Below are 69,425 nucleotides of genomic sequence, written 5' to 3' on the forward strand. Positions count from 1 at the left end.
TGAGCATACACGTTTTACATCTCTTCACTCGTCACTGGTTTAATACTCTTTGTAAAGTATTTGACATTTTCCATTTCTTAAGATTAAGATAAGTAATTAACCTATTGTATTGAATTTATCTCCTTTAGTTCAGTTTATGTGACTTATTTATTTATTGTCATTCAAATAATAGTGATACATTTCTGAATTTGAAATCAATATATTTTTTTATTTTATCATAATGAGTTCTTATAACCATAAAAATATTATAATATATTTAATATTAAATTTTTAAAAATTTTATAATCACATAAATATTGTTATATGATTCTATTTTTACCCACTTCTTCACTTTTACTTTTAAAGAACATGAATAGAATGCTTTATTAACGAATCCAAGTCTAAAACACGTGGCCTAACTTCAGTTTTAGATGCTGATTAAATCTAACAACGGAATCGTGTCGGCTCCTTATCCTGTCTATCATTTTGGGCCGTCCGATCCAAAGAACTGGATTGTCGGTTTCGTTTGCAGGTCCAAGTTGTACGGAAACCTGGTGTTATTTTCCCAAATAAAGCCGGTCTTTCCTTTTTCTTTTCTTTTTTGGTTTGTCATATTCTATGTGTAATCGCATTGGAGCTCGACTATGTCCGGATTCAAACTGAGTAGGTGTCTGTTCGGGGATAACGCTCCCTACTAAAGATTTTTCCATACTTAGGGCTCGAACTCGAGACCTTTTAACCGATTTACTACTCTCTCCGTCTCATATTATCAATCGTAATTACTAAAAAAAAGTTCTCTCAAATTATTTGTCACTTTAGAAGTTCAAGACAAAATTGATTATTTTTTTCTTTTTTTACCCTTAGTAATAATTATCCTTGAAGATTACATTTACCTAACTTTATTCAAATACCAATAAAGAAATATTAGATATTAAAACATAAATAAAAGTAAAGTAATAAAAATTACATCCTAATTAATTTTTTTGAAGGGGCGTATACAAGATAATATGAGACGGAGACACTAGTATCTTTTCAATTCATTTAAGTTCTTACTACCAGTTACCCATTTGGTACTGTTGTACAAATAATTACAGGTCCAAGTTGTGCTTACGTTTTGAGAATCTGTGCAAAAGTTCCAAGTATTTGTGCTGAGCACCGAAGTATCCGTGTTGAGCACAGATAGGTATTAAGTACTTGTATACGGTTAAAACCAATTTTAGTCATTCATACGGGCTGGTCGAAGATAATGGTGTATCGACCAAAGGACATCTGCATAACATGCCCGGTCAAAGTACGAAATAGGGACGTCGAGCTCCGAGCTTCAAGACCGGTCAATGACCCGTTCGGTATCTTTATCGAGCATCGAGAACGACCTATGGTAGCTCGATATCATTATCGAGCTCATACCCAAATCAGACTACGAAGCAAGGTAGAGATCATCGAGGATACGTAGACCGACCAATTTGCACGCCAAACACCGAGATCACCTGGTCAGAATAGAGCCTCGACCAAGGCCGATGGCTCGGTCCAGTATCGAGCTCGAACCAGCATCGAGCTCGCGGATAAAAGTCTTTGCAACCGCACCAAGGTAGAGAATCTTAACGGGAATCAAGGAGGAGACAAATCAGCATGGGTCCTCCACTATATGTATTATTTTATATTTTATTGTAGATAGAGCAATGACCCTCTCTTATAAAAAGGGCATCCTTGTAGACAAAAAGGCACCGAGAGGGCTCATACAAAAAAAGAGATCTACTTAATCCTGTGTTGACGCCATCCTATAAAAGATCTTCCTGTTCATCTTTCCTACTCTAATAGTCAAATTTCTTGTATTGTTGTCTTTGTATCAAAAGATTTTACGTACCCTTAGAACCATACATAAATTCAACGTTATTCGATTTTTCGGGTAAACAGTTTGGCGCCCACCATGGGGCTAAGGATAACAATAATTGTTTGATATAAATCTACAGTACACTCCAGCTTGCAACTTGAAAGTCAACAATGGCTATGCCTATCAACCTCGACGCCGGCCTTCAAGATGAAATCAATAACTTGACCCCCAGGGCCGGAAGGCAAATTAACGATGTCACCAAAGCTCAAGTCGAAATACAGTCAGATGTCAATTCACAAGTGGCTCTTGAGGCAAACAAACATTCCAAACCGGAAAAAAAGCTCAGGGCGACACTCGGTCTATAGCTCGAGACACCCATGACGGGGAGGAGATCGGAGTCAGCTTACGGATGATCTTCGAGATGTTACAAGCCCAACAAGCAGCGATAACCCAGTTACAGAGCCAAAATCACATACGTGGCACACCGGAATCCAACCCACTTCGAGAAATCACCCCGAGAACGGAACCAGCCGTAGAGAAATGGAATGAACAGGAATCGGGGACTACTCCCGAAATTACCAAGATGCTCGAGGAACTCACTAAACGAGTCGAGGCCAACGAAAAAATCATGGAAACGTACAATTCCAGGATCGATCAAATCCCGAGAGCACCACCAATGATGAAAGGGCTAGATTCGAAAATTTTCATTCAAAAGCCTTTCCCTTCGAGTGCGGCCCCAAAGCCAATCCCCAAGAGATTTCGTATGCCCGAAATACCCAAATATAACGGAATGAACGACCCCAACGAGCACGTCACTTCTTACACGTTTGCCGTCAAGGGCAATGATTTGGAAGATGATGAGATCGAATCAGTGTTATTGAAAAAATTCGGTGAAACCCTGTCAAAAGGGGCTATGGTATGGTATCATTATTTACCATCTAACTCTATTGACTCTTTTGCTATGCTTGCAGATTGCTTGATAAAAGCGCACGCCGGAGCCATTAAAGTTGAAACCAGAAAGTCGGACATGTTCAAGGTAACCCAAAAGGATAACGAGTTGCTAAGGGAGTTCGTATCTCGTTTTCAAAGGGAACGAATGGATCTGCCACCGGTCACAGACGATTGGGCTGTTCAAGCTTTCACTCAAGGTCTAAACGAGCGTGGCTCGATGGCGTCACGACGGCTGAAATAAAATCTGATCGAGTACCTAGCTGTTACTTGGACCGATGTGCACAATTGATATAAAGTCAAAATAAGAATCGAAGATGACCAGTCGATGCTTAGGTCAGTTACAAAAAGAACTACCGAACAAAAATCGGCCGGAGATCGATACCAGCCATATAGCGGAAACAATGCTATTGCTAAGTATCCGAGGCCTTTTTAAAATCAACCTCGCATGGGGAGCTTTACCACTGAACACATCTGTGATGATTATCAAAGTTCAGAGCAAAGGATGTTACTTCGTTATTTCACGACAAACAGTGTCTCAACAAAACAAACAATGCTTATGTAGTTGGCCCGAGCCTGATGCAAAACATGAATGCATGTATTATGACTTGAGTGATCAATCTTCTTTATCGATATTTTACGATTAATTATGCCTACGGGCTATTTTGTATCGAGTTCGAACAAGCATTCACTCGACCACCGAGCCTACGGGCTCTTTTTATTTCGAGTTCAAGCAAAGCGCTCACTCGACTATTATGCCTACGGGCTATTTTGTATCGAGTTCGAACAAGCATTCACTCGACCACCAAGCCTACGGGCTCTTTTTATTTCGAGTTCGAGCAAAGCGCTCACTCGACTATTATGCCTACGGGCTATTTTGTATCGAGTTCGAACAAGAATTCACTCGACCACTGAGCCTACGGGCTCTTTCTATTTCGAGTTCAAGTAAAGCGCTCACTCGACTATTACGCCTACGGGCTATTTTGTATCGAGTTCGAACAAGCATTCACTCGACCACCGAACCTACGGGCTCTTTCTATTTCGAGTTCAAGCAAAGCGCTCACTCGACTATTATGCCTACGGGCTATTTTGTATCGAGTTCGAACAAGCATTCACTCGACCACCGAGCCTACGGGCTCTTTCTATTTCGAGTTCAAGCAAAGCGCTCACTCGACTATTATGCCTACGGGCTATTTTGTATCGAGTTCGAACAAGCATTCACTCGACCACCAAGCCTACGGGCTCTTTTTATTTCGAGTTCGAGCAAAGCGCTCACTCGACTATTATGCCTACGGGCTATTTTGTATCGAGTTCGAACAAGCATTCACTCGACCACCGAGCCTACGGGCTCTTTCTATTTCGAGTTCAAGCAAAGCGCTCACTCGACTATTATGCCTATGGGCTACATTGCATCAAGTTCGAATCCTTCACTCGACTGCAAAGCCTACGGGCTGCTTTTACCTCAAGATCAGCACTCACTCGACCATTCCACCTACGGGCCATATTATTTCAAAGAGAAGATACTCATATCTCCGAATTCAAACGAACAGCTGACTATTTAAAACTGAAGGATGTTCGAGCCTTTCAAAACAAAGGGGACTACCCACAAGGCAACAGAGATTAAAATTCAAGCTATCTACTTAGCCCGTGAGGCTATTTTGCTTCAAAAGAAGAGAAATTTATATTTACAGAGACATCTACTCTGCCAAAAGGTTCTTTATGCGAAAACCAAAAAATGATACCAAAAGAACGCAGACGACCTAAGCACTTAAATGACTCAATCTCCACCGGAGGCTATATTTGCAGCATCGTCCTCATCTTCAGACTGCCCCAAATCATCGGAGTCCTCTTCGAGGAAGGCCAACCTCTGAGCTTTGTTCTCTTCCGCCCTGGCAACTTCAATCTCGATCCCAACATTGAAGCCCTGAACTCTTACCTCCTCAAGAGCCTCTCTCCGAGCTTGCCATCTTGCATGTTCGACCATGCTCTCAGCTTTGGTTTGGTTAACCTCGACATCAATCCGGAACTGAGCCACTTTGGCATCAGCTCTTTTATTAGCCTCGATCGCCTCAGATCTAGCCACCTGAAGTTCTTTGGCCGAATTTGCCTTGTCGGAAGTGGCCAAATCCAATCAGTGCTGAAGATCTTTCATCTTTTTGATCAGCCCCGAGGCGTTATCTTTCGCCGATCGAAGTTGGGCATCGGACAGCTCCAACTGAGCTTCAACGGCTTCCTTTTTTGAGGCAAGTATATCCATACACTTTTTGAATTCAGCTGCCTCGGCCAGTAGCGCTTCTACCTGCGAGTTAAGCCGTCCAACCTGCTCGATCCGCTGCCGAACCTGCAAAATCGGATCATTAGTAGTTATCTCTTCTTCATCTTCACTATCATGGAACATTCGGAATACCTGCTCGGCCATCTCCTCATGTCCTTCCCGAGCCGCTGACAAGTCCGCTCAAAGATTTTCACTAAGGTATCTGTACGAGTCACTTTTCTCAGTAAGGCTCCGAACCTCGGCATCACGCTCCTCCCGGATGCGAAGAAAGGCTTCGTGATGCAACACTGAAGCCTGCGAACAAAAGAAGAAGCATTAAAATTACCAACAAACTCTAATGTAAACCTAATTACCATTAGATTTACCCGATTCAAAGCATGTTGGGCCTCGTTGAAGAGACAAGCAGGCCCCACCGCATTCATCACTGATTGATCCTCTTCGGTCATCATGGGCCGAAGGTAAATGGCGACCCCCACGGGGGAAGAAAAAATTCGGGTATCCGCAGGTACGAAAACTCTATCTTCCGCCTCCGGTCAGGATAGATACTTGGGGCCGGAAATCGGTCCACCAGTTTATAAACCAATGGAGGCTCGGTAGAACCCGACCACGATGCCTTTGGGAACCGCCATTCTACCAATACCAGTAACCTCCTCCGAGGCACCTAACTCGAGCCCCTCCAGAAAACCATAGATATAGGTCGACTCCTGAATACCCTCATATGACCGATCCTCCAACAAGACGGCGTCTCGAATCATGGCATCCGAAATCTGAGGGGATCCGCCAATGTCAACCGTCCCAAACTCCTCTCTTAAAATATCCTCTACTGCCCGAGAAGATCCACCCTCGGCTTTTCTCTCTATCAGCTTGGTTCGAGATGGAATAATCTCGGCTTCATTTCGTTCGAGGATTATGGCCAAGTTTCCCTGATTTGCTTCCACCGAATCGGAAGACTGTTGAATCACAACATTAGCCTGTACGCAGGCAAATTTCTCCTCTCCTTCTTTGGGTTCGCCCCTTGAATGGCAGACCACCGCTTCCGGAAGCACAACACCAGAGCCCCCCTTCGGATTTCGAGATCTTTTAGCCGGTTTCCTCTTCTCCGAGATCGGGGGACTAGGTACGTCTTTTCTCTTCTTTTCCTTTACCTGCTTCAAGACAGGAACGTTTTCGTCACCAGATGGGGGCCTCATGACTACATCTTTCCCAAGTCCTACAAAAAGGAAAATGGGGATTTACCATACGAATCGATGGAAAAGCAAGTCTAAAAAGGATTTACCATGATTACGGCCCTCCCATCGACCCTTTGATAATTCTACCCAAGCACGCTTGGAGTATGGTCTCTGCAACACCAGGCTTTCAACCCATTGCCTAAGGTCCGGGATCGGTTCCGGCACTCGAGCTATGGCTGCGATTAGGAACGAAAAATGGATCAACAAAATAGAAGGCAATAAGCGAAGTCAAAAGAGGCAAATAAAAACTTTTACTCACGGCTCATATTCCATTTCTCAGGAAACGACAAGTCATCGGCTGATATCAGGTCCGAGGTTCTGACCCGAACAAAGCGGCCCATCCAACCCCGATCCCGAGTCTCATCAATACTCGAGAATGGCACTTTGGTTGCTCGGCGAGCAAGCTTGATCAACCCTCCTCGATAAAGTCGGGGACTGTAAAGGCGCATAAGATGGTCAAGGGTGAAGATACGCCCCTCGATCTTGCTCGAAAAAAATCGAAGAAGAATCACTATCCTCTAAAAGAAAGGGTGAATTTGGCCGAGTGTCACGTCGTACCTCTTACAAAAGGCAACGACGACAGGGTCCAGGGGTCCCAACGTGAAAGGATAAGTATAAACACTGAAGAACCCTTCGACGTAGGTAATAATTGATTCATCGGGCGATGGGATTACCACGAGTTTATTATCCCAATCACATTCATGTATAACTTTATCAAGAACTTTTTCGGTAATCAAATATTGGTACCTCGACATCGGCTCACGCCGACCCGGTATCGGAGAAGGCTTTTCAATCTTAAAATCACCTACAGTCGAACACCCAATCAGAACGAATTCCTCAAGGTAGGGCTCTCCCACATCCTCACCACCAGAAGGTCGAGAAGAAGAAGCGGTCTCTTTTTGCGGAACAGACTTAGACGTTTTTGCCATTTGAAAATATCGTAGACAAGGAATGAGGGTATTATGGTGCTCTAAGGAAGAATTCCGGGGAACTTGAAAAACTGGAAAGTTTGAAGACATGAAAATGACGAATGGTGGAAGAAAAGGCCATTTATATATTGAAGCAATAACGGTTCAGTATCAGATGTGGCCAACCGCCGTCTGACACATTAAATGCCTCGATAAAACCAACCCGACGGGATAGCTATCATTTACATCATGGTCAATATCGATGAAAACGTCAGTATATATTTAATCGGGATATTGGGAAATCATATAGTTTCTCATTAAATTCTTCTTCGAGAAATGAGGGGACTATTTGTATACGGTTAAAACCGATTTTAGTCATTCATACGGGCTGGTCGAAGATAATGGTGTATCGACCAAAGGACATCTGCATAACATGCCCGGTCAAAGTACGAAATAGGGACGTCGAGCTCCGAGCTTCAAGACCGGTCTATGACCCGTTCGGTATCTTTATCGAGCATCGAGAACGACCTATGGTAGCTCGATATCATTATCGAGCATCGAAAATGACCTATGGTAGCTCGATATCATTATCGAGCTCATACCCAAATCAGACTACGAAGCAAGGTAGAGATCATCGAGGATACGTAGACCGACCAACTTGCATGCCAAACACCGAGATCACCAGGTCAGAATCGAGCCTCGACCAAGGCCGATGGCTCGGTCCAGTATCGAGCTCGAACCAGCATCGAGCTCGCGGATAAAAGTCGTTGCAACCGCACCAAGGTAGAGAATTTTAACGGGAATTAAGGAGGAGACAAATCAGCATAGGTCCTCCACTATATGTATTATTTTATATTTTGTTGTAGATAGAGCAATGACCCTCTCTTATAAAAAGGGCATCCTTGTAGACAAAAAGGGACGGGGACTGGGGGGCTCATACAAAAAAAGAGATCTACTTAATCCTGTGTTGACGCCATCCTACAAAAGATCTTCTTGTTCATCTTTCCTGCTCTGATAGTCAAATTTCTTGTATTGTTGTCTTTGTATCAAAAGATTTTACGTACCCTTAGAACCATACATAAATTTAACGTTATTCGATTTTTCGGGTAAACAATACTTGTGTTGAGATTTCTAATATGAGCACGAGTAAGTATCAAATACTCTTATAAGGTATTAGATACTCGTATTGAGGTTCTAGTATATATATATATGCATTTAGGTTCTAAGAACTCAGTGATGAGATTTCAAGTACCCGTGCTTAACACGAGTAGATATATATAGTGGATACATGTGCTAATGTACCTTTGCTAAGGTTCCAAGTACCCATGTTAAAGATTTTGAAAACTTGTACTGAGGTTTCAAGTATCCACGCGGAGCAAGGGCAGGTACCATGTATTGAGATTTCAAGCACCCGTGCTAAGCGTAAGTAGTGACCGATCCGAGTTGATGGCTCATATGATCACTCAATATTGGTCATCAAAGTCGGATAAATTTTTATATTTTTTAAGAATCACTCAACATTATCTAGTTCACTTAAATGGTCATTTTTTGCCGAATTTCACTTTCCGGTGAGATTTAGTGGGTATGACAAAAATTAATTTTAAGAAAAAATTATTAAAATAGAAATTAAAACCCACATGTTTATCCGATACTTGACCCGTCCCACATATATGGATCGACTTTAATAGATTCAGTTGAAGAACTATAATATTGGCAAAAATCATAAAAACCATAATCTCGCTAAGAAAGAGTTGAACTAGCTGAATCAAGTGAGTAATATAAATATGAAATTGAACCTATTAATTAAGCATGTAATTAATTAAGTTGAAGTTACAAAGAAAGCATAAACAAATACTACATCTTTTACTTTGCAGTTTCTTATTAATTAAATCGCCCTGAAGACACATGTGTACGGTCAAAATCGATTGAATCAGTCGTACGGACTGGTCGAGACGATAATGTTTCGATCAAAGGGTATCTGCATGGCAAGCTCGGTGAGGTCCGAAGTAAGGGCGTCGAGCTTCGAGCTCTAAGACCGATCAATGACAAGCTCGGTATCATTATCGAACTCATATCCAAATCAAACTATGAGGCAAAGCGGAAATTATCGAAGATGCATGAACCGACCAATACTCACCTCGAATATCGAGACCCCAAGTCAGAATCGAGCTCGAACCAAGGCCGATGGCTCGATCCAATACTGAGCTCAAGTCAATATCGACTCGCAGACAAGAGCCGTAGCAACCGCACTATGGGAGATAATTTTGGCGGAAATCGAAGAAAAGACAATTCATCGTGGGTCCTCCACTATATTTTTTTATTATTATAGATAAAGTAGGATCCCTCTAATATAAGAGGGGGGTGTTAACACATTTAAGGGGCATTACGTTGTCTTGTTCATCAACATTTTCTTTTTTTCTGCCTTATATTTCATTCCATTTGCCAAATATAGAGATTTTTACATTTCACTCTACAATTTGTATCAAGTTATATCACGTGTCTTTAAAATTATACACAAATTTAACTCTATCCGATTTTTCGGGTCAACAATACATCAAGCACACGAAACCTTATAGTACTCCAACAAATAAAATATGTCTTGCAATAATTGTGCTTCTAATATTAGTAGATTAAATTTTATTAAAGTTCACATCACACGGTACGTTTGATAAGTGCCCATCTTCTTGACGAGGTATTTTTGTTTTCTTTAAAAAAAGAGAGAAGATATTTAAACGTAACTTTCCTCTCACAGTATCGCCTCTCAATTTTTTAACCACATTCTCTACTCTTATCTTGCAGTTTGTGGCTAAGAATAAATCATTCATGCATTCATAACAAAAAAAAAAAAGGATACAAAATTTATAGTCTGTTTGGCAAGCTGCAAAAATCAGCTTATTTTGAGAAGTATTTTTTCCAAAAGTACTTTTGGTGAGAAGCGGTTTGTGTTTGACTAATTAATTTTAAAAACACTTCTCACCAGCAATTAGTGTTTGACCAAACTTATAAAAACTGCTTTTAAATATATTTTTTTCAAAAGTGCTTTTGAAGAGAAACTACTTTTTTCTGCTTCTCCTCAAAAATATTTTTTTTTTCTTCCAAAAGTTTGGCCAAAACACATCAACTTTGAAATAAAATACTTTTTTTTGTAAAAAAAATACTCCTAGTATTAGAGAAGCTTGGCCAAAAAGAATATTTAGACCGATACTCTTGTATAGGTAATAAGTTTGTCAAAGTTAATCAAATATAGATAGATGTACCTGTCAGGCTCAGGATAAGGAACCCCGACATTTATTGTTGATATTTTGAGTTGTTGAAAAGACACTATCTCGTTGAAAGGTCCTATCATTGATAAGGATTCGTTTTTCCTCTTTTAAGATGATTTTTCAATGTTGTCTAGTAATAAAAATAGATTTGAAAATATACTGGAAGCCATATTAATGTGTAAGCCTTGCCATTTCAGGTACTTATTGGAAGCCAGAATATTAAATTGTACCTCGGCAATATAACAAGAAATTAACCAGTGAAATTAATGCGGCATGAATTCAGATTAATTGATCTAATATGAATATCAAACACCGAATAAAAAATAAAATAACTTAATTAATCAGACCAGTAAATGTCAAGCAAAGCCCAATCTTCCTTAGGAATACCCAAAGCTTTCAAAACAGCTTCAGAAGCATCAACTATATTATTCTTACACCCTTTACTTGTGTCACATTCACCAACAACCATTATTATTTGCATAAATAGTAATATTTTCAAAGCAACGTCCCCTTTTGCTGTACCATCCAGTAGATAAAGCAATCACCGGAATTGAATTATCGTAATATTTACTACTACATTCCGATGGATCGTCACCTGAATTGCCTTTTTAAAAGTCGTTAATCGTTAAAATAGCTTTTGTGAGACCAGAAACTACTGTTGGTGATGACAATTTCCCTTTCTTTTTTTTTTTTAACCTGGCTTGTGATTTTGAGCATTCACAATGAATGTGTTACTACAAGTCATGGAAAATAGGATCACGAATGCAACAAAATGAACTAGTTTAAGGTAATTGCTCCCCTAGTTCATTGTTGCAATTAAACGAAAATTTGGAAATTAATCGGCTTGAATTTCAGTTTTTTGGCCCTAAAATGCCAAAAAAGAGGAACGGTCATGCCGAAACTATGACTATTGTTCATTAGTTCATTTCCATGACTATTATTCATTAGGTCATTTTTTATAGCCCTGCAAAATTTTAGGCAATTCGGATCCAGTAGCCAGGATTCATGCAGATGACAGCACACAAAAATTTGGAAATCGATCCGAATTTAGAGCTGTCAAAACGGGCCGGCCCAGTCCGGACCTCGTGGACTTTTAAATTTGGTGGGCTAGGATGGGCTTGCCCGTCATATGAATGGGCCTTTAAATGGCCAGCCCAACCCAACCCTTAGAGGGTCGCGATCTAGGGTGGGCCGACACTTTAACTTTTTTTAGAAAAATAAATTTCTTTAAATCCTTAAATATTATTTCGTAACGTAGTCGATTAATCATATAAATAACTTCCGTTTGCTTAGAGCTTACAAAAAACTTGATATTTGACGAGAAATCTCGTAATTGAAATGCAAATTCTCTATATCTCTAGCTCTTCTTTTTTAAAGTTACATGAATATTTTTTAATATTTTTCTTTCATTTTCCTCAGATTCAGAGATTGCATCAATAAGTTTATGTGCTAAGCTTTTTTAATTTAGGATTAACATCATTTGATGATTTCATCATTATAGTCCATAAAAATTTTAAAATTCCTGAAATTTGCTAGTGGTCAATTATTTTTGTGTGTGTATTTAAAATTGATCTTTTTCTATACTGAAGAGCACTTTAAATATTAATAATATATTAAAGTAATCCAAACTGATCATTGGCCGCTTAAAGTAATATTTTCTTTTGAAAAAAATATTATTATTGACCACCTAAAACTTTTTGAGTTAGTTATTAATTAATCAAAAGAAAAATTAATTTTGCCATATTACATGCATGTCAAAAATCTAAATTCTAGTTGATATGGAAGGGTAAATGAGCAATCTAGGGTTGGGGAATAGAGATTATAGTTAATAAAGATCGAATTTAATTAATATTTGGCACACGGGTCGGCCCAGGCCCAGCCCCGGTCAAGCCTAAAGGGCCAGCGGGCTGACTTGGGCTGGGCTTATAAGCCTCAATTTTAAATGGGCTAAAAAAATTCTAGCCCAACCATACCCAATTAGCGGGCTGGGTTGGGCTGGCCTCACGTGCCAAGCCCATTTTAACGACTTTACCCAAATTCAATTTTTTTGACCCTAAAATGCCAAAAAAACGAGAAACGGTCATGTCGAAACCATGAATATTATTCATTAGGTCATTTTTAATGGACCATCAAAATTTTAAGCGATTCGGATCCGGTAGCCTGTATTCATGTAGATGGCCTTGATCATAGCACACAAAAAATTGAAAATCGACTCGAATTTTAGTTTTTTGGCCCTAAAATGCCAAAAAAGAGGAACGGTCAAGCCGAAGCTATGACTATTATTTATTAACCGCAAAATATTAGGTGATATTGATCCGGTAGCCTGGATTCATACCGATGGCGTAGACTAGCACACACAATTTTTTAAATCGGCCTGAATTTTACGTTTTTTGCCCTAAAATACCAAAAAATGAGGAATAGTCATGCCGAAGCCATGACTATTATTCATTAGGTCATTTTTGATGGCTCCAAAAATTTTTAGTCGTTTCGAATTCGGTAGCCCGGATTCATGCGGATGGCATGTAATATAACACACGAAAATTTAAAAATCGGCCCGAATTCCAATTTGTTGGCCCTAAATGCCAAAAATAATAAGTAAGGGTCATGACGAAGCCTTGACTATTGTTCATGACCTTTGCTCATATTTTGGTGTTTGAGGCTTAAAACAGGAAGTCACGACGATTTTTGAATTTTCGTGTATTATAATCCATACCTTCTGCATGAACCCGGGCGACCGACTCTGAATCGCCTAAACTTTTGTGGGCCAATAAAAAAAGTCCTAATGAACAATAATTATCGTTTCGTCCTGGCCGTTCCTTATTTTTGGCATTTTAGAGCTATAAAACAGGAATTTAATACGATTTCGTAATTTTCGTGTGATATAGTCCACATCATTTGTATAAACTCGGGCGACCGGCTCCGAATCGCATAAAAATTTATGGGCCCATCAGAAATGGCCTTATGAACAATAGTCAATTCTTCGTCATGGCTGTTCCTCATTTGATTTTTGTATTTTAGAGTCATAAAATAGGATTTATAGACGATTTTTGAATTTTCGTGTGCTAATGTCCATGACGTCTTTTTTAATTCGGGCAACCGACCCCGAATCTTCTAAAATTATGTGAGTGTATCAAAACAACGTAATGATAATAGTCATTGCTTTTTCATGGTCGTTCCTCGTTTTTAGGCCATTTAGGGCCATAAAATAAGAATTTAGCACGATTACCGATTTTTCGTGTGCTATCTTTCATGAATTGGGGCGACGCCCTATATCACCTAAATTTCGTGGGCCCATCAATAGTCATTGCTTCTCCATAATCAATTCTCATTATTTGGCGATTTAGGGGCATAAAAAGGATTTCAGTACGATGTTCGATTTTTCGTGTGCTTCATGCCATCTTCATAAATTTGGGCAACTAATTCCGAATCGCCTAAAATTATGTGGAGCCATCCGAAAATACCTAATGAATAATAGTCATTGCTTTTCCATAATCATTTCTCATTTTTTGGCCTTTTAGGTCTATAAAACAGGAATTCAGCATGATTTCTGATTTTTCTTGTGCTAATGTCAATGCCATATTCCTGAATTTGAGCGACCGGCCCCCAAATCGCCTTAAATTTTGTGAGCCGATCGGAAACGAGCTAATGAACAATAGTCATTACTTCTTTATGACCATTCCTCATTTTTGAAAGTTTTAGGACTATAAAATAGGAATTCAACACGATTTTCGATTTTTAGTGTGCTAATGTCCATGCTATCCTAATGAATTCGGGCGACCGGATCCGAATCGCCTAAAATTTTGTGGGCCCATCACAAACGACCAAATGAATAATAGTCATTGCTTTTCCATGACCATTCCTCGGTTTTGATGTTTTATGGGCATAAAATAGGAATTGAGCACGATTTTTTATTTTTCGTGTGCTAATGTCCATGATGTCTTCAAGAATTCGGGCGACATGCCTTGAATCGCCTAAAATTTTATGGGCCAATCAAAAACGATCTAATGAAATATAGTCATTGATTCTCAGTGACCGTTACTCATTGTTTTACGTTAGTGACCGTTACTCATTGTTTTACGTTTTAGAGCCATAAAATAGGAATTCAATGATATTCAAATTTTCGTGTGCTAATGTCCATGCTGCCTTCAAGAATTCAGGCAACGGGCCTCGAATTGCCTAAAATTTTATGGGCCCATCAGAAACGATCTAATGAAACATAGTCATTGCTTCTCCATGACCTTTCTTTATTTTTTGCTTTAGGTCCATAAAACGGGAATTTAGCATTATTTTTTATTTTTCGTGTGCTAATGTCCATGCTATCTTCATGAATTCGGGCAACCGATCCCGATTCGCCTAAATTTATGTGGGCCTATCAAAAATGACCTAATGAACTATATAGATTGCTTCTCCATGACTTTTCCCCATTTTTTTGGCGTTTTAGGTCCAAAAAATAGGAATTCAGCACGATTTCGATTTTTCGTGTGCTAATGTCCACGCCATCTTTATGATTTCGGGCAACCAGCCCCGAATCGCCTAAAATAATGTGGACCTATAAAAACGACCTAATGAAAAGTAGTTATTGTTTCTCCATGACCTCTTCTCATTTTTTGGCGTTTTATGTCCAATAACAGGAATTCAACACGATTTCGATTTTTTGTGTGCTAATGCCCATGCCATCTTCATGAATTCAAGCAACCGGCCCCTATTTGCCTAAAACTATGTGGGCCCAACAAAAACGACCTAATGAACAGTAATCATTGAATCTCCATGATTGTTATTCGTTTTTTGGCGCTTTAGGGTCATAAAACAGGAATTCAACACGATTTTCATTTTTCGCGTGCTAATATCTACACTATCTTCATTAATTCGGGCGAATCATCTAAAAAATTTTGGAACCATCAGAAACAGCCTAATGAACAATATATATATACACGAGTGTGAAAACCCCTTAAATTTCAATATATATTTTAAATTCTTGAACTCATAATTTAAAAAATATACCAAGTTTAGTGCTAAATCTTAAATATTGAACTCATCAAATTGAATTTGACATAATAGATCGATTTTGCAAATTAACGAGACGTAGGGAAGACCCAATGTCTATTCGAATAATGATATTTTTGCCAGTAAGAATCCCCCAAAAATTAGGAAGAAAAAGAACAAAATTGAAAGAAAATATTTGCTGCAAAAGTCTCTGCGTGCTGTTAGAAAAAAATACCTGATTCAAACTGCCTAACGAAAGTAAAAGGACAAACGAAACATCATAGAAAAAGTGAACGTACTTAACATCAGCTGATTGTAGTAGTAAGTTGACAACATAGTTCCAAGCAGTGCCAACTTGCAGTCATCTTTCTAAAACTAGAAAAAGGAATTGTTACGAGGTAAGTAGTACTTTTGCTGGTACTTAGGGGCAATAGGCCATAGGTTACCAGAATTGAAGTTTTATCTATGCAATAACTGTTGTGTTCTCTTCTTCTTGTCACTGTTACATAAATGGCATTCCCTCTGTTTCAATTTATATGAATATGGTTGTCTGGGCACTGAATTTAAGAAAAAATGAAGACTTTTGGAATTTGTGGTCCTAAATAATTTAAAAAGGGGTCTAGAGTATTTGTGTGGTTATAAAAACTTCTCATTAAGGGTAGAATTGTAAGTTTAAGCAAAATTGTTTTCAAATTTAGAAATTGGTCATTCTTTTTTGAACAGACCAAAAAGAAAATAGGTTCACATAAACTGGAACGGAGGTAGTAAAAGAAATATCTACCTAGCTAGTTAGCTATCTTATTTCCTTGTATTCAATTCACTTTGCTTTTGAGATTCTCTTTTACGTGCAATATCTACTCTTTGGCAATTCTAGAAAAAAGATATTCCGACTACTTATAAAGTCACCTCTAACAAGTGAATTGCATCTAAAGAAATATGATTACATGCGGGGAGACCTACCCAAAGATGGGGGGAGTCAGTGCCTCGGTAACTTTGGACAAAATATATGTATGTATGTTTATATATCTTAAATAATATGTATTATATTTTTTGATTGGTTACATTGGTTGATTTAATTAGAGGGCACAACTTTACTTTTAGTACGCTTTCTGGGTTCGATTCCTACTCCAACATTTGCTCAAATTTTTATTCGATAATAGTGCTCCCACCACTTTGAAATCCTAAGTCCACCTTTAACCACAACAGGTTGAATATCTTAGAATTCACCTCTGTGAATTAGTAGAACTAAACGTTTTCCGTGATCATCATTATCAGAACATTTCAAGTCACCATTTCCGCTTGTTGTACTAGAATGCATGTCTATCATATAGAGCAACTGTTAAAGTGTCCGGCATTAATTAGTTAAGAGAATGAGTTGTTGTTTTCTTATATGATATTTAGCATTTCTCACCTTTTAAGTTCGCTTTTGGAGTTGAGTTATACCCAAGATCCATCGTTCATATCTTAAAATTATCGAAGTCAAATCCATCAATAATCTTGGTGTACCCAATGTTGGGCCCCATCTTATGTTGTTCGTGCTCAAAATGCTTAGGCATGTGCTAGGGGAGGGGTGTTAAAACGTCTCCCGTTAGTTGAGGGAATGAATTTTTATCTCATTATATAGTCTTGAACAATACTCACATATAAGTTAACTTTAATTTGGAACTTGAGTTACGCCTAAGATTTATTTTCTTTTAACATTGGCGTCTAGCAAAATTGAAGGACTCCCTATAAGCAGTCTCAAGATGTTACCAAAAAGCCATAAGACAGCAAAGGAGTTCACTAGCTTCTCGTGTTCATGATATTCACATCTGAAACCTCCCCTAACACAACAATACTGTAAATATGGGGCCAGAAAATACCTCTATATGCCAATGAATTGATTACGAGTCCCCCCCAACATAAAAGGGTACTGCGTTATATTTGCTTTCCCCTGGAAAATGACCCTTCAAATCTTCAAATCTTACTACTTACTAGTATTGTATAATTTTTATATCATTGAGTCACGTTTACCAATAATAACAGGTATAACATGTCTTAGTTAAAGATTACAAATCCTGCAACCTAAGGAGGCTTACCTGTAGATCTCCTTTAGATCATTAGATAGTGTAAAAAAATAATTGTATACCTACTGTCTATATAATTTAAGTTCCTTTTGATGAACGACTTTTTTCACAAGAAATTAGTAAAAAATATAAGATCTTGGGAAAGTTATTTTTTTCTATTTAAATTGTAACTGAAATAAGAGTTTGTTATATTTCTAGATCAGTTCTAGACTTTTTTTTTTGGGTTAAAATGAATTATTCTTGAAGTTAGTTTTTTACTTAGACTAATGCAAATTACCCGATACAAAAATATGTTAAAAACACACACGTAATGCTAGAATTATCAATACGACAACCTATTGTTGAAAGGGTTAGTTTGGTAAAATCCGAAACAAATTTGTTAGGTCCCATGCAAACGTACGTTATAAATATTTCAAGACAACAACTAGCTGTTTCTTAGCAATGGAGAAGAGGTAGCCACCACCATCGCCGGCAGTAAATTGCCGGAAAATAGACGTCCAGAGTGGCGGCAGCAGCACGAGGCCCCGGTTTATCGGGGCGTCCGATGGCGGCGGTGGGCTAGAGATATTCAAGCAGCGGCAGCAATGGCAGCAAATAATGCAATAATTGTGAAGAAAAAGAATCAAGAAAATTGTGGTAGTGATGATTTTTGGGAAGAAATTGAGCTTCCAGAGTTGAAGGATGGAAATGATTATAATCTTTACTCTGAGGTATGGCAATGGAGTTTTTGTAATTATGGGATGTTTCCTAGTGATAATTTTACCTTCATTAATGAGGATGGAGTTGTGTAACTAATATGTACAAGTCAGTTATTTTTGTAAAATATTCAGTCAATATAGCATGCATTAGGATTTAAGTTATAGTTGTTGACATAAATAAAGTATATATTTTATAATTTTACCTATAATAATGATAACATTTTCAAAAATCTTGGAAAATGATTTAGGGAATGAGTAGTAAAATAAGGGTAAAACAAGAAAAAAGATTGTATTTCTCTTGATTTTGTATAGTAGACAAGTAAAAGCGAAAATATATTTTTAGTATAATGAACAAGTAAAAGTGGACGGAGAGAGTATACACTAATAGAATAAAGAGTTTTCATACTATCATCAGATCATGTGTAATTTAATCGGCTACAACGAGTTGTTATCCTATTTTTCAAGTTACTAGATTAGATTTGCTATGGAACATTACCTATTATTATATGTCGATTTAACTTCATAGTATAAAAAATTCATATATATTGTTAGTGCACAAATCTTAAACTCGTTGTAGCATTATATATATGTTTGCATTAGTAATTTCTCTAGTTTGTATTTTATGTTCAGTGAATGGTTGTTCCTGTATAAAGATTTTTAGAGGATTCTTTTTGAGTGAATAGTATTAATTCAGGGGAGAATTTTTTATTCACTAAACCTTTATATATACTATACTGCTTAGTGAATATTTGATAGCTTTTATTCTTGATAATTAATGAGTACAGAGGAAAATTTTACTTCAATGTCCGTACGTTTAAGCTCTTATCTTCTCCTCTCCCTCGAGTGATGCCTTTATTTTAAAGTATGCAAAAATGAGTGATGACCTTTTTACTAATGACATTATTAACTTTTACATTTTTCAAAAATGCTATTAGCTTTAAAATCTTATCTCTCTGATCGTGTGAGACAAAATTTGACTCAAACCTGAAATAGTCATTTATCTTTTTTCTACCATGCTCATAATTCACGGTATAATATATACTCCCACAGTTTAAATTTTATTTGAACTTAGTGACTGGACACAAAGTTTAAGAAAAAAAAAAATTTAAAACTTATGACTATAAATTATCTCATTAAGGGTAAAAGAAAAAATTTAAAATTAAATTATTTTCAAATTTAGAGAAAGTTCATTCTTTTTAAAATTGACTTAAAAAAAAATAGGTACACTTTTGTTTTTGAAAGGAGGGAGTATCAACTATAGATTCCTATCCTATGATCCTTTCCTCAGTCCAAGGTCCAGCTAGCTTTAAAAGTTCTAGACCATTGGCGCTAAAATAAATGTAGGAGTTCGTTAATAATTTAGATTATATAAGTATTATAAAAGAATGATAACTTTCTATATTTTAAAATAAGCTAACTTTAATTAATTTATTTTGCACTTAGTAGAATGCTTTTATAGTTAGAGCAAAATTCATTTATAGTCACTCAGGCCAAATTTTTAATACCCGGTAGCCCAAAATTACAATATACATTTTATAACCCAAAAATACTTCTAGTGGCTAGCCCAAAAGTAATTATACATCTGACCCACAAGCACCTACTTAGCTGTATCTCCAGCTTTAGTCTCCTTAAGAGTCTCTTGATATCACCGCCACTCTCCCACTACTTCGGCAAGCGGATGTCACTGTTATTCAGCCAAAGACTTGGAATTAGAGTTTGAACTCTCTTCCTCCATCTTTGATTTTATCTTGAGCCGTTGCTCCGACGATTCTCCGGCAATTCCTATTAACTTTTGACTTCAAAGTATCATAACCATACCACATAAGAACTCAATCTTCCTCAAAATCCTCATTCTTTTGGTACGATGCTTAAGCTAACACTTAAAAGCACAAAAAGTAGTTGAAATTCAAAGAAGAAAAGTTTTAGGTCAATTCAAAGTACTTAACTAAGAGGCTCAGATCTGCAAAGACAGATCACGGAAAAGAGAGGTGATCACGCCATGGCTGCAAAATCACCGATTGCATGCAAAGTAAAAATCTTTGAATCGCCGGTCATCCGGTGATTTGCCAGGCCAAGATACGGGTCGGATAGTCTCTATGCTCGATCCAGTTTGCCCAGAATACGAATGAAACATCATCACTGCCTCAATTGTTATGTACCAAAAAAGAGGAACTAAAATCACAGAAATAGAGACAGAGAAAGAGTTGTTGATTGGTGATGAAGAAATGACTGTATATTAGTACGTTCAAGGGCTGTTGATTTTGTTTTAAAAGTGGAAAAGGAAAATCACTGGCTAAATAGAGAGGGGCAACCACCCATTGAATAAAAATCCTAAGCTCTCTGTTATTGCCTCATTTTTTTTCTAGGCTAACTTTCTTTGCTGGGGAAATCCTTTGGTTTTCACCAAATAAATTTCCACATATATGTCATTAGTTGATTTTGATGGAAATCATAATTTCAGGCCCACCATTAGTATATATTTACATTTATATTTATGCATTTCTTTCGGTGAAAATAGATTTGAATATTTGTATATTATAAAATTTATACAAAATAGACTGCCATTATACAAAAATAATATACTAAATAGACTGTCACTATACAAAATATATACAAAATAGACTGTCACTATACAAAAATATACTAAATAGACTGTCACTATACAATTTATATACAATAGACTGTCACTATACAAAATAGATTGTCACTATACAACAAATATACAAAATAGACTGTCACAAAAAATATACAAAATAGACATTTCGGGCTATTCGATATAATATGTTTGGGCCGAAGAACTATTTTGTGTAAATGGACAAAAATATGGGTAATTAAAATTTTGAGGGGCTATAGAGGATAGTTTTCTCTTATAGTTACAGAAATACCATGACGAATTTGAGACATGAGTTTTTAAAAATATTCTTTAATATTTTTAGTAGAGTGCTTTTGTCTTTATTTCAGTAAAGAAATATTAAACGATTCTTTTCATCTACCTAAAATTTGGTGAATAAAATTATTTGATACTTGTATCGATGGAATAGTAAACGTGCACGCAAACTACTCAGACAATTAGAGAAAAAAAATAGTTATTGATTGAGTCTTTTAGCTAGGGTTGTTCATGGTTTGACAAAAAACAGATCCAAACCGAAAAGCGAACCAAACCGATTAAGTAAACCGATATTTTTCTTGATTTGGATTGGTTTTGGTTTTAAATTTTAAAAATCGATAATATTTGGTTTGGTTTTGGTTCTATTATAAAAAACCGAAAAATAAACCGAACCAAACCGATAAATTATATATAAAATTTAATAACTATTTATATAAAGTAACATATCTTTTTGTAAATAATTTTAAATATTTTCTGTATTTTAACTATTATATATAGATTTTGGTTTATACTACTTATATCTTAAAAGATTGCCTAAGCCCAAAGTAATAGGAATTGGTAAATTTTTTTTCCTTAAGAGACTCAAATTCTCTAACCCTACGTATCTACTTTTGCCTAACAGAAAAGTTATAAAAAATTCCATCACAAAAGCCAAAAAAGCTACTAAATTGCAAGACTACGGGCTAAAGTTTGAAAAGATTTTTATGAACATAAGATTCTAATTTGTTATAATGAATACTTTATCATTGATGCAACAAAGTGATGTTTGTACTTTGGAACCTTTATTTTGGCTTGTTCTTTTAATTCTATCGTGTACTGCAATTTAGTTCATCCGGTACAGTTTTCTATCTTATATTATTGCTATAATTTTAATACTCTGCTTTATATTATATGCTACAGTTTCAAATGTAAATAGTTAAAAGAACTATCACTGTAGGTATTTGAATTCATGCTTTAGTAGTACTTAAAATATTATTGTATAGTATCGTTTTACTATAATCGACTTATCATTAGCTTATTGTCATGACCTAAATTATCCCTCCGTAAGGTGTCGTGATGGCACCTAGTCTTTACGACTAGGTAAGCCTAATATTGCGAAAAATATAAAGAAAATATAATATTTTAAAGATAAATAACATATTATAAATAGCCAAGAATAGCACCACTCGGCATATACAAAATAGTTTTCCAAGACCCGAAATATCACTAAGTCACAAGCTACTATAATCTATGTAGCTCTATACAAAAGCCTGAAGATAATAAAGAAAGTCTCTAGGCGAGGGAGTAGGAGGGGACTCCGAAGATCTGCGGACGCAAGCAGAAGTACCTTGAAGTCTCCTAGAATCAGCAGCACGCACTAACCCCAAGGCTGGTAGCTCGTACCTGGATCTGCATCCGAAAATATGTGCAGGAAGGGCATGGGTACACCACAATGGTACCCAATTAGGCTTGAAATGCCGAAAGTTTAATTTTTGAGAAGTTTGTTCTGGGGGTTGACTTTTTGATATCGGGGTCGGAATCCGATTCTGCAAATTAAAATACCTCTGTTATATTATTTATTACTTGTGTGCAAAATTTGAGGTCAATCGGACGTGATTTGATAGATTCCGGAGTCGTTTGTAGAAATTAAAAATTTCAAAGTTCATTAGGCTTGAATTGGGGTGTAATTCATGGTTTTAGCGTTGGTTGAGGTGATTTGAGGGTTCGACTAAGTTCGTATGATATTTTAGGACTTGTTGGTGTATTTGGTTGAGGTCCCGAGGGGCTCGGGTGAGTTTCGGATGGTTAACGGGTTGGATTTTTGACTTGGAACTCTGCTGGAATTTTTCTGATGCACCATCTGGTTTCCTTCATCGCGTTTGCGAGTGGAGCCTCGCGTTCACGAAGAGGAACTGAGAGGCTGGCAATATTTGCTCTTCGCGTTCGCGAAGAGAAGCACGCGTTCGCGAAGGATGGACTGGGTGTGCATCGCGAACGCGAGAGGTGTTACGCGTTCGCAAAAAAGAGAGGAAGCAGCTGAGGACCCCAGGCAATTGGTCTACGCGTTCGCATAGGGGGTGTCGCGTTCGCGTAGTGAGTGGGAATGAAGCATCAAGTTCGCGATGGGTTTAACGTGTTCGCGTATAAGGCATTTAGGCAGAGGCATTTTGTGCTTCGCGAACGCGAGGGTGATGTCGCGTTCGCGAAGGAGGAATTTGAACGGGAGATATTTCGTGCTTCGCGAACGCGAGGCACTGACCGCGTTCGCGAAGAAGAAAAGTCTGGGCAGTGAGTTTAAGTTCTGATTTTCAGATTTTGACGATTTGGAGCTCGGATTTGAGGCGATTTTGGGTGATTTTCAGAAGAAATAATGGGGTAAGTGTTCTTAACTCAATATTAGTTAAATTACCCGAATTCGTGGTTGTTTTTACCATTTAATTGGTGAATTGAGTTGGGAAAATTTGAAAACCCTTTTGGTTTAAATTGAAAATTTGAGGGTCGAGTTGGGGTCGGATTTTGGTAAAATTGGTATAGTTAGACTCGTGGTTGAATGGGTTTTCGGATTTTATAACCTTTGTTGAGTTCCAAGACGTGGGCCCCACGGGTGATTTTTGAGCTAATTTTCAGATTTTTTAATGAAAAATCATTATTTTCTTATGGAATTAATTCCAATGAATTTTATTGATTGAAACGAATTATTTATGACCAGATTCGAGGAATTTGGAGACCAATTCAAGAGGAAAGGAAATTGCGGAATAAGAATTTTACGGTTTGAGGTAAGTAACAGTTTTAAATCTGGTCCTGAGGGTATTAAACCCCAGATTTTGGTATCATGTGATTATTTTGAAGGTAACGCACATACTAGGTGACGGGCGTGTGGCCATGCACTGAGGAGATTATGACTTGGTCCGTCCCGGGAAACTGTAAAATTAAATAATTTATTGTTAGTTATATGCTCTCTATGTGTTGATAAAATTTGATTGTAAATCATGTTAGAAATCATGCTTAGGCTATGTGATAGTACTGTTGGGACCCACAGAGGTCGCGTATTTGTTGAATTGCCTGCTAAATACTATATGTATTCAGTCTCAGTTTTTACTTGCACATTTTATCTCAGTCTCTGTTATTATTATTGATACATTATATCATTGTTGTTAAGGCTGATTTCATGATTATTGAGAGCCCGAAAGACTAGAGAGATTTATGACTGAGTGAAACCACAATTGTTGTCCTGAGAGGTTGTACTTGATTTTCATTTGTTGTTGCACTTAGTTGCTATCTGTCATTGTTGTGAAATTTCTGAAAGATTGTTGATATACGGATTACATGAACAAGAACTGTATAAAAATTGATTTGACATTAAACTGTCAGATTTGATAGCATGTCTATTCTTTGTTGGGATTACTGGAAATGAACCATAACTGTGTAGCTCGTTAATATCTTCAGTTCCTTATTTATTATTGTTACTTGCTGAGTTAGTTGTGCTCATACTACACCCTGCATTTCGTGTACAGATCCAGGTATTTTCGAACATAGCGGGTATTGATCCTTTCGCGCGGTTGATTTTCAGGAGATTTTGAGGTAGCTGCCATGTTCCGCAGACCTTGTCTCTCCTTCTTTATCTCTTTGTTTACCGTATTTGGTCTCAAACTATTATAGTATGAGTATTTTTCGGACTTATATTCATATTAGATGCTCATGTACTCAGTGACAACAGGTTTTGGGAAGTGTTTGTATTATATTTAAATATTATATTTTCAATCTTGAGAGAAATTGTGGTTTGTTGAGATTTTTGGCTTGCCTAATATTGAGATAGGCGCTATCACGACGGGTGAGATTTTGGGTCGTGACATAAAAGTAGAGAATGAATTCCAAATCGGCTCATGTGCACTGATTCATGGAGAAATTTCGAGTTTCACCTTAAAAGCGCCATCGTCACACTTTTGGAGAAACTGAGTTTTAAGTTAGATCTGAATTTTGTGTGAGAAATTAACTGTGTAGCATATATTCTTGTTGGAAATACTAATACAAAGTTGAATCCGAAGTTTGGAGGCGATTGAATTTTGAAATATGGTAAAACTTTGAATCTGCTAATTATGCTTTTTGATTCAACTGCAACTGGTGCTATAGTTTGACAATATTGTTAAGAAATTGTTCAGTAAAAATAAAGTAGAGCAATCGTAGAGATGGAAACAGGGACAAATTTGGCAACAATTGCGTTCAAAGCAAGGATTGAATCTCCTGAAAGAAATCTTCCCAATAATAAACATAACTTCGTTTTCTCTTCTAAATTTAATATGCTTTGCCTTGTCTGAAATTATCAGAATATAATCCGCGAAGAAACCTTCCATCCAATTAAAGGCATATATTAATTGGGTAGCATAGTTATGTTTGTTATGGCTTAAACTAGGTAATACACAATTGGAAGGAGTCTTATTAAAAGATGAGTGGAGAGAAAATAGGAAAAAGATATAACTAAAATCCCTAATTTAAGGCACTAATAATGGATTGTATATATTTTGTAGCTAAACCGTGTTTAGGTCGGGTAAATTTAAAAATATGGATATTTTTCGTAATAAGGTCTCAAATAGTGTATAGGAATGAAAAAAGAGAAACTTTCAGAAACCACTATGTTTTAGTGATTATTAGCTTGCTATAGCTACCATTTACTAAATTACTTCATATAGCTATGTTTTCAGTTATTATAGACTGTATTCGATGTATTTAAGCTACTGTATTCATGAATACAGTAGCAAAACTCAGCGGAAAACAGGAGAGTCCAGCTAAGTAGAGAATGTATTCGACTGTATTCGGGAGCTGTATTCGTGACTACAGTAACGGAATTTGCAAAAAGAAAGGTCTTCAGCTGTTTAAAAACGGTAAGTGAATCAATTAACGCGATAGACTCCTAATATAACTCAACAAACTCAATTATAACACGCAAAATTTATAATTCCAGCTATAGAAAAGATTCTCAACCCAAAAAACATCCCAAAATAGAGCAATCTTCAGAGATTCAATCCATCATTTCTTTTTTTAGTGGTATCCTTATTACAATATTTTTTAGTGGTATCTTTACAAATAGATTTATATATTGAAATTATATAATTATATTGAATACAGTTAAATACATAAAATTACATTGAATACATGAAGTATAGCAGGTCATCTATAGTGCAAAAACATATGAATACATACTGCATATATATTTGAATACATATATACATCTGAATACATAAGTTATATTAATTAAAAACTATATATGAATACATTCACGGAATACAACGAGACAGTGGATACAATAAAATACATGAAATATAACGAGATACATTGAAATACAATTGAAAAAAAGACAGTGAATACAATGAACTACATGGAATACAGCGAGATACATTGAAATACAATGAAAAAAAGGTAACAGACTCTTCAAGTTCCTCAGCCCCAAACTCCTTCCCCAATCCACCGATATCTAGGCTGCCGCCAAGTGGGGCATCGCTGCCGGTACCGGCACCATCTGAGTCGTCCAGGTATTGAATCTCTCATTTATGCTTTGAAAATTTTGAGATCTGCACTTTTGGGGCCTTTATCATCCTTGGAAGGATCAATGGCTTCCCTTGTAGCAAATCCTGCATTTGGACTTCCTGAGGGAATAAATGGCTTCGGTGGTATAAATTATGCCAACGCTGCATCGCCAATGGGGCTTGATCTCGGTAATGGTCTGTCAAGTCCTCCACCAGTAATTTTCACAAGCTTGGCTAAAAGATTGAGAGAGATAATGGAGATGAATCAGTGGAGAATCATTGATAGAGAGGATGGGGAAGAGAATGGCGTTGTGACAGAGAGAAATTGGAGAGAGAGATCCTAGAGAGAGAACTTTACTTCCTATACGGTAATTTTGTGAAGAGAAAAAAAAGAAAGAAGGAGAGAGAAAACTAATACACAGCATATTTAATGGCTTAAAGGTAGGAAGTGGCCATAAATAAATATTTTGCTATAAAAATTAAAAGGTAGCTATAGGAGATAATTATTTAAAAGGGTATCTATATATATAATAAAAGGAGAGGCAAAAGCACATTATTAAGACAATTGGCAGAATCACAAAAAAAACAAGTGTCATTATTAAGACAAAATAAACTATTTTTTAACTAAAAAACCTTTTTAAATTTTGAATTGATTGGTTACTCTATTTGAATTAATAAATATAAATATCTTATAATTAGCTATATTTAAAAAATGAAAATATATGAAAAAAAAATAACTACTCATTCAAATTGGGGAGTATTTTCAAGTTGGAGCTTTCAAGTTATTTTAAAATTTAAAATCAAAAAATAAGAAACAAGTTGGGCAAAAGCACATTGTTAAGACAAGTTATATAACCACAAAAAGCCACATGGCATTATTAAGACAAAATAAATCACTTTTTTTTAACTAAAAAACCTTTTTAAATTTTGAATTGATTGGTTACTCTATTTGAATTAATAAATATAGATATTTTATAATTAGCTATAAAAAATAAAAAATATATAATAAAATGAGAGGCAAAAGCACAATATTAAGACAAGTTGCATAACCACAAAAAGCCAAGTGGCATTATTAAGACAAAATAAACTACTTTTTAAACTAAAAAATATTTTTAAATTTTGAATTGATTGGTTACTCTATTTGAATTAATAAATATAGATACCTTATAATTAGCTATATTAAAAAAAAAAAAATATATATATATATATATATATATATATATATATATATATATATATATATATATATATATATATATATTAAAAGGAGAGGCAAAAGCACATTATTAAGACAAGTGGCATAACCACAAAAAGTCAAGTGGCATTATTAAGATAAAATAAACTAATTTTTTAACTAAATTATTTTGTAAAATTTTGAATTGATTGGTTACTCTACATGAATTAATAAATATTGATATCTTATAATTAGCGACATTAAAAAAATAACAATATATGAAAAATAAATAACTACTCATTCAAATTGGGGAGTATTTTTAAGTTGGAGCTTTAAAGTTATTTTAAAATTAAAAAACAAAAAATAATAAAAAATTAAATTAGCTACAATAAAAAAAGGAAAATATCAATAGAAAAAAAACTACATATTCAAGTTGGGGAATAGTTTCAAGTTGGAGTTCTAAAATTATTTTAAAATAAAAAATGAAAATAAAGAAATAAATAAATGCCAATTCAAATCGGGGTGTGGTTTAAAATTAGAGTTTTAAAATAAAAAAACGGAAAATAAAAAATAAAAAATTTTCAATTTAAATTGGGGAGTAGTTTATTTCTAATATAGTAGTCTTTATATATATATATATATATATATATATATATATATATATATATATATATATAAAGAGAAGTAAATAATTATATGATACCAATTGGTATATCCATAAGACGCCAAGTATAGAGTTTTAGGACAAAGCTCCAACAAAGTTGATGTTTTAAAATTATTTTAAATAAAAAACGAAAATAAAAAAATTGTCAAGTTGATTTTGGGAGTAGTTTCAAGTTGGAGTTTTAAAACAAAATAAACTGCCTTTCTAACTAAAAAATCTTACGAATTTTAAATTTTGAATTAATTGGTTATTCTATTTGAATTAATAAATATAGATATCATATAATTAGCTATAAAAAATAAAAAATATACAATAAAATTAGAGGCAAAAGCACATTATTAAGACAAGTTGCACAACCACAAAAATGCCAGATGGCATTATTAAGACAAAATAAACTACTTTTTAAAACTAAAAAACCTTTTTAAATTTTGAATTGATTGGTTACTCTATTTGAATTAATAAATATAGATATCTTATAATTTGCTATATTAAAAAATATATAATAAAATGAGAGGCAAAAGCACAATATTAAGATAAGTTGCATAACCACAAAAAGCCAAGTGGCATTATTAAGACAAAATAAACTACTTTTTAATCTAAAAAACCTTTTTAAATTTTGAATTGATTGATTACTCTATTTGAATTAATAAATATAGATATCTTATAATTAGCTATATTAAAAAAACAAATATATATATATATATATATATATATATATATATATATATATATATATATATATATATATATATATATATATATATAATAAAAGGAGAGGCAAAACCACATTATTAACACAAGTGGCATAACCACAAAAAACCAAGTGACATTATTAAGACAAAATAAACTAATTATTTAACTAAAAAACTTTTTAAAATTTTGAATTGATTGGTTACTCTATTTGAATTAATAAATATAGATATCTTATAATTAGGTATATTAAAAAACGAAAATATATTAAAAAAATAATTACTCATTCAAATTGGGGAGTATTTTCAAGTTGGAGCTTTAAAGTTATTTTAAAATTAAAAAACAAAAAATAAGAAAAATTTAGATTAGCTACAATAAAAAAAAACGAAAATTTTAATAGTAAAAAGAACTACCTATTCAAGTTTGGGGAATAGTTTCAAGTTGGAGTTCTAAAATTATTTTAAAATAAAAAACGAAAATAAAGAAATAAATAAATGCCAATTCAAATCGGGGTGTGGTTTCAATTTGGAGTTTTAAATTATTTTAAAATAAAAAAACAGAAATTAAAAAATAAAAAATTACCAATTTAAATTGGGGAGTAGTTTCTTTCTAATATAGTAGTCTTTATATATATAAATATATATATATATATATATATATATATATATATATATATACACACAAAAAAAAAAAGAGAAGTAAATAATTATATGGTGCCAATTGGTATAACCATAAGACACCAAGTATAGAGTTTTAGGACAAAGCTCCAACAAAGTTGATGTTTTAAAATTATTTTAAATAAAAAACGAAATTAAAAAATTGTCAATTCGAATTTGGGAGTAATTTCAAGTTGGAGTTTTAAAATAAAATAAACTACCTTTCTAACTAAAAAAGCTTACGAATTTTAAATTTTTAATTAATTGGTTATTCTATTTGAATTAATAAATATAGATATCTTATAATTAGCTATAAAAAAACAAAAAATATATAATAAAATGAGAGGCAAAAGCACATTACTAAGACAAGTTGCATAATCACAAAAAGTCAGATGGCATTATTAAGACAAAATAAATTACTTTTTTTTAACTAAAAAACCTTTTTAAATTTTGAATTGATTGGTTACTCTATTTGAATTAATAAATATAGATATCTTATAATTAGCTATATTAAAAAATATATAATAAAATGAGAGGCAAAAGCACAATATTAAGACAAGTTGTATAACCACAAAAAGCCAAGTGGCATTATTAACACAAAATAAATTACTTTTTAAACTAAAAAACCTTTTTAAATTTTGATTTGATTGGTTACTCTATTTGAATTAATAAATATAGATATCTTATAATTAGCTATATTAAAAAAACAAAAATATATATATAATAAAAGGAGAGGCAAAAGCACATTATTAAGACAAGTGGCATAACCACAAAAAGCCAAATAGCATTATTAAGCCAAAATAAACTAATTTTTTAATTAAAAACTTTTTAAAATTTTAACTTGATTGGTTACTCTATTTGAATTAATAAATATAGATATCTTATAATTAGATATATTAAAAAAAACAAAAATATATGGAAAACAAATAACTACTCATTCAAATTGGGGAGTATTTTCAAGTTGGATCTTTAAAGTTAATTTAAAATTAAAAAATAAAAAATAAGAAAAAATTAAATTAGCTACAATAAAAATACGAAAATATGAATAGTAAAACAAACTACCTATTCAAGTTGGGGAATAGTTTCTAGTTGGAGTTCTAAAATTATTTTAAAATAAAAAATGAAAATAAAGAAATAAATAAATGCGAATTCAAATCGGGGTGTGGTTTAAATTTGGAGTTTTAAAATTATTTTAAAATAAAAAAATAGAAAATAAAAAATAAAAAATTGCCAATTTAAATTGGGAAGTAATTTCTTTATAATATAGTAGTCTTTATATATATATAAGTAAATAATTATATGATGCCAAGTGATATAACCATAAGACGCCAAGTATAGAGTTTTAGGACAAAGCTCCAACAAAGTTGATGTTTTAAAATTATTTTAACTAAAAACGAAATTAAAAAAGATAAAAAGTTGTCAATTCGAAATTGGGAGTTCTTTCAAGTTGGAGTTTTAAGACAAAATAAACTACCTTTCTAACTAAAAAATCTTACGAATTTTAAATTTTGAATTAATTAGTTATTCTATTTGAATTAATAAATATAGATATCTTATAATTAGCTATAAAAAACAAAAAATATATAATAAAATGAGAGGCAAAAGTACATTATTAAGACAAGTTGCATAACCACAAAGAGCGAGATGGCATTATTAAGACAAAATAAACTACTTTTTTTTAACTAAAAAACCTTTTTAAATTTTGAATTGATTGGTTACTCTATTTTAATTAATAAATATAGATATTTTATAATTAGCTATATTAAAAAATATATAATAAAATGAGAGGCAAGAGCACAATATTAAGACAAGTTGCATAACCACAAAAAGCCAAGTGGCATTATTATTATTAACTTTTGAGCGTAGAAAATAGCATTCCTTCCGGCGCATGTTAAGCAAGGATCGCTAACATACGCTGGTAGGGATGGCTCGACAGAAGAAGAGGAACTCCATAGCTAAGATGAAGAGCACGGGTGAAGAAGATAAGGTAGATGAAGATGATACTAGGCTGGTTACACCGGAAACAGGAATTTCCCAAACTCTTGGGTCGGTTCAACTGATCCATTGGATAAAAGGAATGGGTAGTGCTCCAACTGTAGTGCACGGACAGGAGAGGAAGGAACCAACAGAGCTGGTAAAAATTCAAGCTCCGGTGGTAAAGACACCTACAGATCCAGTACAAAATGAGACTGATATGGCTAAAGCGGTAAGGAAATTAACCTTCTCGACGGGTGTAGGGGTTCCACAACCAACCTTAGCTGAAGTTGTCCAAGGTAATAGATCTATACAACAAGGTTTGAAGTTGAATTATTATCCTCCTATCATTAAGGACAGAACGAAAATAGTTAGACTGAACTATATAGAAGTGGAGGAGCACAATATGAAGTGGAGGACAAGCTTAATTGGATATGTAATAGGCGGATCTCCTCAATTCAAGGAGATGCTGAAGTTTGTCTATGGGGTATGGCAATTTATATCGACTCCACAGGTATTACTCCATGACGAAGGTTACTTCATCTTTAAATTTGAATCTAATGATGATAGAGATCTAGTGCTTCGAAATGGGCCATACACCTTCAACAATAGGCCAATGATTTTGAAACAATGGGAGCCAGAATTCCAAATGAGCAAGGAAACTACAAACAATATCCCAGTATGGGTAAACTTCCCTGGGTTGCCTATACAATACTGGGTGGTGGAGAATCTGGGAAGAATTGCAAGCTCGATAGGGAATCCAATTTGTACAGACAAATTAACAGCTCAAGAAGCAAGGATATCATATGCACGCATATTGATCGAAATGGATGTGTCTCAACCATTGCCTGAAACAGTGTTGATAGAAACTGCTGGCAAAAAATTGAGTTATGAATGACAACCATCTTTTTGTCAAGACTGCCTTCAAATTGGGCATGGTATAGGGGAATGTAGTGCTCCAGCATAATTAATAAAGCAACCTGGCCCTGCTCCTAAAGGTCAGGCAGGAAATAGGAAGCAAGGTGAACAACATAGAAGGGGAAGGAAACAAGTCACTAAGTGGATTGCTAAGCCAAAGGCAGACATGGTAACTCCGGAACAAGAAGTAAGGGCTGAACCAAGTAATGAAAATGCAACTACATCAGTAGTGATAAGGCAAGAAGTAGTTTCTAGTGAAATTATATAGAATGAAAATGCTGAATTCCAGGTAGCCAAATCTAAAGGGAAACAGGTGCAAAGCCCTAAGGTGAAAACATCAATAAGGAATGGTCTGTCTAAGGAGAATATTGAAGCTATGCTACATCAAAACAGATTCAGTGCACTAAGAATTCAGGAAAGAGAGGATGCTAGTCAGACATCTAAGGAAGGAAGAGTACCCCTTGCCCACCCTCCATGATTATTAGCTCATGTAATATTAGAGGGCTTAATAAGCCCTATAAGCAGAAAGAACTCAAGGCCTTTTTGCTTCAAAATAAAATAACAGTGCTAGGGTGCCTTGAGACAAAAGTGAAAATATGAATGAAAAAAGAGTTAGAAGGAAAATAGGAAATGAATGGGAAGTATTTGCAAATTATACACATGCTCCTAATGGAAGAATATGGATAATGTGAAAGACTCAACAAGTAGACATTAAAATAATACATGCTGGAGCCCAACTGGTACACTGTGAAGTCAGGGACAAATCTCAAATTTTAACTGTTGGTTAACTTTTGTGTATGGGTATAATACAATAGCAGAGATACAGGAAATATGGAGACAGCTAAGACAGATTAACAATACTATGGTGGAGGCTTGGCTTCTGCTAGGAGATTTTAATACTATGTTCTTTGTCACTGATAGAATTAATGGAAACCCTGTCAGCCAGAATGAGGTGGAAGACTTCCAAGCTTGTGTTAAGGACACTAGACTGTGATTGTTGAATAGAAAAGGCTGCCAATGGTCATGGTACAATAAAAGGGAAGTTGCTGATAGAATTTACAGCAACATTGATTGGGCCTTGGGGAATCCTTACTGGTTCATGAAGTATAGCAACATAGAGGCAGTGTTTGATAATTATGGGGTTTCTGATCACTCACCCATAATAGTGTGCACTGAGGTCACTAGAAACTATTTGCCTAAGCCATTTAGGCTGCTTACTGTGCTTCTACAGGAGGATGAATTCAGAAAGATGGTTCAAGGGGTGTGGACTCAAAACATAACTGGATATACTATGTATTCAGTCTGGCAGAAATTGCTGGTCCTAGGAAGCAAAGCAAAAGTGATGAACATAGCTTATAACTCAGTGGAAAAGAGGATTGAAAACCTCAAGGACCAACTGCAGAAGGTGAAAAAGGAAATTGATGATGATGTATTCAATAATACACTTATTCTAGAGGAGAAAGAGTTATTAATGCAAGTAGAGAAATGGGAAGGTATCCAAGAGAAGGTATATAGGCAGAAATCAAAGGCAGTGTGGATATCAGCAGGGGATTCTAACACAAAGTTTTTCTATGCTCAGCTGAAAGCAAGACATGCTAGAAACAGAGTGTCTATCATTTGTAATGATCTTGGGCAAAAACTGACTGATCCCATATTGGTAGAACAAGAGTTCATATCATTCTTCAAAGGCTTGCTAGGAACAAGAGCTTCTGAATTGCCGTGTCTTGATATTACAATAGCCAGGAATGGACCTTATTTGAATAGAGAACAACAACATCATCTTGTCAAGAGTATAACTGAGATGGAGATTGAGCAGGGGCTTAAAAATATGCCAAGTGATAAAGCACTGGCATTGATGGTTTTCCAGTTGAGTTCTTCAAGAAATATTGGAATATTGTTAGACAAGAAACTATGAAGGCAGTCAAGGAATTCTTTGAGACAGGAAAACTATTAAAGAATGTCAATAATACTACTATTACATTGGTGCCAAAGGTGACTAGTCCCTCTTTTGTAAAAGAATTTCGACCAATAGCATGTTGTACCACCATATACAAACTCATTGCAATAATTCTTACAACAAGGTTAAAAACAGTGGTGGATATCATAGTAGGACCAGCTCAGTCAGCCTTTATAGAAGGGAGAAGCATACTGGACAATATAATTATTGCATGAGTTAGTTAAGGGGTATAACAAAAAAGGAGTCTCGCCTAGGTGCATTATAAAAGTTGACATAAGAAAGGCGTATGATTCAGTTGAATGGCCTTTCTTACGTATGGTCTTGCTGGAATATGGGATACCTAATAAAATGGTGCAGTGGATAATGGAATGTGTGACTACTGTGAGCTATTCTATACTGATTAATGGCAGGCTCACTAATAGATTTCAAGCAAGAAAGGGGCTGAGACAAGGGGATCCAATGTCCCCCTACCTGTTTGTGCTAGTGATGGAATATCTTAGTAGAACATTGAAGACTCTTAAAGACATCCCTGACTTCAATTTCCATCCAAGATGTGCAAAGTTGAACCTTACTCATATCTGTTTTGCAGATGATCTGATAATGTGTTGCAGAGCTGACAAGATTTCTATTCAGCTAATGCTGGATAAGTTCAACCATTTCTCGAAGGTGACTGGGCTCATAGCAAACTTAGACAAGAGTTCTATCTATGTAGCTGGAGTGTCTCAGGGATTTAAAGATATGATTAGTGCATATTATCAGTTCAACATTGAAGCCCTACCATTCAAATACTTGGGAGTGCCTTTATCATCAAGAAAGTTAACAATTCAGCAATGTATGCCATTAGTGGAGAAGATAACCAACAAAATAAAGTGTTGGACATCAAAGTTTCTATCTTACAGTGGAAGACTACAACTGATAAAGAGTGTCCTATTTGAAATGCAAACATATTGGGGGTAGGTGTTTCTGTTTCCAAAAAGGATCATACAACTAGTGAATACTATGTGCAGAACATTTCTATGGACTGGCAATCAAAACCCTTCAAAGAGAGCATTGATTTCATGGGATAAAATATGTATGCCTACTTCAACTGGTAGACTAAATGTCATTAATTTCTTATGGTGGAACAAAGCAGCAATTTGTAAACTAATGTGGGCTATACATACAAAAAAGGATGCTCTTTGGATTAAATGGATTCATGCAGTTTATATAAAAAAGCAAGACTTCAATACAATGAGCACTCCTAGTCAAGCTTGCTGGCTGGTAAGAAAAGTATTTGACATAAGAGATTGGTACCTGAGTATAGACTCTTTTGCCAACATTAACAACTATTGTAGGAAGGGGCAGTTCAATATTCAGAAGGCTTACACTTTAGCGAGGCCTCAATTTCAAAAGGTTCACTGGAAGGCCTTAATACTGGGTTCAACTATACCTAGACATAACTTCATCTTATGGCTAGCACTTTACCATAGAATCACCACTGTGGATAGGCTGGAAGCTTGGGGGATACAGGTAGCAAGTGGATGTGTATTGTGCAGTAGTGAAAAAATAGAAACAATGGCCCATCTCTTTTTTGAATGTCAATACTCAAGGAATATCTGGAGTACACTACTCAACTGGTTGGGAGAGAGACATCAAATTGGACTTTGGGAAGAGGAAGTCGTATGGTTGACAAAAAGAGCAAAGAATGGTAGACCTCGTAACAGCATATTGGAATTTCTGTTTGCAGCAGTGGTATACCATACATGGACAGAAAGAAACATGCGCAGATTTCAAGGGAGAAAGACTGAAACCAAGAGTAGAATTCGTGACATTGTCCTCCAATCTAAATAGAAGAAGATTTTAGAAGGAGTGAATAGCTTTCCTCTATGAATAGTTGATATTATAAGTAGTAGAGGAACTATGGAGATGTAAATAATAGTGTTTTCTGGTATTTTGCTGTTTTTTTTTTTGGTCTAACTCTTTAGTCCAAAGGAGTTAGAGATGTTGTAATTATCTTTACTGGTTGAATAAAAGTTTTGATATTTGACCAAAAAAAAAAGTGGCATTATTAAGACAAAACAAACTACTTTTTAAACTAAAAAACCTTTTTAAATTTTGAATTGATTGGTTACTCTATTTGAATTAATAAATATAGATATCTTATAATTAGCTATATTAAAAAAACAAAAAAATATATATAATAAAAGGAGAGGCAAAAGCACAATATTAAGACAAGTGGCATAACCACAAAAAGTCAAGTGGCATTATTAAGACAAAATAAACTAATTTTTTAACTAAAAAACTTTTTAAAATTTTGAATTGATTGGTTACTCAATTTGAATTAATAAATATATATATATCTTATAATTAGCTATATTAAAAAATGAAAATATATGAAAAAGAAATAACTACTCATTTAAATTGGGGAGTATTTTCAAGTTGGAGCTTTAAAGTTATTTTAAAATTAAAAAACAAAAAATAAGAAAATATTAAATTAGCTACAATAAAAAAATATTAATAGTAAAAAAAACTACCTATTCAATTTTGGGAATAAATTCAAGTTGGAGTTCTAAAATTATTTTAAAATAAAAAACGAAAATAAAGATAAAAGATAAACAAACTGTTGATGTTTTCAAATTATTTTAAATAAAAAACGAAATTAAAAAAGATAAAAAAACTGTCATTTCAAATTTGGGAGTAGTTTCAAGTTGGAGTTTTAAGACAAAATAAACTTCCTTTCTAACTAAAAAATCTTACGAATTTTAAATTTTAAATTAATTGGTTACTCTATTTGAATTAATAAATATAAATATCTTATAATTAGCTATAAAAAATGAAAAAATATTACCCATTCAAATTGGGGAGTAGTTTCAAGTTGGAGTTTTAAAAATATATTAAAATAAAAATACAAAAGAAAAAATAAAATAGCTACAATAAAAAATGGAAATATATAAATATAAGAAATACACATTCAAATTGGGGAGTAGTTTCAAGTTGGTTATTTAAAATACAAAAACGAAAATAAAGAAATAAAATAAATTTCAATTCAAATGAAAAATACAAAAAGTCAAGTGGCATTGTTATAACAAAATATTTTTCAAGTGGCATTCAAACTGGGGAGTAGTTTCAAGTTGGAGTTTTAAAATTAAAAAACAAAAAATACGAAAAACTATAATTAGCTACGATAAAAAAAATGAAAATATTAAAAAGAAAAACTAAAAAGAAACTACCTATTCAAGTTGGGGAGTAGTTTTAGTTATTTTCTTTCTAACTAAAATACCTTTGAATTTTAAATTTTGAATTAATTGGTTACTCTATTTAAATTATAAATAAAGATATCTTATAATTAGCTATAATAAGAAAAGGAAAAGAAAATACCCATTCAAATTGGGGAGTAGTTTCAAGTTGGAGTTTTACAAATATTTTTTTTTTTTAAAAATAGCTATAATAAAAAAAGAAAATATATACAATAAAAAAAGAAAAAAAAAACTACCCATATAAATTGGGGAGTAGTTTCAAGTTGGAGTTTTACATATATATATATTATCCATTCAAATTGGGGAGTAGTTTCAAGTTGGAGTTTTAAATTTTTTTTAACATAAAAAAATAAAGAAACTTTCAATTCAAATGAAAAATACAAAAATATAAAAATACTATTAGGATATAATACATAAGATAAGCATATATGTAATGACCCAATCGGTCATTTTAACTTTTAGAACCCCGTTCCCTAAAATAAAACTTTTCGTAGGTGCTTGTAATGATTAATGACTTGCGGGGATGGTTGGTTCGGGATTTGGAAGTGTTTGGGGTGAAACCAGAGCACTTGTTTCCTTAAGTTGGCCTTAAAGTGCTAAGTTTGACTTCGGTCAATATTTTTGTGAAAATGACCCCGGAATAGAATTTTGATGATTCCAACAGCTCCGTATAGTGATTTTGGACTAAGGAGCGTGTTCGGAATTTTATTTGAAAGTCCGTAGTTAAATTAGGCATGAAATGGCTAAAAACAAGAATTTAAGTTTGGAAGTTTGACCGATGAGTTGACTTTTGGATACCAGAGTCGGAATCCAGTTCCGAAAATTTTCATAGCTCCGTTATGTAATTTATGACTTGTGTGTAAAATTTAAGGTCAATCGGAGTTGATTTTATAGGTTCCGACATTGAATGTAGAAGTTGAAAACTCTTAGTTTCATTAAGCTTGAATTGGGGTAATGATTCATGGTTTTAGCATTGTTTGATGTGATTTAGAGGTTCGACTAAGTTCGTATGATGTTTTAGGACTTGTTGGTATATTTGGTTGAGGTACCGAGGGCCTCAGGTGAGTTTCGGATGGTTAACGGATCAAAAATTTGAGTTAAAAAGCTGCTGCAATTTTTCCTCTTCTGTTGGACAGTCTGGGCTGTGATCGAGCCCAGATATCGAGCCAGATATCGAGCCCAGGTATCGAGCCCAGATATCGAGCCCAGGTATCGAGCTCGGGGTTGACGAGGTACAGGCTCGAGCTAGTGTATCGAAGGTCCAACTTGAGGGCCATGATCGAAGGTCCAGCTCGAGGGCCATGATCGAAGGCAAGGCTCGAGGGCCAGGATCGAGACCCAAGATCGAGGGTCACAATCGAAGGCTCAAGCTCGATGCCATGATTGAGGCTATGATCGAAGGCCCAACCTCGATGCCCTGATCGAGGCCATGACCGAGGTCCAGGCTCGAGCCTGTAATCGAAGCCGCGATCGAGGCCTAGTTCGAGGACCAGCTCTGAAGGCTGCTGGGCAGTTTATAAAAAGAGGGCATTCGTCCCATTTGTCATTTTTGACGAACATGAGCTTGAGCAGAGACGACTTTTGGCAGATTTTCAAGGAAAAATTATTAGGGTAAGTGATTCTAACTCGGATTTGGTCTATATATACAAGTATATCATTGTTTTCACAATTTAATTAGTGTTTTGAGATTGAAATTCGAAAAAGTTTAGAAATCTCATAGAAACAAAATTTTGAGATTTCGGTATCGATTCGAAGTCGGATTTGAGTGAAACTGGTATATTTGGACTCGTAATTGAATGGGTTGTCGGATTTCTTTTACCGGATTCCGAGATGTGGGCCCCGCGGGAGAATTTTTAATTAATTTCGGGATCTTTTCTTAAAAATATAATATTTTCTTATAGAATTGATTCCTATAATATTTAGTGATTGTATCGAATTATTTTGGTTAGATTCGAGCCAGACGGAGTTGGATAATCGTGAAAAAGGCCTTATAGTGGATTAAATTGGAGCAAGACGAGGTAAGTCTCCTGTCAAATCTTGTGAGGGGGAAATTACCTCATAGGTGATTAAAATTAAATAATTATTGCTAATTGTGGGGGGCTACGTATGCACGCGGTGACGAGAGTCCGTACGTAGCTACTATTAATACTAAAGTCCGGGTAGTTTAGGACTCAAAGCATGCCTTACTTGTTGAAATTATATTCTTTGATTTATTTATATTAATTGATATCTATATGAATATATTGTGAATTGTTAGATAAATATATTAAAGGATGGAAATCTCATAGGCTTGATTGTTTGTTTAAATCAATTAATTGTTAAAAAAAATTGTTCTCTTCCCGAATTTAACTTATAATAAATATACTCTCCTTCCGGAGGCACATAAGAAAATGTCCTCCTTTCTTGTGGAGCGGGCCGAACGCCTCAGCAGGATAGATGCATCTATGGATCGCACCGCACGTCCCTCGGCAGTGTACACGGCACTCTGGATCGGGCCGTACGTCCTCGGCAGAAATCGTGCTTAATAATAATAATTACACTATACTTTAATAATTTATTTCAGCTTGTGAAGCTAATTAATAAATTGAAAAATCCTTGGAATTTAATGAATTATTATTCTTGCTTGTTTAGGAATTAATTGTTACTCCTGTAAATGAGATTTAATTGATAAATTGGAATTTATTTGAATTGAAGGAATTTAATTAATATATTGAGAATTGTTACATTTGAAGAAATTTGATTATTTCCGCTGATTGAGAATCATTTAATCGAGTTATTTCTTTTATAAAGGCTCAACACATGGTTGAGAAGGGTTGTTTGGCTTATCTAGCCTATGTTTGGGATACTACTGCAGAGACTCCAGCTATTGATTCAATGCCTGTAGTTCAGTTTTTCCTCGATGTATTTCCGTCAGATCTTCCAGGTATGCCACCTGATCGTGATATTGATTTCTGTATTGACTTGGCTTCAGATACCCAGCCTATATCTATCCCACCGTATCACATGGCTCCGAAAGAATTGAAAGAATTAAAAGAACAGCTTGAAGAGTTACTAGCCAAAGGGTTTATCAGACCGAGTGTATCGCCTTGGGGTGCACCAGTATTATTTGTGAAAAAGAAGGATGGAACATGCGGATGTGTATTGATTATCGCCAATTGAACAAAGTCACTATTAAGAACAAGTACCCATTGCCGCGTATTGCACGTTGTTTACGTACTCATACTACACTTGCTGTACTTTTTGTGCAGGATCTGAGACAGGTACTAGTGGAGAACCTATCATCACATACCTACGTCATCCCGAGGCATAGTGGTGAGCTGCCTTTCTGAGCCGTTCTGCAGCTACCAGTGTCTCTTCTGATATTTATATTCTGTCCATTTCATTTCAGACAGTATTTGGAGTTTTGTAAAATCTACTAGATGCTCATGCACTTGTGACACCGGGTCTTGGCACACACATTGGTAGAAATTGGTATTTTATTATTTTCTTGGAATAAAAGTTTAACCAATGTATGTTTGACTTATTAGTTGGCTTGCCTAGCTGTAGTGTTGGGCGCCATCACGACCTATAGGTGAAATTGGGTCGTGACAACATGGTATCAGAGCACTAGGTTCACGTAAGTCTCACAAGTTATGAGCAGACCTAATAGAGTCTTGCGGATCGGTACAGAGACGTCTGTACTTATCTTCGAGAGGCTATATGGTGTTAGGAAACTACCTTTCTTCATATTCCATCGTGCAATTGATGTAGTACTAAATATCCTTCTCTTATTCTCTCATAGATGGTGAGAACACGCTCTAATGAGATTCCAGACCAGGGAAGAGCTACTCCCCCAGTTGCTAGAGGCCGAGGGAGGGTTCCAGGCCGTGGTAGAGGGCGAGGACGTCCCAGGACTGTTCCAGTTATGCCGCCAGTGAATCCAGCAGAAAATCCCATTATTGAGGAGCGGGGTGAGGTGCATGTGGCAGAGCCAGCTCCGGTGGACTTCACATCTGCACCGGAATTTCGGATGTTATGGGTCGTATGTTGCGATTCACGGACAATATGACTTAGGCCGGTTTATTTCCGGCAGACCCAGCCACATCTCAGGCGGGCAGGGGAGCACAGACCCCTACCGCGCAGGCTCATGGACAGGCAGCTGCTGTATATATCAGACCCAGGGTACACTACCCGTGGGTGGAGTCCAGCCAGTGGCAGCAGCTACACCTGAGCCCAGGCCAGCTGTAGCCGCCGATCCTCAGAAACTATTGGACAGATGGACTAGACTACATCCTCCTACCTTCGGGGGTGAGCGACATGAGGATCCACAGGATTTCATTGATTGTTGCAAGAATAGACTGTACAACATGAGAATATTAGAATCCCATGGGGTTGATTTCGCTACTTTTCAGCTAGAGGGTAGAGCCCGTAGATGGTGGCAGTCTTATGCTCTTGGCAGACCAGCAGATTCTCCTCCCATGACTTGGGACAGGTTCACCCGAATCTTCTTGGACAGGTATATTCCACCCTCCCAGAGGGAAGAGTTACGGTTTCAGTTTGAGCAGCTCCAGCAGGGTCAGATATCAGTGACTGATTATGAGGTGAGGTTTTCTGAATTACCTCGCCATGCACTAATGATACTCCCTACTGAGGCAGAGAGAGTGCGAAGGTTTGTAGCCGGTTTACATACTGGTATTCAGGCCACTATGGCTCGAGAGGTTGAGATGGGTACGTCTTATGAGCGAGTTGTGGAGATAGCCTGGAGGATTGAGGGTGTACGTCAGCGAAGCCGAGAGCAGATTATGAGAGATAAACGGTTCAGGTACTCTGGAGAGTTCAGAGGTGCTCCGTCCGGGGGCAGAAGTCAGTTCGTGAGGGGACAGTACAACAGACCCCCATATCCAGCACCACCACCTCCTCGAGGTGCTCTAGTGCGGCCTTATCTCAGTGCTATCCCAGACAGTTCTTACCGCCCACCAGCTATTCAGGGTCCTCCCAGTGGGTATTTGTGAACACCTAATTTTTGACCGCACCCAAATTCTATACTATTTTAGTGTAAATATTTCTTTTAGGTCTAATTTTAATATTTTAAACTTTTATCTTACTTTTAATAGGTTTTACTAAAAAGAAAACTACAAAATATAACCACATTCTTAGAGTTTAAATTTTATTTCTAAAATAAAAAAAATAAAAAAAATAAAAATTCAAATATATATATATATATTTGGTTTCTATTTTAATAAGTAAGCTATGGAATTTTTCTTAGTATTATTTAAAGTACATGTAAATATTTAGTTTTTCTATATTGTAAGAAATGTTGGTTAATCTTTATAATTTAATTTATCTTTTAAAATAAAAGACAAAAAAAGTAAACTAAATAAAACAAACGTAAAAATCTGATTTAATAAAGATAAACAATCCCATAATCCTCATTTTAGTCTAACTAATCCCATGATCTACTCTCACCCTACACCCCCACCTTGCACGTCTCTCCCTCACTTTACACTAGCACACACAATCATGCCTCACGATTTCTCCACGTCCCCTTTCTTCTTTTCCATCAATACAAACATTCTATATATATAGCTCAAACACAAACTAGAAAAAGGGAGAGGCAATATTTTGAAAAGGAGAAAATTTTGAAACAGAAGGAAAAATAACGTTGAAAAGAGAAAATAAAACACTTCAAAAAAGAAGGAAAAAAGTAACGGAGAGTGAGAGAAAGAATCAGTTCTCTTATAGGAAAAATTTACGTGGAGAAAAAGTTTGGTTAAGTTATTCAGTTCAAAGCCGGAATTCGAGATTTCGTTCGCGGTTCTAGAAAGTTAGCGTTGCTAGCTTTGGAAATCAGTAGATTAGCCGTTGTGTTCTTATTCTGTGATCTTCGCAAAAGGTGACATTTAATTCTTTCTTATCAATTAAAAGTGATAATGAGTTGAAGCATGATATGTTTTTTCTTGTACTGTATATCTACAATCTTAAAGGATCATGAATTGGAGATATGGGTAAAGAATGGTATTTCAGTTTTCATGGAGTTAAAGCATTATGTGATTTTTCTTCGGTTTTCTAAACTTAGCCTTAGAATAGTTTAACAAGTGCAAAAGTTTTCATTAATGAAAGGGGAGGGAGTCAACATGGTTAATTTTAAATACTACTTCATATTGAACTGTGGTGAACTAATTTTTATAATATTAGGATAGGTACTTTATCTAGGTATTTCTTTAAGAAGTTGAACAAGTATTGTATGTCTTGAAATAATATTAGTTTTTTTTTCTTTTTTTTTTTTAGTTTTAAAGATTTGAATTAATTTGGGTTAATAGTTCTTTTTCTATATAAATACATAATTTTATGTTCATTATGCGCCAAAAGGATTAATACATGAGGGACAGATTAGCTAATGTGCCAAAAGGATTAATACATGAGGGACATATTAGTTAAACTTTGGCATGTCTTCTTAAGGTGACTTTGGATCATTATTCTTCATACTTCGTTTATTTAGTGATCAATTTTTATGCTTGTTGCATTTTTTCATATGTTAAATCCTAAAAGAATTCATTGCTAGCTGTTGCTAAGACATTAATGTCCTAGTAGGGATCATATTTCACAAGTAAGTAGAAATATATGAAAAGAATTTTCTTTAGTGTTAGATGAAGTTTCAATTTTCAGTGGGATATTTACATTACCGTAGCTAGAATTGTTCATTGGTTTCCCACTATGAAACTGTTCCTTCTAATTTTAAAGCATGTATTAGTCCCATAATTTTGGCCTAAGAATAATTTTGATGCATTGTAATTTGTCCTTGTATTAAATAAAAGGCTTTTTCTTAGATATATTTATCCAGTCATTAGTCCATCACATGAATTTAATGGTTCTTTTCTTAGGTCGTGTAATCCGTCTCACATAGAAGAGGTTCGGGGATGTTTTCATAATTTGGGTTTACATAGAAGTTTAGGTCTGCCGATTTAAAAAATAAATATTTGTGAAGTCCATATATAGGTTGCGAATTAATTCAAAACCGTTGAAAAAAAAGTGGTAAAAGAAATTGTGAGCGAGCGAGCGAGCGAGATGAGTTAGGAACTAATTCAAGACTCGTTGTAATAAATAAAATATTAATATATAAATAAATATCTCAGATCTAAAAAGATAAATAAATAAAATACTCTAAATACGCTAGTATGCTTAGGGCACGTGTTAATCAATTGATTATCGTGATTATGTACACGTCCGCGTGACATAGTTATGATTTGCCAAATTAAAGGCAAAGTATGCGTTCTCGCGACTTTGACAAAATGATCTTAAAAATAATAAAGTGTTATTAATTGTGTATACATACGCGTGACATGATTCTTGACACACCAAACAAAACGAATACACGTACGCGTGATTCGTTTCAAGATAATTCAATAATTATGAATAATAAAGCAATTAAAAGCGGTAAAAAGGTAAATGTACATAGGTTCTAAAATGAGTAATTAAATAATTTAATTAAGTCAGGTATGATTAAAGCGACCGTGCTAAAACCACGGAATCCGAGAGTGTCTCACACCTTCTCTCGGGTTAACAGAACTCCTTACCCGGTCTTCTGTGTTCGCGGACCGTAATTCGGAGTCAAAACTTCCTTGATTTGGGGTTTCAAATAAACCGGTGACTTGGGACACCAGAAATTATCCCAAGTGGCGACTCTGATTAAATAAATAATCTCATTTCGAATAATGTCACTTAAATTGGAAAAACTCCTTTCTTTCTTATCCCACGAGAAAAAGGGAGGTGTGACAGCTTTGGCGACTCTGCTGGGGACAAGAACCCAGAACTTCTGGTTCGGGGTTCAAAATTCGAGCTTATAAGATGATTTATACTTGGCTTTATTGATTTGATGTTATTAATGTATTTTTGGGTCTAATGTGCTAATTGACGCTTATTTACCGCTTTGATATTATTTGAACTGTATTAAATTATCTTCTTACGCCTCCCTTCTGAGTCTTCTAAATTTATGGTGCACACGTGCGCGTGGCCCACTTTTCTGTTAGAAGTCATACCAATTAGAACGAGGCTGGTTCAGTAACTAGGCCGGATAGACTTTCGTGCTCCCGGTACGTTACCCCCACCTCGGCTTGAGTTGTCCGCTTGGGTAAGCCAGGTCTAAAACACTCCCCTTAGGATTTAAACCTAGAATAACATAGCCTCAGGCCGGATCCCTAGTAGGAACGTTTATTTGCATCATGTGCATTTGACCTTGGGGACTCAACACAGGGGTTGGGTCCATCTAGGACAGGTGTACCCGAAATTACAAGACCATCCCGATGCATCTTATGTGCTACTTGTGCATTATGTTTGATTTGGTTTGTGCATGTTGACCGAATTTTAAAATAAAATAAAAATATAAAAATATTGAGGGAAAACCAGAAAGAAGAAAATATGAGGGAGAAAATTTATCCGATTTTCGAAAATCTCAGTATTTACCCAAAAAAAAAAACCTGAATTTTTTTTTTATTTTAAAAAGTGTCATCCTATTCCTGAAATATTTACGAACTACGCGGGTTTGATTCTCACCGAATGTGAGATACGTAGGCAACCTTCATAGGGTTCGGCCCCATTTTTATAAAATAACAAAAAAAAAGAAAAAGAAATGTGTCTAGTATTTTTTTTTATTAAAAAAATAAATAAGCAGACCCAGCTTCGGTTAATCCCAAATCATTCCTGTTAGAATAGCCTTAGAACATCTTCAAAATTGTTGAAGGGCTGTTCTCGCAAGAACGGACGTGTCTGTCAATTGGGAATCACTTTTACCATAATGCCCTTCCCCCGGCCCTAAAGCTATCCTTGAAAGTAAGAAGGGGCCATAGTTGCAAAAATAGCCACCCTTTCTTCGGTCACAATTGCAAAAATAGCCCCCATTTTCGTTGATTTTTCTTAAAATTGAGTTATTTACAAAAGATTGTTTACAAAATGAGTGCATTGGTTTTGTCTCTTGAGACTAGTGTCAACCCTAACCTTAATCACCCACAGGTACAAAATGAGCCCTGTCCAGAACACACCGTTCACAGTTGTAGACGAGGCTCCACTTCAGCTTCAGATGTGGTGGTATGATTTAGGAGAAGATGGTCAAAAATGGGTCACCAAGCACTTGGGAGCCCTCACAGATATTATGAAAATTAAACCACGGGACGATTTGATTGAGGCACTAGTGACTTTTTGGGACCCTGTTCACAATGTTTTTCGCTTCTCCGATTTTGAGCTAACTCCCACTTTAGAAGAGATAGCTGGATATTCCGGGTTTGGCAGGGATTTGAGAAACCAGGAGCTCATATTCCCGAGGGCTCTTTCTGTATACCGATTCTTCGATCTTCTGAACATCAGTAAGCAAATTAGAAAGACCAACATAGTCGAAGGGTGTTGTTCTTTCTACTTCCTGTACTCTAGGTTTGGGCAGCCAAATGGGTTTGAAATGCATGAAAAGGGCCTTAACAACAAGCAGAACAAAGACACATGGCATATTCATCGTCGCTTCGCCTTCATAATGGCGTTTCTGGGAATTATGGTCTTCCCAAACAAGGAGCGGACAATTGATACCCGCATAGCCAGGGTTGTACAGGTCCTCACTACCAAAGAACATCACACTCTTGCCCCGATCATTCTATCAGACATTTATCGGGCGTTAACTTTGTGCAAGTCTGGGGCAAAATTCTTCGAAGGGTGCAATATTTTGTTACAAATGTGGTTGATTGAGCATCTCCGACATCACCCCAAGTTCATGAGCTATGGTCCGAGCAAGGACAATTTCATTGATAGTTACGAAGAAAGAGTAAAAGATTACAACTCTCCAGAAGGGGTGGAAGCCTGGATATCCCACCTAAGATCTTTAAATGCAAGTCAAATTGAGTGGACTTTGGGATGGCTCCCGCTAAGAGAGGTGATACACATGTCTGCCCTAAAAAGTCATTTGTTGTTGTTGGGTTTGAGAAGTGTCCAGCCGTATGCGCCACACAGAGTTCTAAGACAGCTAGGAAGGTACCAAGTAGTACCTAAAGATGAAGATTTGAGTGTGCAAGTTATTGAGCTACACCCCGAAGCCCCACTCCCCGAAGCTTTAATCCAGCAAATTTGGAATGGTTGTCGCTACTTGAAAGATGATACTCAGGTGCCAGATCCTGCGAGAGGTGAGGTAGATCCGGGTAATGCTATATGGTTTGGGAAGAGGTATCGCATGGATGATGTGCCAGAGCCCAAAAGGCCCACAAAAAGACCGCATGTTCAAGCCTTCGATGATAAAATCCAAGAACGGTTGGCCTGGGGTGAACGGGAAAAGGGATACAAAACAACTATTCAAGCCTTAGAAGAAAGGCTGAGAAACCTCAATTTTGAGAAAGACTTGCAAGAACAAGAAGCCGAAGGGGAAAAGAAGAGTCTGATCCACAAAAATAAAGCCCTTCGTGCTCAACTTCAACAGATGAAGAAAGCCTCTGAAGTGCCAGTGAGAAGTTGGAAAGACCAGAGAACCATTGCCAATCTGATGGAAAAGGTGCAAGATTATGATTCCCTCTTGGCAAAGACTGAAAAGGCGTTGGACAAAGCCAAGGAAAAGATCGTACAGCTAAATGAGAAGGCCGAATCAAGTAAGGATCGCCAAGTAACAAAATTTGAAGAAGAGAGGGCTCAATTCGAGAGAGAGAAGGCCCATTGGGTACGTTCAGAAGCTCAGCTCCATGCACAGTTGGAAGAAATGAGAAGGTACAATAGAGAATACCAGCATGCAAATTTTAATAGGGAGATGGCTCAGGCGAGACTCGAGCAGGCTAGACTTCGGGCTCAGTTGGAGTCAGCCTTAGATCGTGAGGGCCACATAAGGGAGATAGCCACCACTCGCCAGCAGCATTTACAAGATCGAGACTAGAATTTCCAGTACTTCAAAGAGCAAGTTCATAATTTGGCTGTTTATACCGCTCAAAGTTATGTGAACTGCCAAGGGATGGATTATGAGAAGTTTTTGGAACATGCACCTACTTTTGCCCATCATCTTGCAGCAGAGTTAGAAAGGATGTACCGTACATTAGGGGGTCAACCAGGGAAAGCCCCACCATGAGCAGATGTTCCAGTGTTTGAAAGCCAGAAGATTGTGGAGTTAAATTATAGTCGTAGTTGTTAGAACTTTTTATGTAGTAGTTATGTTTTAGTTTGAGTCATTGTTGAATCTTTAAAATCGCTGTCTTTTAGTCTTGTCAGAGTCTGGTAAGTTATTTTCAATGTAATGTCCTTTCTATTATTGTATTATTTCGTTTTGTTAAAAAAAAAAACTACTATTATTGTTTTCCCCTGAACTACATAATGGTCTGATTCATGCGGCGTCATGATACGTAGGCAATCCTCATCGGATGCGATCATAACCATAATTAATCTAAAAAAATGATAAAAAACCCGTTAAATTCAAGATGAAAATAAACCAATAAGCCGGGATGAAACATAAAGCCTTCCAAGATCATTTTAGAAATGAAAATGGCATTAGGTGCATAACATATAATGTGTGATTAATATCTGCAAAATGCCTAACTCTAACATGTTTGTTGTTTGTCATTTTTTTAAAAGATAAAGTAAAACAGAGGTGGTTGGTTTATGGTTTAAACTGGCGACTCACCCTTACAACACGAGATCAAAAGGAAAAAGTAGAATGGCAAACAACAGTGAGAATGAGTCAGATAATGATGATGTCCATGGACAATTGGTTGAACAAGGTTCAGGACTGGTTGAAGAAGTAAGAGTGTTGAAGCAACAATTGGCAAAGATGTACCAAGCCTGGGTGAATGGACAAGCACCGCCCTCACTACCCATAGGGCTTTTGGATAATCTTCATAATATGTCAGTTGCCACTCAAGTGCCTATCTCCATAACAAGTAACCCATTGTACCAACCTAGATTCAGTCCGAGCATTAACTTTCCCACTATCCCCAGTACCTCCATTCCACGTCCTCCAATCACACCTCTCAGAAATGACCCACCTACTATACCCATTGTCCATACTTTCACTGTCCCTCAACCGGCTCTTGCTCAAAAGTCCAATAATGATCCACCATTGGATGTTCATGATGCCCAACATTACTCTCCAGAACTGACTTTAAAGGTTCCAGATTCATACAAGCACACTCCTCATAACGTGTTCCCAATTGAGATCGAAAATCCCAAAAAGAATATGGAACAAGAGGAAATGACCAGAAAAATGAAGAGCTTGGAACAAACCATGAGAAACATACAGGGTTTGGGGGGCCACAAGAGTGTTTCGTTTAACGATCTATGCATGTTTCCATGTTCATTTGCCACCCGGCTTCAAGACCCCCAAGTTTGACAAGTATGATGGGCATGGTGATCCCGTTGCCCATTTGAAGAGGTATTGTAACCAACTAAGGGGAGTGGGAGGCAAAGAAGAATTGCTCATGGCTTATTTTGGGGAAAGTTTGACAGGAATTGCTTCAGAGTGGTTCATAGATCAAGACATCTCTCACTGGTACGTTTGGAATGACATGGCTCAAGATTTTGTCCAACAGTTTCAGTACAATATTGATATAGTGCCAGACCGCTCCTCTCTCGTCAACATAAAGAAGAAACCAACAGAAAGCTTCAGAGAATATGCAATCAAGTGGAGAGAGCAAGCTGCTAGGGTCAAACCACCAATGAAAGAGGCAGAAATGATTGACTATTTTCTCCAAGCTCAGGATCCTGATTACCTCCATTACATGTTGGCCGCCATCGGTAAACCTTTTGCTGAGGCGATTAAGATTGGTGAAATAGTTGAGAATGGCATGAAGTCAGGCAAAATTGTGAGTCAGGCAGCCCTTAAGGCAACCACACAAGCAATTCAAAGCGGGTCAGGCAATTTCGGAAATCGAAAAAAGAAGGAGGAAGGATCCATGATGGCATCTGGGTTTGGAGGAGTTCAAAGAGGAATAACTCCTTCTTACGTGCAATTCCAACAAGGACTATCCAATTCTCTTCAACATTATTATCCGCCTCAAGGTCCCCGATACTCAGTTCCCCTGCAACAATACACAGTGTTTAATGCTCAGGCTTGTGCTAGGCCTCCCAATCACCAACAATGGCGGGCACCGATTCCACAAGGCTCCCGTCAACTCCGGCCGAATTTTCAGGCACCATATAATCCTCGTCCCCGACAAGAATATGTGAGAGAACAGGAGCCAAAGAAAGAGTTCACCCCAATTGGAGAATCGTATACAAGCCTATTTCGAAAGTTGATGCAGTTGAAGTTGATTGAACCTATTATGCCGCGCTATGTGAACCCAAATTCAAAAGGTTTTGACTCAAATGCAAAATGTGAGTATCACTCTAACACCCAAGGGCATAGTACTGAAAACTGTTGGACATTAAAGAAAGCCATTGAAAATTTGATTGAAGCAAAGGCAATTGTGGTAACAAACAATGAGGATACTCCTAATATCACAAACAATCCGCTCCCAACTCATGATAATACACATTTTATTGGGATGATTTGTGATGATCGGGATTATAAGCAGTCTGGCAAGACAGAGATGGTTGTTAGAACCATAGGGTCAGAACCAAAAGTGATAGTGAGCCCGCCGCAATTGGCACCATTGATGGTGAGAGGTACTAATTCTAGTTTGAACTTGGCATGTTCTGAAAAAACGATTCTCTATGTTCCTGGAAGCACAAAAAAGGTTGAGGTTCAATTGTGTAGGCCAAAACTTTACATCCCCGGGGGCATTCAAAAGATCATTCCGAATAATGGTTTGAGGAATATAACAGAGCCAGTCGTGATCCGACCTGTTGCCCAACTCATAGTGACAAACACAAAAGCTATTCCCTGGAATTATAACAAGACTGTCATGACATACAAAGGAAAAGAGATAGTTGAAGAAACAGGTGAAATGGGGGGCTTGACCCGCTCTGGAAGGTGTTATTCACCAGAGGAATTGAGAAAAGCTAAGCAAGCCAGAGAAGATCATTTGCCAGTGAAAGAACTCGTTGCAGAAAAATAAGCAGAGGAATTCCTTAAGAAGATGAAATTACAAGACTACTCAATTATTGACCAACTAAGGAAAACTCCTGCTCAGATATCTTTGTTATCTCTGCTTTTGCATTCAGAAGAGCATCGTCGTGTGTTGATCAAAACTTTGAACGAGGCATATGTCTCAAAAGACAATGGTGAATCAGCTAGAAAAAATGGCTGAAAGATTCTTTGAAGTAAATAGAATTACTTTCAGCGATGATGATTTGCCTGAGGAAGGGGCTGGCCACAATAGAGCTTTGCATATTATGGTCAAATGTGAAGGGCACTACGTAAAAGGAGTCATGATTGACGGAGGCTCAAGTGTAGATGTGTGTCCTCTTTCTACTCTACAACAGCTGAACATCGACACTAACAGAATTCGAACCAGTAATGTCAGCATCAGAGCTTTTGATGGTTCAAAAAGAGACACTATTGGGGAAATCGAACTCACCATGACAATCGGCCCGATTGATTTTAACATTGTCTTTCAAGTGTTAGATATGGAAACTTCCTATAATTTTCTTTTGGGAAGGTCGTGGATCCATATGGCCAGAGCTGTACCATCCACCCTACATCAAATGGTCAAATTTGAGTGTGACGGGCAAGAAATTATTGTTCATGGGGAGGACGACTCATCCGTCTATAAAGACCCGTCCATTCCATATATCGAGGCCAAGGAAGGATGTGAATCTATCATATATCAAACATTTGAGGTGGTTGAGGTGGACCAAGTGGAAGAAGGAAAACCAATTCTGCATCCTCGTCTTTCAGCCACATCTATGATGGTAGCTTTGCTGATGTTGAGGAACGGCTATGAACTAGGAAAAGGATTGGGATCCTCTCTACAAGGAATTGTGAACCCTATTGCTCCATTTTCGAAGAAAAATACCTTTGGCTTGGGCTTTAAACCAACATCAGCTGACATAGACAGAGCCAAGGCCCGCAAAAAGAATGGTTGGAATCTGTCCAAACCAATCCCTCACATTGCCTACTCTTTTGTCAAGCCACAATTTGAAGAAGTCCAAAATCCTTCTACTCAGGATGACATTGACGGAGTTTGCCAGGGTCTCAAGGAGATGTTCTATGAGATCAATATGGTTCAAGTTGGGGAGGGCCCTAGCCGTGCAAGTGTTCAACTGATTGGTCCAGATACTTCACTCAGCAACTGGGAAGCAACTCCTCTTCCCATCAGGAAGGAGTCTGGGTAGACTGTTTTGTTGTTTTTTCTGTATTTGGATTATTTTAAGGGTTGTAATCCAGATATTTTAGTTTAATTGCTTTGTTGTGATGTTAACCCTTCTATCCTTTCAAATTCAATGAAATGAAGTTCCATTTTCGTAGTAAAATTCTATCTTTTTATTTCCCTAATTTTTGTTAATTTCTTATCATTTTCAGTTTCGATAATGCTAGCTTTAAATACATGACATGCACGCGGAATTCATGCCCAGATCTTAAAAAGCTGTTTAATCTCGAAATAATGAATCAAGAAGTTGAGTATGACGAAGATGAGGCTTTTAGAGAAATAAAAATGGAATTGGATCAATTTGAGAATAAGCCTAAGCCTAACTTAAATGAAACTGAGGCAATTAACCTGGGAAGTCCTGAAGAAACTAGAGAAACAAAAATAAGCATTCATACTGAACAAAAGACGAGAGATGCCATAATTCAAGTTTTGTTTGAGTATAGAGATGTATTTTCTTGGTCGTATGATGACATGCCGGGTTTGAGTGCCGATTTAGTGGTCCATAAGCTTCCCACATATCCTAATTTTCCACCAATCCAGCAAAAACAAAGGAAGTTTAAGACAGACATGAGTGATAAGATTAAAGAAGAAATCACGAAGCAACTAAGTGCAAATATGATCAGGGTCGTCAGATACACTACATGGTTAGCAAATGTTGTGCCAGTGCCAAAGAAGGATGGGAAAATCAGAGTTTGTGTTGACTATAGGGATTTAAACAAAGCAAGTCCAAAGGACAACTTTCCCTTACCCAACATTCATATCCTTGTTGATAATTGTGCTAAACATGAGATCCAATCTTCTGTGGATTGTTATGCCGGATATCACCAAATTCTGATGGATGAAGAAGATGCAAAAAAGACCGCCTTCACAACTCCATGGGGAACTTATTGTTATAGGGTCATGCCATTCGGTTTGAAGAATGCAGGGGCAACTTACATGAGAGCCATGACTACCATGTTCCATGACATGATGCACAAAAAGATTGAAGTGTATGTTGATGATGTGATCATTAAGTCGAGAACACAAGCTGACCATGTGCAAGACTTGAAAAAGTTCTTTGAAAGGCTATGAAGGTATAATCTCAAACTCAATCCAGCCAAATGTGCATTTGGAGTTCCTTCTGGGTAGCTTTTGGGTTTTATAGTTAGTCGAAGAGGCATTGAGTTAGATCTCTCCAAGATAAAGACCATTCGAGAGCTGCCTCCCCCGAAGAACAAAACAGAAGTCATGAGTTTACTCGGGAGGTTGAATTACATCAGCAGGTTCATCGCGCAGCTTACAACCACATGTGAGCCTATTTTTAAGTTGTTGAAAAAGAACGCCGCTATCAAGTGGACAGATGAGTGCCAAGAAGCTTTTGATAAGATCAAGGAATATTTGTCAAATCCCCCTATTTTGGTCCCGCCGGAACCTGGTAGGCCTCTGTTTTAATATCTGTCAGTAATGGATAGTTCCTTTGGTTGTGTTCTGGGTCAACATGATGTCACAGGCAAAAGAGAACAAGCAATATATTATTTGAGCAAAAAGTTCACCACTTATAAGGCCAAATACACTCTTTTGGAAAGAACATGTTGCGCTTTAACCTGGGTCGCCCAGAAGCTTAGGCCTTATCTTTTGGCCTATACAACTTATCTCATATCCCGAATGGATCCCCTGAAGTACATCTTTCAGAAGCCGATGACAACTGGCAAATTAGCAAAATGGCAAATCTTGCTCACAGAGTTTGATATTGTTTATGTCACTCGTACTGCCATGAAGGCACAAGCTTTGGCTGATCATCTGGCAGAAAACCCGGTTGATGATGAGTATGAGTCTTTGAACACATATTTCCCAGATGAAGAGGTTAATTTAGTTGAATAAGTAGTCCAAGATGATAGTCAAATTTGGAAACTATACTTTGATGGGGCTGTCAACATCAAAGGCGTAGGGATTGGGACAATTCTGGTATCACCTACTGGGAAACATTACCCTGCCACTGCGCGACTTCATTTTTTCTGTACAAACAACACAGCAGAATATGAAGCTTGCATCATGGGTCTGAACATGGCAATAAACCTAAATGTGCATGAATTGTTGGTGATGGGAGATTCAGATTTGCTTATTCGGCAGGCTCAAGGTGATTGGGAGACTCGAGACATCAAGCTCATTCCATATAGACAATGTGTGGAGGATCTTAGCAAAAGGTTCAAGTCCATCGAATTCAGGTACATTCCCAGGTTTCACAATGAATTAGCTGATGCCTTGGCCACCCTGGCCTCAATGCTTCCATATCCGGGTAATACTCACATTGACCCATTAGAAATTCAAATTCGGGATCAACATGGTTATTGCAATAACAATTGAAGCAGAACCAGATGGTGAACCATGGTATCGTGATATTAAACAGTTTCTGAAAACAAGAGAATATCCGGAACATGCTAATAGGGATCAAAAGAGAACTGTTAGGCGACTCTCTAATGGTTTCTTTTTGAGTGGGGAAATCCTATACAAAAGAACTCCGGATTTGAATTTGTTGAGATGTGTGGATGCCAAAGAAGCTGAAATAATTATGAATGAGGTGCATTCGGGAGTTTGTGGCCCGCACATGAATGGATATGTTCTAGCAAAGAAAATCCTTCGGGCAGGATATTATTGGCTTACTATGGAACGAGATTGCTTTCGTTTTGTTCGCAAGTGCCACCAGTGTCAGATTCACAGTGATTTGATTCACTCGCCTCCTTCAGAGTTGTATCCTATGTCGGCTCCTTGGCCTTTTGTTGCTTGGGGAATGGATGTCATTGGCCCAATCGAGCCAAAAGCTTCAAATGGGCACAGATTCATCTTGGTTGCAATTGATTACTTCACCAAATGGGTGGAAGCTATTACATTGAAAGCAGTTACCAAGAAAGCAGTAGTAGACTTTGTTCACTCCAACATCATCTGTTATTTCGGTATTCCAAAAATCATTATCACGGATAATGCTGCTAATTTGAATAGTCATCTGATGAAGGAGGTATGTGAACAATTTAATATTGAGCATCGCAATTCTACTCCTTACCGTCCCAAAGCTAATGGAGCTGTTGAATCTGCGAATAAGAACATCAAGAAGATTCTTAGGAAGATGATCCAAGGGTCTAGACAATGGCACGAGAAACTACCTTTTGCTCTTTTGGGATACCGGACAACTGTCCGTACATCAGTTGGCGCAACGCCCTACTTATTGGTTTATGGAACTGAAGCAGTCATACCTGCTGAAATTGAGATTCCCTCTCTCCGAATCATTGTTGAAGCAGGGATTGAGGACACTGAATGGGTGAAGTCCCGATTGGAATAGTTGAATTTGATTGATGAAAAGCATTTGGCGGCAGTTTGTTTTGGTCAGTTATACCAACAAAGAATGGCACGCGCTTACAATAAGAAAGTGCGCCCAAGACAATTCGAGGTAGGACAACTTGTTTTGAAACGTATCTTTCCGCACCAGGAAGAAGCAAAAGGAAAGTTCGCCCCAAATTGGCAAGGTCCTTACCTCGTCAAGAAAGTAATTGTCAAAAGGAGCTCTACACTTGGTAGATATAGAAGGAAAGGTGACTGATATATCCGTCAACGCAGATGCGGTCAAGAGATACTATGTATGACATGGCTATGTTGGGGCATTCTTATATTTAGCATTCTCAGGTTGGGATGACGAAAGGCTATCATTCTCGCTACCCAAACACTGGTCAACCCTAGTTATCCCTTTGAAGCCTTGTTTATATTTCTTTGTTTTCCCCTCTTTTGGAACCAATGTACTTTAAAAAAAAAAAATCATCAAAACAAGTTCATGTTAATTGAACTACGTTCGACCTGATTCCGAAAGGATATGTAGGCAGCCTCACTCTGGGGTTCGGTCATACCAAAACAAAAATCCACATGTCCCCAGTATTCAAATAAACTGGGGCATGGTTTTATTTTATTTTCGATGGTTGTTCCATCAAAATGGGTCCAAAAGTTGTAATTCAGTTGAATATTTCTTTTTACCTTTCCCTGCTAAGACCTTCTGATCAACTTTCGAAAATGCTAAGTCAGTATACTATGGGTGATGCCTCAGTCATTATAAAGAGAGAAAAATAAATGAGAGAGTCTTATTGGTGAAAACTATCACGGGCACTATAAGGCAATGGTGAGTTGAGAGAAAGATAGATGAGAGAGGTCAATTGGTGAAAAGCCACAAAGGGCATCATTGATCGATTTAAGGCTTCGTACATCCCGACACAAGCATGGTCAAGACAAAGAACTCAGTTTCAAAGTTAAGTTTACAACAGATTTCGAGACTTAGACGGTTCAAACGGATCGGGCATCCAGTCCAAAGTGCATGTCATATTCATTGAAGTCAGCATATTTCCTCTAGATAAGTCCTTTCTTATTCTTTCCTCTGAAAGGGACACTTCTTGATTAAGTTGTAATACCTATTAGTTCACCTTCTTATTTTCTTTCGCATTACTTTTTTGAGTCCCTTTCAATCTAATTTTGTCAAAGAAAAGCAAAGAAAAGGCCGCAAAATTGGTTACAGTTTCCCCGTTATATAAAGCAAAGATTGTTCGGCATAAACCGTATGAGCAAAGGCATAAAGCCATTTGTGGTTTTCCTTGACGAGCAAAAGGCTGGAAGGACTGAACAATGTTCCAAGGGTCAACAAAAGTTACTCAGTTAAAAGATTTTTGGGAGCAAGGTTGTTTGCACCATAAATACAAATGGTGATAGGCACAAAATAGTCAGGCTTCGATGCTGAGAAAGAAGATCTCCAGAAAGTAAGGACAGAATCTCCCGGCAATTTGTACGACCATCGACTGAGTTAGTTTTTCTAACAAGTGTAATGGACGCAAGGTCAAGTCACCCAAAGAAATCAAGGCCACAAACTGACCACCATTTTAAAACTAACGAATCTTTCTTTGTTCAAAACAGGAACTGAACAGTTTTAGGAAACAGTTCGTGAAGGGACGAACCCCACCAAGAGAAGTTCTCAAAATCCTTGTTTTTTTTTTCCAATATACATATAATCATGTTATTTTTAGTTTAATTTTAGGGAATCAATACCCTATCTTCAATACAGGGTACTACATCCCCTGGCTGCATTATTTATTGCCTACATAGGGTACGTCATTCCCTAGTAGCATACCAGAGTACCACGAGCCTCATTTTATTTCTAACACAGGGTACTACATCCCCTGGTCGCATTATGTTTGCCTATGTAGGGTACGACATTCCCTAGTAACATTCCAGAGCGCCACGAGCCTCATCTTATCACCAACATAGGGTACTACATCCCCTGATTGCATTACTTTCTGCCAACATAGGGTACGACATTCCCAGTAACATCTCAAAGTGCTACGAGCCTCATTTTTATTGCAAACATAGGGTACGGCATTCCCTAGTAGCATCCCGAGGGCCACGAGCCTCACCTTATTGCCAACAATGGGTACTACATCCCCTGGCTGCATTACTTTCTGCCAACATAGGGTACGACATTTCCTAGTTGCATCTCAGAGAGCCACAGGCCTCATCTTGTTGCCAAACACAGGGTACTACATCCCCTGGTTGTATTTTAGTGCCAACATAGGGTACGACATTCCCTAGTAGCATCTCAAAGAGCCACGAGCCTCATCTTATTGCCAAACACAGGGTACTACATCCCCTGGTTAGATTTTTATTACCAACATAGCGTATGACATTCCGTAGTAGCATTTCAGAGTGCCCCCAGCCTCATTTTATTGCTAACATAGGTTACGACATTCCCTAGTAGCATCCTAGAGTGCCACAAGCCTCATCTTATTGTCAACATAGGGTACTACATCCCCTGGTTGCCTTCCTTCTTATTAACATAGGGTACGACATCCCCTATTATTCAAAAAAAAAAATTCTTTTTTTTCAATTCTTTATTCTGCAATAGCAAAGATAGTTTAATGTGTTTTCAATAACTCACAAAAATTTCCTAGTGCAAACTGGGGCAGAAAATATTTGTTCGTTTTGTTTGTTTCCGATGGCTTGTAGGTTTTTCTGCAAAGTAAAGATTAGATGTGCAAAAATAAGATTTCAGCTCTCGCCAGAGAAAGCGGAATGTTTGATCTCAATACCAGCCGAACCAGCTTTGGCATAATACATGCATAGACATATGATTTCAAGATCCATCTTCTCATCATCTGATCAAGGAACAAGCTGTGAGAATATTTCATAGTCTGTTGCATCGAGAGCATCAAGTTTCAGTCTAAAGTCAATGGAGGAATCAAGTCAAGAATCAAGACGAGACTTCAAATGGCATTAAGATAGGAATTTTGTAACTCTTAGATTTCAAGAGTATGTAATCTTCTTTTTATTTCGATGTAATAGTAGGAACCGCGGACCGAAACTTCGACGGAACCTCACTCGACTCTCCATCGAAGCATACTTCATCTCTCTACTTCCACTTGAACTACACGTGACCTGATTCCCTTATAACCTGGGATATGTAGGCTGCCTAAAATCAAGGCTCGGTCGCAACACCTTCTTTTCATTTCTTTTCCCTTTTAAATAATAGGGTGGTCAAAAATCAGTCACCTTGTTCATTTTCTTTGCTTGAAAACTCTTCATGTTTCCAAGCAAAGAGGGGCATGCTGTGAACACCTAATTTTTGACCGCACCCAAATTCTATACTATTTTAGTGTAAATATTTCTTTTAGGTATAATTTTAATATTTTAAACTTTTATCTTACTCTTAATAAGTTTTACTAAAAAGAAAACTACAAAATATAACCACATTCTTAGAGTATAAATTTTATTTCTAAAATAAAAAAAATAAAAAAAATAAAAATTCAAATATATATATATTTGGTTTCTATTTTAATAAGTAAGCTATGGATATATATATATATTTGGTTTCTATTTTAATAAGAAAGCTATGAAATTTTTCTTAGTATTATTTAAAGTACATGTAAATATTTAGTTTTTCTATATTGTAAGAAATGTTGGTTAATCTTTATATCTTTATAATTTAATATATCTTTTAAAATAAAAGACAAAAAAAGTAAACTAAATAAAACAAACGTAAAAATCTGATTTAATAAAGATAAACAATCCCATAATCCCCATTTTAGTCTAACTAATCCCATGATCTACTCTCACCCTACACCCCCACCTTGCACGTCTCTCCCTCACTTTACACTAGCACACACAATCATGCCTCACGATTCCTCCACGTCCCCTTTCTTCTTTTCCATCAATACAAACATTCTATATATATAGCTCAAACACAAACTAGAAAAAGGGAGAGGCAATATTTTGAAAAGGAGAAAATTTTGAAACAGAAGGAAAAATAACGTTGAAAAGAGAAAATAAAACACTTCAAAAAAGAAGGAAAAAAGTAACGGAGAGTGAGAGAAAGAATCAGTTCTCTTATAGGAAAAATTTACGTGGAGAAAAAGTTTGGTTAAGTTATTCAGTTCAAAGCCGGAATTCGAGATTTCGTTCGCGGTTCTGAGTTTGCGGTTCTAGAAAGTTAGCGTTGCTAGCTTTGGAAATCAGTAGATTAGCCGTTGTGTTCTTATTCTGTGATCTTCGCAAAAGGTGACATTCAATTCTTTCTTATCAATTAAAAGTAATAATGAGTTGAAGCATGATATGTTTTTTCTTGTACTGTGTATCTACAATCTTAAAGGATCATGAATTGGAGATATGGGTAAAGAATGGTATTTTAGTTTTCATGGAGTTAAAGCATTATGTGATTTTTCTTCGGTTTACTAAACTTAGCCTTAGAATAGTTTAACAAGTGCAAAAGTTTTCATTAATGAAAGAGGAGGGAGTCAACATGGTTAATTTTAAACACTACTTCATATTGAACTGTGGTGAACTAACTTTTATAATATTAGGATAGGTACTTTATCTAGGTATTTCTTTAAGAAGTTGAACAAGTAGTGTATGTCTTGAAATAATATTAGTTTTTTTTTCTTTTTTTTTTTTAAGTTTTAAAGATTTGAATTAATTTGGGTTAATAGTTCTTTTTCTATATAAATACATAATTTTATGCTCATTATGCGCCAAAAGGATTAATACATGAGGGACAGATTAGGTAATGCGCCAAAAGGATTAATACATGAGGGACATATTAGTTAAACTTTGGCATGTCTTCTTAAGGTGACTTTGGATCATTATTCTTCATACTTCGTTTATTTAGTGATCAATTTTTATGCTTGCTGCATTTTTTCGTATGTTAAATTCTAAAAGAATTCATTGCTAGCTGTTGCTAAGACATTAATGTCCTAGTAGGGATCATATTTCACAAGTAAGTAGAAATATATGAAGAGTATTTTCTTTAGTGTTAGATGAAGTTTCAATTTTCAGTGGGATATTTACATTACCGTAGCTAGAATTGTTCATTGGTTTCCCACTATGAAACTGTTCCTTCTAATTTTAAAGAATGTATTAGTCCCATAATTTTGGCCTACGAATAATTTTGATGCATTGTAATTTATCCTTGTATTAAATAAAAGGCTTTTTTCTTAGATATATTTATCCAGTCATTAGTCCATCACATAAATTTAATGGTTCTTTTCTTAGGTCGTGTAATCCGTCTCACATAGAAGAGGTTTGGGGATGTTTTCATAATTTGGGTTTACATAGAAGTTTAGGTCTGCCGATTTAAAAAATAAATATTTGTGAAGTCCATATATGGGTTGCGAATTAATTCAAAACCATTGAAAAAAAAGTGGTAAAAGAAATTGTGAGCGGGCGAGCGAGATGAGTTAGGAACTAATTCAAGACTCGTTGTAATAAATAAAATATTAATATACAAATAAATATCTCAGATCTAAAAAGATAAATAAATAAAATACTCTAAATACGCTAGTATGCTTTAGGCACGTGTTAATCAATTGATTATCGTGATTATGTACACGTCCGCGTGACATAGTTATGATTTGCCAAATTAAAGGCAAAGTATGCGTTCACGCGACTTTGACAAAATGATCTTAAAAATAATAAAGTGTTATTAATTGTGTATACGTACACGTGACATGATTCTTGACACACCAAACAAAACGAATACACGTACGCGTGATTCGTTTCAAGATAATTCCATAATTATGAATAATAAAGCAATTAAAAGCGGTAAAAAGGTAAATGTACATAGGTTCTAAAATGAGTAATTAAATAATTTAATTAAGCCAGGTATGATTAAAGTGAACGTGCTAAAACTACGAAATCCGAGAGTGCCTCACACCTTCTCTCGGGTTAACAAAATTCCTTACCCGGTTTTCTGTGTTCGCGGACCGTAATTCGGAGTCAAAACTTTCTTGATTTGGGATTTCAAATAAACCGGTGACTTGGGACACCAGAAATTATCCCAAGTAGCGACTCTGATTAAATAAATAATCCCATTTCGAATAATGTCACTTAAATTGGAAAAACTCCTTTCTTTTTTATCCCACGAGAAAAGGGGAGGTGTGACAGTATTCACCTCCCCAGGGCCAGACACTTAGTCAGCAGCTCATCGCACCGAAGAGTTGTTACGAGTGCAGAGATCCTAGTCACATGCGGAGGTTTTGCCCCAGGCTTCGGGGTAGACCAGTACAGCAGGGTCAACAGCCTATGCTTACCGGACCAGTTGCTCCACCAGTAGTCCGACCACCCAGAGGTGGAGGACAGGTGGGTAGGGGCCGTCCTAGAGGTGGAGGTCAGCCAGGCGGAGGCCAGACAGTTGGCGCTCCAGCTCGGTTCTATGCTTTTCCGGCTAGACCAGATGCAGAGGCCTCAGATGCCGTGATTATAGGTATTATTTCTATTTGTGGCAAAGATGCCTCAGTATTATTTTATCCAGGATCTACGTATTCATATGTGTCATCTCTATTTGCTCCATTCCTGGGTGTTTCTCGTGAGTCCTTGAGTACTCCTGTTTATGTGTCCACTCCTGTGGGCGATTCTGTTATCGTGAACCGAATCTACCGGTCCTGTATTATTACATTCTGTGGTTATGAAACTAGAGCAGATCTTTTATTGCTTGAGATGACCGATTTTGAAATTATTCTGGGTATGGACTGGTTATCTCCATATCATGTTATTCTAGATTGTCATGCCAAGACTGTTACCTTGGCTATTCCAGCATTGCCTAAGCTGGAGTGGAAGGGTTCGCCTGCTAGTTCATTTAATCGAGTTATTTATTTTATAAAGGCTCAACACATGGTTGAGAAGGGTTGTTTGGCTTATCTAGCCTATGTTCGGGATACTACTGCAGAGACTCCAGCTATTGATTCAATGCCTGTAGTTCTGGAGTTCCCCGATGTATTTTCGTCAGATCTTCCAGGTATGCCACCTGATCGTGATATTGATTTCTGTATAGATTTGGCTTCAGATACCCAGCCTATATCTATCCCACCGTATCGCATGGCTCTAAAAGAATTGAAAGAACAGCTTGAAGAGTTACTAGCCAAAGGGTTTGTCAGACCGCGTGTATCGCCTTGGGGTGCACCAGTATTATTTGTGAAAAAGAAGGATGGAACAATGCGGATATGTATTGATTATCGCCAATTGAACAAAGTCACTATTAAGAACAAGTACTCGTTGCCACGTATTGATGATCTATTTGACCAGTTGCAGGGTGCTAGGGTATTATCTAAGATCGACTTGAGGTCGGGGTACCATCAGTTGAAGATTCAGGATTCGGATATTCCGAACACTGCTTTCCGTACTAGATATGGTCATTATGAGTTTCTGGTAATGTCTTTTGGTTTAACTAATACCCCGGCAGCGTTTATGGATCTGATGAACAGGGTATTCAGGCCACATATTGACTCATTTGTCATTGTCTTCATTGATGACATTTTGATCTACTCACGTAGTAAGGAGGAGCATGATCAGCATATGAGAGTAGTGCTTTAGACATTGCGGGAACAAAAGCTATATGCTAAGTTCTCTAAATATGAGTTTTGGCTAGAGTCTGTAGCATTTTTGGGACATATCGTATCGGGCGAAGGTATTAAAGTTGATCCCAAAAAGATTGAGGCAGTTCAGAATTGGCATCGTCCCACTTCGGCGACGGAGATCAGGAGTTTTCTGGGTTTGGCAGGTTATTATCGTCGGTTCGTGGAAGGTTTTTCATCTATTGCAGCACCTTTGACCAAATTAACCTAGAAGGGTGCTCCATTCTGATAGTCCGATGATTGTGAGGTGAGCTTTCAGAAGCTCAAGACATCATTGACTACATCACCAGTGTTAGTGTTGCCTTCCGGTTTGGGGATGTATACAGTGTATTGCGACGCTTCGTGCATTGGCTTGGGTTGTGTATTGATGCAGGAAGGGCAAGTTATTGCATATGCTTCACGTCAGCTGAAGCCCCACGAAATGAATTATCCGGTACATGATTTGGAGTTAGCTGCGATTGTTCACGCTCTTAAGATTTGGAGGCATTATCTTTATGGGGTGTCTTGTGAAATTTACACTGATCATCACAGTTTGCAGCATTTGTTCAAGCAGAGGGACCTAAATTTGAGACAGCGCAGATGGCTGGAGTTACTAAAAGATTATGATATTACTATCCTGTATCATCCGGGCAAAGCAAATGTGGTTGCAGATGCCTTGATCAGAAATGCGGAGAGTATGGGTAGTTTGGCTTTCATTTCAGCAGAGGAAAGGCCATTAGCCTCAGATATTCAGTCCTTGGCTAACAGACTTGTGAGGCTGGATATTTCAGAGCCCAGCCGAGTTCTTGCATGTGTTGTGGCCCAATCTTTACTATTTGAACAGATCAAGGCTCGCCAGTATGATGACCCACACCTGGTAGTTCTTCGTGAAACGGTACTACAAGGAAGTCACTATTGGTGCAGATGGTGTTCTACGACTCCAGGATCGTCTGTGTGTTCCTAATGTGGATGAACTGAGGAAAACGATCCTGGAGGAAGCACACAGTTCTCGATATTCTATTCATCCAGGTGCTACGAAGATGTATCATGACTTGAGGCAACATTATTGGTTGCGACGAATAAAAAAGGACATAGTTGAGTATGTAGCTCGGTGTCTAAATTGTCAGCAAGTTAAATATGAGCACCAGAGGCCAGGTGGCCTACTTCAGCAGATGACCATACCAGAGTGGAAATGGGAACGAATTACTATGGATTTTGTAGTTGGGTTGCCGCGGACCTTGAGGAAGTTTGATGCAGTTTGGGTGATTGTTGACAGGTTGACTAAGTCGACACACTTTATTCCTATTGTGACTACGTATACTTCAGAGAGGTTGGCCCATATTTATATTCAGGAGATAGTTCGGTTGCACGGTGTGCCAATTTCCATCATATCAGATAGAGGTCCTCAATTCACTTCACATTTCTGGAGAGCAGTACATAGTGAGTTGGGGACCCATGTAGAGCTCAGCACAGCCTTTCATCCGCAGACCGATGGACAGTCAAAGAGGACAATTCAAATTTTGGAGGATATGCTCAGGGCATGTGTGATCGACTTTGGAGGTCAGTGGGATCGTTTCCTGCCTTTGGCCGAGTTTGCTTATAATAACATTTACCAATCCAGCATCGAGATGGCTCCATTTGAGGCTTTATATGGTCGGCGATGTCGTTCACCTATCGGATGGTTTGAGCCAGGTGAGGCTAAGTTATATGGTACTGATTTGGTAAGGGATGCCTTGGAAAAGGTAAAGTTGATTCAGGAGCGACTTCGTACAGCACAGTCCAGACAAAAGAGTTATGCGGATCAGAAAGCGCGTGATATATCATTTATGGTAGGTGAAAAAGTTCTCTTGAAGGTTTCGCCGATGAAGGGAATTTTGAGATTCGGGAAGAAAGGCAAGTTGAGCCCAAGGTATGTAGGCCCATTTGAGGTGTTGAAACGAGTTGGGGAGGTTTCTTATGAGCTTGCATTGCCTCCCAGCCTATCGGGAGTTCATCCGATTTTTCACGTATCTATGCTCCGGAAGTATCATGCCGACCTATCACATGTGTTAGACTTCAGCACAGTTCAACTAGATAATAGCTTGGGTTATGAAGAGGAGCCAAATGCCATTGTTGATAAACAGGTTCGCCAGTTGAAGTCCAAGAGGATTTCTGCAGTAAAAGTCTAGTGGAGGGGCCAACCAGTCGAGGAAGCAACTTGGGAGGCCGAGGAAGACATGCGGAGCAGATATCCACACTTATTCAGAACTCCAGGTACAATTCTAAACCCGTTCAAGGACGAACATTTGTTTAAGAGGTGGAGAACGTAATGACCCAACCGGTCATTTTAACTTTTAGAACCCCGTTCCCTAAAATAAAACTTCCCGTAGGTGCTTGTAATGATTAATGACTTGCGGGGATGGTTGGTTCGTGATTTGGAAGTGTTTGGGGTGAAACCAGAACACTTGTTTCCTTAAGTTGGCCTTAAAGTGCTAAGTTTGACTTCGGTCAATATTTTTGTGAAAATGACCCCGGAATAGAATTTTGATGATTCCAACAGCTCAGTATGGTGATTTTGGACTTAGGAGTGTGTTCGGGATTTTATTTGGAAGTCCGTTGTTAAATTAGGCATGAAATGACTAAAAACAAGAATTTAAGTTTGGAAGTTTGACCGATGAGTTGACTTTTGGATACCAGAGTCGGAATCCAGTTCCGAAAATTTTCATAGCTCCGTTATGTAATTTATGACTTGTGTGTAAAATTTGAGGTCAATCGGAGTTGATTTGATAGGTTCCGACATTGAATGTAGAAGTTGAAAACTCTTAGTTTCATTAAGCTTGAATTGGGGTATGATTCATGGTTTTAGCATTGTTTGATGTGATTTAGAGGTTCGACTAAGTTCGTATGATGTTTTAGGACTTGTTGGTATATTTGGTTGAGGTACCGAGGGCCTTGGGTGAGTTTCGGATGGTTAACAAATCAAAAATTTGAGTTAAAAAGCTGCTGTAATTTTTTCTCTTCTGTTGGACAGTCTGGGCTGTGATCGAGCCCAGATATCGAGCCAGATATCGAGCCCAGATATCGAGCCCAGGTATCGAGCCCAGGGTTGACGAGGTACAGGCTCGAGCTAGTGTATCGAAGGTCCAACTCGATGGCCATGATCGAAGGTCCAGCAAGAGGGCCATGACCGAAGGCAAGGCTCGAGAGCCAAGATCGAGGGTCACAATCGAAGGCTCAAGCTCGATGCCATGATTGAGGCTATGATCGAAGGCCCAACCTCGATACCCTGATCGAGGCCATGACCGAGGTCCAGGCTCGAGCCTGTGATCGAAGCCGCGATCGAGGCCCAGTTCGTGGACCAGTTCCGAAGGCTGCTGGGCAGTTTTATAAAAAGAGGGCACTCGTCCCATTTGCCATTTTTGACGAACTTGAGCTTGAGCAGAGACGATTTTTGGTAGATGTTCAAGGGAAAAATATTGGGGTAAGTGATTCTAACTCGGATTTGGTCTACATATACAAGTATATCATTGTTTTCACAATTTAATTAGTGTTTTGAGATTGAAATTTGGAAAAGTTTAGAAATCTCATAGAAACGAAATTTTGAGATTTCGGTATCGATTCGGAGTCGGATTTGAGTGAAACTGGTATGGTTGGACTCGTAATTGAATGGGTTGTCGGATTTCATAACTTTCGCCGGATTCCGAGATGTGGGCCCAGCGGGCAAATTTTTAATTAATTTCGGGATCTTTTCTTTAAAATGTAGTATTTTCTTATAGAATTGATTCCTATAATATTTAGTGATTGTATCGAATTGTTTTGGCTAGATTCGAGCCAGACAGAGTTGGATAATCGTGGAAAAGACCTTATAGTGGATTACATTGGAGCAAGACGAAGTAAGTCTCTTGTCTAATCTTGTGAGGGGAAAATTACCTCATAGGTGATTAAAATTAAATAATTGTTGCTAATTATGGGGGGCTACGTAGGCACGCGGTGACGAGTGTCCGTGCGTAGCTACTATTATTGCTAAAGTCTGGGTAGCTTAGGACTCAAAGCACGCCTTACTTGTGGAAATTGTATTCTTTGATTTATTTATATTAATTGATATCTATATGAATATATTGTGAATTGTTAGATAAATATATTAAAGGATGAAAATCTCATAGGCTTGATTGTTTGTTTAAATCAATTAATTGTTAAAAGAAATTGTTCTCTTCCCGAATTTACCTTATAATAAATATACTCTCCTTCCGAAGGCACATAAGAAAATGTCCTCCTTTCTTGTGGAGCGGGCCGAACGCCTCGGCAGGATAGATGCATCTATGAATCGCGCCGCACGTCCCTCGGCAGTGTACACGGCACTCTGGATCGGGCCGTACGTCCTCGGCAGAAATCGTGCTTAATAATAATTATTATACGATACTTTAATAATTTATTTCAGCTTGTGAAGCTAATTAATAAATTAGAAAATCCTTAGAATTTAATGAATTATTGTTCTTGCTTGTTTAGGAGTTAATTGTTACTCCTGTAAATGAGATATAATTGATAAATTGAAATTTATTTGAATTGAAGGAATTTAATTAATATATTGAGAATTGTTACATTTGAAGAAATTTGATTATTTTCGCTGATTAAATAAATTATTGTAAATTCTATAAATCATGCTGATTTAAATATCCTAGTTTTATTTCAATTATTATTGACCTATAGTGAGTGTCAAAGTCGGCCATCTCGTCTCTACCACTTCGAGATTAGGCTTGATACTTACTGGGTACACATTGTTTACGTACTCATACTACACTTGTTGTACTTTTTGTGCAGGATCTGAGACAGGTACTAGTGGAGGACCTATCATCACATACCTACGTCATCCCGAGGCATAGTGGTGAGTTGCCTTTCTGAGCCGTTCTGCAGCTACTAGTGTCTCTTCTGATATTTATATTCTGTCTATTTCATTTCAAACAGTATTTGGAGTTTTGTAAAATCTACTAGATGCTCATGCACTTGTGACACCGGGTCTTGGCACACACATTGGTAGAAATTGGTATTTTATTATTTTTCTTGGAATAAAAGTTTAACCAATGTATGTTTGACTTATTAGTTGGCTTGCCTAGCTGTAGTGTTGGGCGCCATCATGACCTATAGGTGAAATTGGGTCGTGACAACATGGTATCAGAGCACTAGGTTCACGTAGGTCTCACAAGTTATGAGCAGACCTAATAGAGTCTTGTGGATCGGTACAGAGACGTCTCTACTTATCTTCGAGAGGCTATATGGTGTTAGGAAACTACCTTTCTTCATATTCCATCGTGCAATTGATGTAGTACTAAATATCCTTCTCTTATTCTCTCACAGATAGTGAGAACACGCTCTAATGAGATTCCAGACCAGGGAAGAGCTACTCCCCCAGTTGCTAGAGGCCGAGGCAGAGGCCGAGGGAGGGCTCTAGGCCGTGGTAGAGGGCGAGGACGTCCTAGGACTGTTCCAGTTATGCCGCCA

The 69,425-nt window shown here is 36.9% G+C and overlaps 3 protein-coding genes and 1 pseudogene across 3 annotated transcripts; all 4 read left to right on the forward strand.

Moving 5' to 3' along the window:
- The first annotated feature begins 33,506 nt into the window (after window positions 1-33,506).
- Window positions 33,507-34,559, forward strand: LOC138891720 (uncharacterized). Its single transcript, XM_070175472.1, has 2 exons — window positions 33,507-33,634; window positions 33,683-34,559. The coding sequence occupies exons 1-2, from the start codon at window positions 33,507-33,509 to the stop codon at window positions 34,557-34,559; spliced, it is 1,005 nt and encodes a 334-aa protein (XP_070031573.1).
- A 390-nt stretch (window positions 34,560-34,949) lies between these two features.
- On the forward strand, window positions 34,950-36,431 carry LOC104086761 (uncharacterized). Its single transcript, XM_070175474.1, has 2 exons — window positions 34,950-35,554; window positions 35,609-36,431. Exons 1-2 carry the CDS (start codon window positions 34,950-34,952, stop codon window positions 36,429-36,431), a joined length of 1,428 nt encoding a protein of 475 aa, XP_070031575.1.
- Window positions 36,432-46,790: 10,359 nt separating this feature from the next.
- LOC138891721 (uncharacterized) lies at window positions 46,791-48,707 on the forward strand. Its single transcript, XM_070175475.1, has one exon. The coding sequence runs from the start codon at window positions 46,830-46,832 to the stop codon at window positions 48,705-48,707; it is 1,878 nt and encodes a 625-aa protein (XP_070031576.1). The 5' UTR covers window positions 46,791-46,829.
- Window positions 48,708-48,782: 75 nt separating this feature from the next.
- LOC138891722 (uncharacterized) lies at window positions 48,783-57,066 on the forward strand (annotated as a pseudogene).
- Window positions 57,067-69,425: the final 12,359 nt, after the last annotated feature.

Source organism: Nicotiana tomentosiformis, chromosome 5, assembly GCF_000390325.3.
Source record: "Nicotiana tomentosiformis chromosome 5, ASM39032v3, whole genome shotgun sequence".
In the NCBI taxonomy this organism is placed as follows: domain Eukaryota; kingdom Viridiplantae; phylum Streptophyta; class Magnoliopsida; order Solanales; family Solanaceae; genus Nicotiana; species Nicotiana tomentosiformis.

Bases quoted from the DNA above. Each gene is read 5' to 3' on its own strand.
- LOC138891721 (XM_070175475.1), top strand. From the start codon at position 46,830: ATGAGCCCTGTCCAGAACACACCGTTCACAGTTGTAGACGAGGCTCCA.
- LOC104086761 (XM_070175474.1), top strand. From the start codon at position 34,950: ATGGTGCAGTGGATAATGGAATGTGTGACTACTGTGAGCTATTCTATA. The intron at 35,555-35,608 runs GTAGGTGTTTCT...TACTATGTGCAG, and splicing joins GAAATGCAAACATATTGGGG to AACATTTCTATGGACTGGCA.
- LOC138891720 (XM_070175472.1), top strand. From the start codon at position 33,507: ATGGTGGAGGCTTGGCTTCTGCTAGGAGATTTTAATACTATGTTCTTT. The intron at 33,635-33,682 runs GTGATTGTTGAA...GTACAATAAAAG, and splicing joins TGTGTTAAGGACACTAGACT to GGAAGTTGCTGATAGAATTT.